Source organism: Tauraco erythrolophus, chromosome 11, assembly GCF_009769465.1.
Source record: "Tauraco erythrolophus isolate bTauEry1 chromosome 11, bTauEry1.pri, whole genome shotgun sequence".
Classification (NCBI taxonomy): domain Eukaryota; kingdom Metazoa; phylum Chordata; class Aves; order Musophagiformes; family Musophagidae; genus Tauraco; species Tauraco erythrolophus.
Window position 1 is genome coordinate 2,825,317 of NC_141475.1, and position 72,089 is coordinate 2,897,405.

General features: G+C 44.9%; 1 protein-coding gene across 1 annotated transcript; it reads right to left on the bottom strand.

Moving 5' to 3' along the window:
* Positions 1-698: 698 nt before the first annotated feature.
* Positions 699-25,476, bottom strand: MAP3K13 (mitogen-activated protein kinase kinase kinase 13). The gene is made up of 14 exons (XM_086618348.1): positions 24,975-25,476; positions 17,500-17,683; positions 17,144-17,335; positions 16,156-16,314; positions 13,064-13,222; positions 11,548-11,656; positions 10,479-10,588; positions 9,203-9,319; positions 8,030-8,167; positions 6,276-7,020; positions 4,349-4,419; positions 1,585-1,882; positions 824-921; positions 699-735 (listed from the first exon to the last, which is right to left on the bottom strand). The coding sequence occupies exons 1-14, from the start codon at positions 25,474-25,476 to the stop codon at positions 699-701; spliced, it is 2,919 nt and encodes a 972-aa protein (XP_086474474.1).
* Positions 25,477-72,089: the final 46,613 nt, after the last annotated feature.

Sequence of the window (72,089 nt, forward strand, 5' to 3'; positions counted from 1 at the left end):
AGCAAGGACGATGTTAAGAAGTGCTCTTATACCAATTCTCGAGAGGACGAGGTTAGAATACATTTGCAGGATCTCACAACGAAACGCTGATTAAAAAAAAAAAAAGAAACTAAAAATCCTTAAAATAAAACCCGCTATTACATTCCTGGGGATGTATCGACTCAGAAGACCCTGGATGTTAGCACCTCGGTACCAATTTTCTCCAGGAACACGTCCACCTTCTGATTAAAAATGACCCAGCTGGTTATACTGAAGACGCTTTGTTCACAGGTTACCCTATAGTAAGGTCTCTTTATGCTTCCTCATTTGATAAGACTGAGTGGTTTAGTTTTCTTGATCCGTTCTCCAATCTTCAGGGCCACGAGGCCTGGTCCCCTGTGAAAGCAGCAAGAGAATCCCCCCGCGTTTGTACGCAAAGCTGTCCAGGCAGGACTCCCAGGATGTTTCTCTGTAATGTGCTTGCTTTCTGAACTTTGTTTTTTTTTGTTTTGTTTTGTTTTTTTTTTTGCAACAAGTCTGTGTGTCTATAAATACAATCCACTCTTTACAGTAAAAAGTGTTAAAATGTCAAAAAAATAAATATCCATGTTACAGTAACTAGATTATTCAATAAAATACATCCCTGCCATTCTTGATTGAAATGCTCAAAGAGAATTAATTTCATTTGGACATTTTCCAGAGATTCGGGTTATTGCAAATCACTCCTGGGGTGGGAAGGAGAAGCATCTTCTCTTCCTGTAAAGTGTGATGAAGGGGAATGAAGTGGAATCTCAGGGAAATCAAAATGCCAGTATCAGGAAGCTTTGGGAGAGATCTGTATTACCAAGTAGCAGAGCTGCAGGGCTTATTGGTCCTGACCGTGGCATCAGAACACTCCCCTTCAGAAGAGTCACACTCCGATTCTCCAAACTGCGCTGGGTTCTGCAAAGCAAAAGGAAAAGGGAAGACTTGAGCAACGTTCCTGTCCTGCAGATCAAGCACACCATCCCGATCTGTAACAGCAGACAGGCAAAGGTCAGGCAAAGGAGGGCTTGGCAGAAGACAGGAGATAGCAGCAGCACACAATCACCCTACCAAAGGTCACTTCTTTACCCTCAGCGAGGGGACAGCAGAAGAACACCTGGTCAGAGCACTACCAAACGCAGCCGGAGTTATGAGCAGATGGTGAGGCAGGCTCTGCTCCCAAACACTCGAAAGACAGCGAAAGGAAGAAAATCATTCTCACTTTGTCAGCAAGGCAAGCTTGAGGCAGGCACTTTATAGCCATTCCGTTGCACCATCTACTTCACAAGCTATTTTTTATCCTACTTAATGCAACTGCAAATCTGAAACCTCCCTCTAACACACTCATCTTGACCAGCAAATTACGTCTGGCTTTGTTTCTGCTACTTTCCCCCGTCTACTCATCTGGCCAGGCATGAGAAAGACCAGGTACTTAAGCAGTTGCTTTGCTGTAGTACATCTACCACAGCATTTTCTAGGCAGTCACCCAAATTTCTGGCCTTTGGATTCCTTTCCATAAGACTTTTTTTTTTTTTTTTGACTCAATAGAAGGCAGAGGGGATAACCAAACTAATGACTCACCTCACAGCTGTGTTCATCTGCACAAAGTTTGCCCAGAGACATCTGAGTCTTGACTCTCCGCACAGCACACTCTTTGTCTGAAAGCCCATCAGACTGGGTGGAGATTTCAATGGGGATCTCTGGAGTTTGGGACAACATGTCCTCCAGCTTCTCAGCCAGCTCATCCTCCAGCTTGGTGGCCAGCTCATCAGGGCTGTTCGAATGATCGCTTGTGTTCCCCTCCTCTCCATCTGACACTGAGAAGTTCTCCGAGCTGAAGGTCGAGTAGGACTGGCAGCTACTAATGCAGCGGTGAGGTCTGCAAACCAGGAGAGCAGTTCAGCTTGTATCACCGTGCCAATGATTGCAGAGGAAAAGCAATTCCCTGGGTGCTGTGTTCAGCTACTTTGCTACAACTGGCCTCCACAGACCCCACCCCTGGTGCCCACCCAGCCCTGGGCAAGCCTGTCCTCAGGAGCCCACCGCCAGCTAGAAAAGCTACACCTTCTCAGCGGCCAGGTTTCTGCGCGCGCTCTCGCCGCACAGAGGAAGAACGAGCCGGCGAGCCAGCGCGGCGGTATGGTGTGAACATTAGGAACTGCTGCTGACAGGTGGCAAGGGCACCAGAAGAAGAGGAGGCCTTCTTGCACACGTATCACAATCGAAACCCTCCCAACACCAGTGCCGCAGGGCACGCAGAGTGGCTGCTCCAGCCTTACACAGGCGCTCCCGGCAAACCTCTCATCTTCCTTTCTGAAGCAATGCCCAGCAGAGTTTTGCACCTGGACTTTTAACCAGTGCCTTCAGCACAAGAAGAACGGGGCTCGCTGGCTGTAAGGGGCAGCCCAGGTCCTGCTCTCCTGAGCAGACACTGCCCAGGCACAGCGCACGCCATGCTGCCTGGCTGCTTCCCCACACCGGGCTGAGGGCTTGATCCTTCTAAAAACATCTTTGAGCAAAAACAGGTCCTGTCCCTAGAAAAGGCTTTACATCAAGCCTCCGAGAGCCTCTTCCCACCCCGAGAACACATCTCCAGCTGAGTCATAGCTGATGTGCAAGGCTGGCAGCAAGAGCTCTGCAAAGTGCTGGGCTGCTTTTCACAACCTGGAGCTACGGAAATCCACCATCTTTTGAACGATTTCGCTCAAGATCTGCATCTTTCAATCCATCTGTTCTGATTTGGTCTCGTCTGCTACACGTTCGTATTAGCTGATCTGCCCTGGAGCATCTTTTTCTTTAACAGTCCTTTTTTCTAAGAAAGGCTGTACCGTAGGGTTCAAGCTAATCCGACTGGGAATATCTGCATCACCTGGCAGTGATCCCAACAGCCAGGCTAGAATTTAGGTATGTGCACTCAAAAACTAAGCTCACAGTCACTTGAATGTGGAAATCACCTCATGCCAGGATTCAACAGCAACGGTACGAAGTATCGGTCGATGGAACGTGCCAGGAGACCCATACCAGGTCATGACACTGAATTCAGGAAAGAAGATCTGCCTTCCAAGCGAGTAAATCGCGGAAGCAGCAACAATCACACAAGAGCTGTATGACTCAGAAAACTCATCGAGCCCAGCGCTCTGTCTCCAACCCCAGGCAGGAAGAAATCATCTGGGAAAAGCATGAGAACAGGGAATGCAGACAGAGCCTGCTTTCTCCTGGCAGACCTTCCTAGTTTGTACCGTTGAGCAGATCAGACTTCTGAGCTGAAGATCAAACCTGGATAACAGTGCTTAACAGCCTCTGATGGATCTACACTCCATAAATTTAACACTTATGACTTGTTTATGTTTCAATTTCCACAGCATACACCTTGACAATGAGCTCCACACCCAAAAATGTTCTGGATGGAAAAAGCACTTCCTTTTGTTCATTCTAAAACCCGTTTGCTGCACCAGATGTCCCTAACATGAATGTGAGGAACCATTCCTTCTCTATTTTCTCCACATAAATCACAATTTCATGCACCTCCAGTATCACCTCTCCTCCTGCTCGACAAACAATTCTCACGGATTTAATCTCTTCTTCTACAGAAACCATCTCTAGCCATTCTTGTCACACTTCTCAGTACCTTTTCAGATTTTACCATGGTCTTTGAGCTGGGGCAACGAAGGTGGCATTTAAGATTCAAGCTACAGGCGTGCCGTGGATGTACACAACAGCAGACAAGCTTTTTGTTTTCTTCTCTGCTCCTTTCCCAATGTGCCCACTGGATCACTTCTGCACTTCAAGCAGCTCCTTTCATAAAGCTACGGCACCAATTCCACGATCTCTTTCCTGAGCACAGGACTGTAAAGCTCACTATTACATAGGCTCAAGTCTTATTTTACAGGTGACACCCTCGAATTTGATCTGCTGCGCTGTCCCTTGGCTCTCCAATCCTATCTGAAGTCAACTACGAAGATGCTGGAGTCAGCCCCACTGCAGCAACAGTTAATAATGAATATTGGAAAGAGTCCACAAAGGGTCCCAACACCCAGTAAGTCTTATTCTGGTGAAACAGATGCAGTAGATTATTTTTACAGGCTGAACAATGGTACCAAGCGTGATCAAGTTGAGCTACAAACAGCCTGCAGCAGGAAAACTGTGCTGGAGAGAACATCTCAGAACAGGCTGGAAACTGAGTGAACACAAAGGATCAAGTGAGGGTGGATGGGATGCTCTGAATGTGATTCTGTTCTTTTGCCAGGACCTTCCACAGTTCCAAGGCTGGTGTGCAGCTGCTACGACACTTCTCCTCCTGAGTTTTGTCCCACCAAAGAGAGATTAGAGTGAATTCACCTTTTACCTTTGTCTACGAGGAAACTCCACTTCGCTGTCTACTTCGCCCTCTTCCTCCTCTGAAGAGTCGTCACCGCTCTGGCAGAACACAAGGATGAGAACGGTATCACATTTGTGAAAGAACAAACATGCAACTTGCCCCTTGGTCCTCTGGGACAAAGTCACCGTGTCAAGGGGCTGCAACAATCCAGACAAGAAAACAACCCGCGGATCAGTGAAAACTGACTCAGACATCTTCTCACCAGGAGATGGTTTCAGACAGTCTTAACGCTGCCATTTCTGAATTTGGAGTGATTGACTTTGAAACACTCTGGAGTACTTCAGCAGGCTCCGAGTACATAGCGTTCCGGATTTTTACAGAGGCAAATCAAGTCATTAGCATCACGCTGAAATCCACATAAATTATTGAGCTGATCTGGCACTCCTGGCTTTGCGTATTCGACCCTCTTCTACACGAGCCCATCGCAGAGCAGGATGGGGGATGACACAGCCTTTGCTGGCACGTTTCACTAACTTAAAAACTAGAGTTTTGCTCCATTATCTACTTCAGTGAGCACAGAACCTTTTATTCTCCTTTTCCCATCCAAATCTACCCCCTACACTCTTGTTCTTTTTACAGCCTCCTCCTGTCCGACCTAAACTGACAACCCCTGGTTCAGACTCTGCCTCTATCTCATCCCATCCCCTCGTAACACGAGGTGCTCCTCATCCCTTCATTCTGGGCCCGAACCACACTCTTGGTATGGTACGTATCCTCTTTTCCTTCACTTTTCCACTCAGTCCCAATTTTCCTGCTCTTTGAACTCCACTCAGACTGGTTCCTACTTCTCTCAGCACCTGGAGGGAAGGAGGAGGAATAAAGAACAACTTCGTTTCTGTAAAACTGTGCTGTAACATCTTTTTGACTCTTGCAAAATCCTCACAAAATACATCAGAACTACAACTTTTGGTCAAGGGGTACAGCTTTGGGCAGGTACAGCAAAAGACCATGGCAAACGTTGAATCATAGAATCATGGAATGGTTTGGGTGGGAAGGGACCTCAAAGATCATCCAGTTCCAACGCCCCTGCCATGGGCAGGGACACCTTCCACTACACCAGGTTGCCCAAAGCCTCATCCAACCTGACCATGAACACTTCTCCAGGGATGGGGCAGCCACAGCTTCTCTGGGCAACCTGTTCCAGTGCCTCACCACCCTCAGAGGGAAGAATTTCTTCCTTAGATCTAATGGAAATCTCTCCTCTTTCAGTTTAAAGCCATTGACCCTTGTCCTGTCACTACACACCCTTGTCCAAAGCCCCTCTCCAGCTTTCTTGTAGCCCCTTTAGGTACTGGAAGGCTGCAATAAGATCACCCCGGAGCCTTCTCTTCTCCAGGCTGAACAGCCCCAACTCTCTCAGCCTGTCTTCACAGGAGAGGTGCTCCAGCCCTCGGAATTTCTGTTCCAAGGCACAGAAGTGCTACAGATGGTCAGTGAAACCTATTTAACATCACCAAAAGAATGCATTTACCCCCTCCTTTGGTCTGAGAAGGCTTGTAAACAGTATGACTGTTTCAAGAACAAAAATTCAGCAGACGGAGTTTCGGTTCCCACAAAAACCGGTGAAATTCCAAGTGTCGGAGAACTAGTCCCTATCAAACCCACGTTTGACACCCCTCATTATTAGCAATACACTCTGATACACCTACAGCGCTTCTCGATGAAATTGACTTTAAAAGTCAAAAAAAAAACCCACAAAGCAAAGTTCAGACAGGCACGATTTCTTCAAGACAAAGTTGCACACCTAAGTCCGACGCTCTGCGCGTGGGAAATGTGGCTTTGCCACTATCCTATACCCAGACGTTCGCCGACGCTACACGCCTTCTTTCGGTGGAGAGGGGAAAGAGGAGCAAGCTTTGGCATTTTTTCCCAAACCACTCCGCTTTGTCCTTACCTTCTGAAGGGGCCTTGCTTTGCAAGGCAGCACTGAGGAAGCCATGTGCTGGGGGGTGCCCAGGGCGGACGCCGACGGACAGCTGCTGAAGCCCTCTTCCTCCATCTTCTCAACGAACTGCGCGTTTTCGTATCGGGAGACAGATGTCGGCGATTGAGAACGGCTCATCCCTGTTTCAACGGACGACATCCGTGCCTGACCGCTGTCCTCATCCCTGCACTGAAGGCAGGAGTTATACGGATCCGTTTTGCAGCACTCCCAACGATCGGCTTTGCTTTCTTCGCTCTCCAGATTCCGTCGGCAATCCGCTTCCACGGCAGCGGAGATGAGGTCGGGGCTGGAACCAGACATGCGCCGCTGCGCGTGGTTACTGAGGGGGCTCCGCAGCGCTGCCGCGGGGCCAAAGTACCTTAAGTTGTTGGCGCAGTTTGCGATGTCTTGTCCGTGGGCGTGAAGCCGTGAGTGATGGCCATGGGGATGGCTGTGGCCAGGCTGCTGCGGCAGGCCGGGATGGTGAGGATGACTAGGAGGGGGAGGTGGGGGTGCATCGTCTTGCACCGGCTGGTTTTTCAAGATCCCTGCAAACTCATTGTAGCTGCCTTTGCTGTTCCCTCGGCGGTGACGCGGCTTACTGCGGTAGCGGCTTTTGCCACTCAGTGTTGACATTTTGGGACTTCCTGAGACTGGTGAGCCATTGGATGCTGCTTCTGTGCTGGGTATGCCCTCTGACTTCAGTAGATCTGGCCTGAGAGACAGTCAGAAGTTACACATTAAACCACAAACTAAGAAACGACCTTGGCTCGGAGCCAGGATGAAGAGGCAGCTGTAGCCATGAGCACATCTGGCTTTCTAAAATCTACAGGCTTCCCTCCCCTTCAGCTGTTTGACTCCTGCATTTCGTTTCCTTTGATCCTCTCCACTCAATGTCCTTCCTGTTCAGCCCATCACGCTCTACGCCCCTTCCTTGCTGCTTTTTCCAGTGTCTGCCACATACTCTCCTTTTTCCGCTCTTATTTTGATGTTCTGCTCCCAAAATAGCTCCCTCCTAAGACCTTGGTGTAGGGCATGTCTCTTACTATTTGCACATACAACGTTCAGCACAATGGGGTCCCAATCTGCTGATGGTTATCAATCTGCTCATTTCAGAAGCACATGTGGATATTAACTCAGAAGTGATTATTCACTGTTAATCAGGACTCTAACTCCTTGAAATCCCAGAAAAGGGAAGAATAAAATACAAAGCTCCTCTGGAAAAAAAAAACCAAACAATCTCACTTTCTGAAAGTCATGCAGAAGAGAAATAGTTGAAAGAACAGCATGAATTCCCAAATCTGAAATCTCAATTTAATTCAATTCCTCAACAACTAATCCATCCTCCCTGAGGACTGGCTGATTTCCACAATCCTGCACCCTGCTTAGTACCATTCAAGTCAAGGATGATCTAACTGCTCTTTGCTTGGACAGTTAGGAATTCGAGACACACATTAGCTATCTCCTGTCAAAGCACCATCACCTGTGAAAAAAAAAAATCATATAGACCAAACGGTTCCGGAGCGCTGTTCAAGTAGAAGGGATGGCAGGATTCATCTCCTTTATGTTAAGATAATCAAACAGTTGTGGTTCTGAGGATCAAACTAGGCCCAAGCATGGACACCCCTTTGGCTCGTGCTGTGTTGCCATGAGACTCCCTCCCTGCTCATCTCAACGGGGATCTACCACTGGTTCCTGGCACAGAACTAGTTGTTCCTTCTTACCGTTTAGTCTGGCTGCCTGGTTTATGAGAAACCCCTTTCCTCTTCATCAGCTTCTCCACTGTATTGGGGTGGATTATTGGTCTGACTGGGTGGCGTTTGTAAGTCCCGGGGTACTTCTTCTCTACTGCTTGTTCCCTCCTGAAATATTGGGGAAGAAAAAAAACCCAAAACAAACCAGATCAGTTTTCTCTTTATCCAACTGTGGCTTCTGCTGGACAGAAACAGAGCTCCACCCTGAGCACTCCATGTGCCCGTTCCTCAGCTGAGGGCAACACAACATGCTGTTCTGGGAAAGGACACGGGCATTTTCTGAATTCCCTCTGCAGAGATCAGGCAGTTGGAACAGGGCCCTGGTGCACAGTCCAGAAAGAGCACTGCTTTTCTCTTCACAAAGGGGCCAAAGGATGCCAACCCCAAACGGGAAAGGTGCTTTTCTCTCAGTCAGTAAACACGGGGCAAAGATACGTGCACTATGTGCTCTGCAGTAACCTACTCTTCAGAGCCCTCTCTCTGCTCACCAGCTCTTTCCTTACCCTACAAGTTTGATAGGGAACACTAAATCATAGAATCATAGAATGGTTAGGGCTGGAAGGGACCTTCAAAGGTCATCTAGTCCAACCCCCCTGCAAGGAACAGGGATATCTCCAACCAGATCAGGTTGCTCAGGGCCTCGTCCAACCTGGCCTTGAACGTCTCCAGGGATGGAGCATCCACCACCTCTCTGGGCAACCTGTTCCAGTGTTCTACAACTCTCATGGTAAAAAATGTTTTCCTAATATCCAACCTGAATCTACCTCCCTCTATTTTAAAACCATTACCCCTTGTCCTATCACAACAGGCCCTCCTGAACAGCCTCTCCCCATCTTTCTTGTAGGCCCCTTGAGGTACTGGAAGACCGCTATAAGGTCACCCCGGAGCCTCCTCTTCTCCAGGCTGAACAGCCCCAACTCTTTCAAGCCTGTCCTCATAGGAAAGGTGCTCCAGCCCTCTTATCATCTTCGTGGCCCTCCTCTGGACCCTCTCCAACTGGTCCATGTCCTTCTTATGTTGGGGGCTCCAGAACTGGACTCAATCTACTACGTAGTTTAGAAATGAAGCACTGTTGGGTTTTTTCCCCCTCCTGCATGGGTACTGCCGGGTGCGTGGCATGCCGTTATGCCCAGAGGTACATACTTTATGAGCTCCTTCTCACGGACCTCCAGCTGCAGCATAATAGCGCTGAGCTCCATGTACAAGTTATTGGCTCGCTCCAGCTTCCTCTCGTAGTGTTCGCGGATATCCAGGGCATGCCTGCAAAACACAACAGTCCTTATTCCACAACCTGATGTCCACGGACCAAGAGAGGAGAATACGGGCGCTTTGGGAAAAGGCTTTCTGAAAGTCAGATTTGCCAGCTGTATTGCACTGAACCCCAGACAGAGCTCACAGTGAGCGACAGTGAAGAGCTCGATACAGCACTGAATCATGGCATGATTTAGAAAGTGTTTCACAGTCTTAGAGAAGCTGCCAATGCTTCACACGCATCCACAAGCCCTTCGGCCACGTCCTGGTCGTCCTGTTTGCACAGAGAAGGGGCTAAGTCAGCTTCTAAAGAAACAGGGGAAGAAGCCATCTGTTTGTATTTCATAAAAAAGCAACGTGCCCCTACAGCTGCTGTAGAGTTGCAGAAGACATCTTGAACCGCAGCTGAAAGATGTGCCCATCAAAAGCTCCCTAGGGCGAGGGAACACCGATCAACAACCACACTAAACTGGCTGAACAAGGTCTCCTCTGGTTTCTGTGGTTTGACACAGAACTGCTACTTGCTCCTTTATGTTTCTCTATCACATTTGCAAATTTCTATCACAGAGGATAACATTTTCCTTTCTTAAATAAACATTCTACTTTCATTTTGAAGTTGATCTAATGTTCATGAATTTCAGCGCGTTCACTCCCAGGGAGCTGGGAGCGTGCTTGCTTCTCTGGAAATAACTAATCCCAAGAAAGTATCAGGGCAGAGAAAGCTCACAGCAAACTGCAAGATGCATTTTCCACTAAGATGGATGTACCTGCTTCAGTGCTGCGATCACAAACACCAAAACTCAGGTGGAAATATTCCCTGGTAAACATGCCAGCCTTTGCCCCTCTTGCCTGTTCAGACTGACCAAGAGCAGGGGCAGCTGCCACTGTTTCTGTAGCTTTCCCTCAGCCAAGCAGTGTTCAAGGCTTAGAGCATGCCTGTAGGAACTTCAGTTTCTGAACTCACAGGGAATTTAGGCTGCCCAAATTTACGCCACCAGGAATACTGAGTCCTGTTTTGGGGTCCCCGGTACAAGAGAAGCACGAAAACAGCCAGGGGCTGGAGCACATGCCCTGTGGAGAGAAGCTGAGGGAGCCAGGCTCATTTAGCTGGAGAACAGAAGGCTGGATAGGAAAAGCGAGCCGTGAACATAAAAGACTGTCAACAGACCTCAGCTCTTCTCTTCGACGACGAATCAATTCTTCATCTAGCCGGTGGATACAAGTTCCTTCACTTTTAATTTTCTCAAAATGTTTCTTCACTTCTTCTCTCCATTCAGCCTAGGGAAGCAATTTACTTTCAGGTATTTACAAAGGATTGGGATCCCTGGTTGCACCAAAAAAACCCTCTTGGGCAACACCCTTTGTGTCCACAGAAACTACAGGTTTGGGTTGAAAATGCGCTTCTGTTAGCTGAATTATTTTGAGTAACAACACCGCAGCACACTTAGTTTCAGCATTTTTCAAATGGTATTTCCAATTTTGTGCTCCAATTAGACCATTTAAAACATATCTGCATGTTCTAAAAAATATTTAAAAAAAAAATCCTACAGCCCTTTTTGTCCTGAGACAACATTTTCTTCCCTTTTGCCACTTAAAGTAAACAGAAAGGCTTATGATTTGGAAAGCTATATTCATGACAATGACTCTCACTAGGGTGATACTAACTCTGTTTACCCCTTGAAGCCCTGGTTCCTGCAGATTTAATAAACACACCCACCTCCTCGCATACACCTCAACACACAGATCCCCTAGACTGGGGGCAAGGTTTCATTCTCATTCCCTTCTCGGGAGCAGACACCAGCTCGCTGAGTAGGACTCAGAGGAATCTCTGAGAAGAGACTTTTAGATCTTCCCTGAAAGTCCCAGAGTGCCTTCACTGCCCTGTAATAGCTCTTTGTCCCACTGGCTGCCCTGCTCATGTTCACTGTCAATGCAGTGGTTCCCCTCTCAGCAGTCTCATGCTCTCCTGTACAACAGTACTGGGAGAACAGCTGGGAGAAGAACATCTAAAGTCAGCAGTTCGAGGGAGACAATGTTGAGTTTCTGACTGAAGTCACCAGATGTCTCAGTTTGTGAAAGTTTGGGTAAAAGATGCTCAAACACCCATCAGTTTGCTTCTCTCCAGGAATCAAACTGAAATCATGGATCCAGACTTTTGTAGTACTTCATGCGGCCTCCAAGCTCAGATCCTTGGAGCTAACTCTAGGACTCGTGGGCTACGGCCATTCTCCAGTTACCTGTGATTTGAAGTAGGTTTCCTGAGGAGTGGCCAGCACGTCAGCGGATGCGATATCCAGGTGCATCAGCGTCTGCCGAAAGGAGGGACGATTCCGGGGCTTGCTCTGCCTGAAGCAAAACAGACAAACACCCAAGCCTGAGATGAGGTTAACATTGCTACCTCCTCCTACCCTTCTGAAGGAGTTTCTCACTGGAACACATTCTCTGATCGTGTAGCTGACACATTAGAGCAAAGGAGCTTTTCTGGTTTTCCCTTTTGCTAAATACGACTTCATTGTGCTAGAGTTGGTTTGTATTCAGTTTTCGGTTTGTGATGACCTGTTCTGAAGAAATAAAAGAGACTAAAACACTGAACATCTCTGTAAGATCACATTCAAGTACAAAATTTGCATCTTTGAGAAAAGAGACCGGCGCTTGAGCTTCAGGACTGAACCCACCAGATTCGCTGCACGGATGCAGTGTGCAGGACAAGAAACAGCTTCTTCAGCCACCTCTCCTCTACAAACTGTCTGCTTCCACTAGGTGGGGATACAAGTGTGTGTACTGGGTGTCCAGAGCTGCACAAACTGCTTCCTGCCCTCCCCAGCCATATGCAGGAGCACAGCCGAGCACCTCTCAGCACAGGTACTGCAACAGCACGACCTGCTGCAGCTCAGGGTCAGGGGGGTAAAGAGCTGCTTGGAAAGATCCATAGATGCTCTGGCTTGTTTTTCCTTTTGTGCCACCAGGAGGATGGCTGGCAGAGCTCCTGGAGTGGGAAAACGCTGGAAGACCACTTACACTCTGTGTCAAGACGCGATTACAAAGACAAAGTGTTAATGCATAACCTGAGACAAAGAATTCCAACTCTAATCTGGCAGGTGGGCATTTTCCATACCTACACCTGTAAAATCCTGGTTTCATACAGAAAGTTCAAATTTCTCTTTGCCCAGGTCAAAAGCCAGTCACTTACAAGGGAGTTTCAGAGTGAAAAATCATTTCCTTTCACTCCAGAGCCAGCCTCAAGAAATTTGACCCCTACTTTCCCTTCCAGCTCCCTTTCTCTTCCCACAGAGCTACCTTTTATCACCTATTTTGCTACAACAAAGCAACCACCTCTGTGAAGGCTACTGGTGATGACCTTCCTGCTGCCTGTTCCTGATTGACCCGGGACAGGTGACTGTCACCCTGCTGGGGCTCCCATCAAACTCTACTCCCCCACTTCTCTCCTGTTCAAGTCCTTCCCCCTCACTAGCCTTTCTCAACAGTCTGCCCATCCCCTGCCCCATCCACCCAGCAAGCCAGACAGGTCTCTTCCTACTTCCTCTAATCTCCAAACGTTCTTCTGGAGCCCAGGCCTTCTGTCACAAGGAAGGAGAATCCAAAATGTTAAAACTTATTGGTCTTGTAACAAGCGTGAAAGTATTTAAGAGCCCTCTGCTCTGGGCTCAACACTCCCACCTTCACTGGTTTTACTGGGAGTCTGGCAAGAGCTGGGAAACCAGCCCCAGGTCTGTGCAGGGTTCAGGCTCTTACCAGGTCTGCTTCATGAGGATTTTGAAGCCATCTGGGCAGGTGGAAGGGACAGGAAGGTGCAGGCTGTTACTGCCCACTCCCCAAATGATGGCCGAAGAGTCCACGTCCTTGTAGGGAATCTCTCCTGTAAGCAGCTCCCACAAAACTACCCCAAACGACCTGATGAAAAAATAAACCAGGAGAGAAACTTCTGTGTGAATTCAATTTAACAGAAACATCTGGAGCTCAGAAAAATCATATTTGTTCGGCGAAACAGGGAACTGGGTATGTCTGATCTAAAATTGCAAGTAGGTGCAACGGCGTTTACGCACTAGTTTTTTTTAACCAAGAGTAGCTATTTCACACAGCTCGTTTTCCTCCTCTGCCCCAGCACTGGACTGAACAACAAACCACACTGGTTTTCACCCTTTCCTATTTCTTTTTGAGATTTTAAAAATCCTGAAAGTGCATTTTTTGTATAGATGGCATATTACTCCTGTCAAATGAAAAGTTAGCTTTTCTGAGACAGACTTTTGACTGTTCTCATTGGTAGGAACAGATCTTCTACTACAGGACAGATGGCACTGGTGAGTGTCTCGCAGAGATAACAGAACAAAGGTTGTGTTTCGTGGGCTTTTGTTTTACAAAAGTCAGTCGAAAGCTCCCTCTGCTGTTAGTGTGCTCCTAGGTGGGAGTTTCACAGGTTTGAGACTCATCGCTACCACTACCGCGACACGGAAATGAAGAAAAGAATGCAACGTTCTTAAGTGACAGTATCAAAAGCACATGCAGCCTCATCTGATATTTCCCTTGTGCTGAAGAAAGGAAGGCTAATGAAAAGAAAGAAAAAACTAATTAAGAGAACTCTGCCTGGAAAAGAACCTCCTATTACAAGAGCCAAAAGATACAGGTAAGAAAACTCACTTTGCTTCTCTTCCTTAGATCAGTGCGGATTAAAACCTCGTTTTGTAAGAGCAAACAGCTATTTGTTTTATTTACATCTTCACCCAATAAAACATCAAAGAAACATCAAACCAGTCAATCCAGAGGCAAAGAAAACGCTGCTGAGAACCAACACCGCTCTTACTGCACATGAACAACCAGGCTGCAGCAGGAGGTGAGGTACAACCGTCTCGATTACAAACCCAGACGTATCACCTTACTGGCACACCCCATCCACCCGTGGGACATCAACCCTGCCAAGCTGCCTGGCAAGTCAACCCAGGGGAAAAGCGAGAAGTGTGTTTCTGGCTTTGACTAATATCAAGTTGCTTTTAAGTACAGCAGAACAGCTAAGGGACAAACTGCTTGGGTCTGAATAACCATCAGTCCAGAAAGAGAACTTCATGTGAAAAGCACTGCACTCTAAAAGCCCGTTGGCTTCAAATCATGTAGGGGAGAAAAAAAAAAAAAAAGAGTAGAATTTGAATGTTTTTCCCCTCGATTTTTTTTTTTTTCTGTGGGCTGCAGGGAAGCAGGGATCCGAGTGGTTGGCCAAACTACCAGGAAAGCCCACCTGGTTTCAGCTTTGTTGTGATTAAGAACTGACAAAGGATTTTCAAGACTCCTGATAAGATTATAGATTTATTTTTCTTAGCAGGCTGCTAAAGATGAGAGAGAGCAGACACATAAGCAGCTTAGGAACTGTTCTCATTTGTTGTCGGCATTCACGAACATCGCTTTCACTCATCTTGGGGTAGGAATGGATGTCAAGGAGGAGTCTGAGCAATCACTGCAGCAGACTCATGAGGGACTCGCAGCAAAGGCACCTCTAGGTTTGCACCAAAGAGCAACATCTCTGTCACTGAGGAAAGGAGTAAAGGAGTGCCCACAGTCCTCAGCAGAACTAGCAGCTGGTTTTTATTGGGCATGATGCTCCACACGACATTCCTGAACCTAAGCCAAGCCAAAGGACAGAAAGCTGAGGGTGGAAATCCAGCATCATTCCTCCTCATGAACCTGTGATTCAAAGGGAGGAGCTCAGGAGACAAATGGTGAGCGTATTTTCTTTCCAAAACAACGCAAGAGTTCCTCCTAGGAGAGCTGGCTATGCCATGACGTGCTACATCCACACAAAATGAACACGCAGAACACTGTGGGCACAAGAGCTGTCACACTACTCGTTACAAGACGGTCCCTTTCCCTACAGGAAATCTTGGCTTAAAGTCATGACCCTGCTCCAGGCTAGAACAGTGGCAGCAGGCTGCTGTCTGGCTCCACTCGCACTCTGAACCACACGTGGCTTCACAAGGGGACAGCATTTGAAGCTGAAAAAAAAAAATGCATGAAGGAAAAGTCATCCTGGCTGTGAGCCAGGGAGAAGGGCATTTGTCCTGGCTACTGGCATTTAATATGCAGAGATAACAAGGCAGAAACAGAGATGCGATTCCCTCGAGGACCCCGAAACCTGTGGAGAGACATCCCAAAGGAGCTCCGAGGCTGAGTCCTCTCTCAAGCATTTTTAATAGCACAGAGATCTGAACTTTTCCTTGTGTTCCTTTGGACACAGAGTACATTTCACACGGGATGGAAGCAGGTGTTCAAAACTCTTAAAAGGTATCCTGGTTTCCTCCCTCTTGGATCTAGGGTTCACTGGACTATGATCTTGTGGCTGTGCAAATAACAGCCAAGCGCAGCATGCAGAAAGAAAAAGGTGGGCAGATCCTTCAAGCTAGCAGAGTAGAGGCCTCCCTCCAGCTCAAGCACGGCCCTGACCAGGACAGAAATCAAGTGAAAAATATCCTGGCTGCAGAAGTCACCGAGGAGGCCCTGTGCTCCAGCAGTGGAAGAAAGCCTTGGCCTGAGTAATGACACAGAGAAGAACTGTTGCATTTGCTTAAGATTCTGCACAACACAGAGTCTGCATGGAGTCTTACCAGGTACCTTCAGATCTCAACACACAGCTTTTACACACGCATGTCATTTCTCTTTGCATTAAAGCCCATGGTTCAGTGACAAAGTTCAGGGCACTAGGCAGGAGGAGAAAGGAATAGTCCACCACCGAGCAAACCATCCCCATGCCTAGGATGAGAAGAGAGTGCTGAATATCTAAGTTCTGGGAAACCAAGTGGCTAAACAGAAGGTGAAGATACTTAAACATCAATACTACTCACCAGATATCCACCTTTTCAGAGACAGGCTCATTGCGTATCACCTCCGGGGCCATCCAAGCCACAGTTCCCGCAAAAGACATTTTGGTACTTTTATCACTGAGCTCTTTAGACGTACCAAAATCTGAAATTTTTACTGCATCTGTGTGTGTAACTAAAACGCTGGAGAGAGAAGAGGAAAAAAAAAAAAAAAAAGAAAATCAGCATTTTGCAATTTTTCTTGTACCACAACAGCCACTGGGAGTAAATCCCTTCTTAATCAACACGAGCAGTTGATGAGGCCATGTTGTTTGCAATTGCAATAGGAGAAAAAAGATTATGCATTTTCACCAATGAAAGCACTCACTTTCTTTGGGGTGGTTGTGTTGTGTGCCTCAAATGCATTTCTAAATGCTACAAGTCAAAAAAAACAATCTTGATAAAATGGCAAATTAACAAGTCACTGAAGATTCACTACATATCTGGGGAGGTTTCAAAATTTTAGTAAAGCTGTACATTTAACTGTGCTGTAAACCATGTCAAAGTATTATCTTAACGCAGTCATAGTCAGGTCACAGGCTAAAGAAGTGATAAAACATCCAGGGAATAAGGATATAAGCAGTCACACAGCTTCAGTCAGAAAGCAAGAGAGAAATGAGAAAGATACACTCCTGAAAACCAGGGAAATAACAAATAAGAAGGAAAAATAAAAAAGTAGAAGGCAACAGAATATCCCACTTTCGAAAAGGACCGGACACCATCACATCATTAGGAATATTTCCTGGATGCTGTTTATCACGTAAGATACTGGTAACATTTCCAGTCTCGTTAAATTGCAGCACAGGAGGGGAGTGCCAATAAGTTTCAGTAGTTTCATTCCCATTACTTTTGAGTCAACATGGGAAAAAAAAAACAAAACCAGAGCTTTTAACCTAACTTTGAACTATTTCTCAAGGAAAAAAAAAAAAAAGACAACCACAACTGAGGGATGTTTAAGTAGCCAGAGACTCACTTGGGTGACTTGAGGTCTCGGTGGATGATTTTGTGAAGGTGCAGATAATTCATCCCACTTGCAATCCCCGTGGACCAATCCACCAGCAGCCGGGGGGTGACCTTCCGCCCCGCTCGCAGGACTTCGTAGAGCTGCCCGTGCGCACAGTACTCCATGATAATACAGTAGCACGGGGCTTGAGTGCAAACTCCCCTGTCAAAGAAAGCACACACAACAACGTGCAACAATCTGAGAAGCAGTGTAGCTGCCTGTTTCGTCCAACAGACAACTTAGTCCCTGGATTTTAAAAACTTGGCCAGGGTACATAAGCAATACCCTTGGATAAAGCTGTGTTTCTAACGAATTCCACAACCTACTTGAACGCAATGATGTTAGGATGTTTGAGTTTCCGCAAGTGCTTGATATCCGTTTCGTTCTGATCTCTCACTTTCTTGATGGCCACCTCCTCCGCCCGGAATTTGCCCAGGAAGACGGCTCCCTGGGCGCCGCTGCCCAGCCACTGCAGCTCCGAGATCTCCTCGAACGGGACCTCCCAGGTATCTAGGCACAGGAGAACAAAGGAAACAACATCACAGATTAATATCACAAAAATGTTCTGCTGTAACAATCACACTGGGACAGCACTTGCCATCTCCTTTGCTAAATCTCAAGGTGGACTTTTCTGGGGGTGGTAGATGGCATCTCCTCCCAGCATAAGTGCAGCTGAGGCATACGCAGGACATGCTCAGCCCCAGCCTCCCCTTCATCCAGCTCCTCTTCCCTATCCCAGTCACCTCCAGCCTGTTCCTTCCCATTCTCCCTCCTGCTTTTTCAGCAGAGCTCACCACCACTGCCAACCACTCGGGTGAGCCACTTCGACTTGGCAGGTGACAGTTTAACACACCAAGGACACTGGATTGGCAATTTAGGGAGCAGATTGAATGATGATGGTATCTCTTATAAAGTACATGGCTCCATTGAAAATCATAGATGAGAAAAAGCACTTAATATGCACAACTGATCAAAAAAAAAAATATTGAGGGTTTTCCCTACCCCAAAACAAGGCAAAAATAGGAAATACAAAGGAAAGCCAGAGGTGGCAGGTGGTAAAACACAGACCAGCAACCACTAAGTCACCCAACACAAAGTAAGTACATTAATCACCACCACCAGTCACAGAAACAGGTCTTTCCCACACCCACACTGTGTGTATCAGTGTCCAACAGGAAAAAAAAATCTTAAGGGATTCCTCCTCCCAGGTACCCACGTGCATCTGGTTGGGATACTGCCAGAGTGGCCCAGTAGCACTGCAGAAACTGTTCCAAGGCAGCTGTACCCCCCAGAAGAGAAAGCCCTCTTGTCTGTGAGTCACCTTGAAATTACCTCAACATCCCACAAAGAGCAAGACAAAAGGCAGGCAATAATTTATTTACTGTAGCTAAATCAATGTGTAAGTTTGGAGAATAAATTATTTAGCAGCAAAACCAACACGTAACCCACTGATTTCTGAAACAAAAGAAAGTCACACCCGTACAGATCCCTACTTTGGATCCCGACAAAGATTTGTCTTCTTGTGCCATCCGGTCTCCGAGCCACTGGGGTGTTCCCAGTGGGATTACGCAAAAGTGTTCATTTTAGATACTGGAACCACCGACATCAGTCTCTGGACCGATCCTGATTCCAGCCTTTCCCCCAAAGCATTCCTGCAAGAGTCAGGCACGAGCTGGATGTCTCCTTCCGAATGACTACTCTCCAGGCACGGCCAAGGAAAGCCAACTCCTACCCCGAGCCAGACCCCAGCGCTTGTTCTGCTCACTGAATTAGGAAAAAAAACCCACAAAAACACCATTGTTAATCTACAGCAAAAATTTCCTTTGGCTTGGCAGGGCGAAGTTCAACCTTCAGCACATGTTTCTTCACAGGCACGAGTCTATTTTTCATCCCAACATATCCACTCGCAACCTTACGCTGTACAAAAATGTTGAGCCAGCACAAGTGGGTCCCAACTGAAACACATCAGAAATAAGCAACTCCAGTAACGGTGGATTTGCAGGGAACGGTCCCTACGCTCAATCGTCAAGGATGCCACGACCCTGTGAAGGTGGTATCACCCACCAGCAGACATGTCCTTGGGTAGTGGTGCAAGAAATGCCTGTCCGTGTAAGAACCTAACAGAAAAGGATGCATGAAACACGCTGTGACCGCTATCTTAATCACAGGACATTCAAGTAAAATAATAAAATAATAAGCATTTTTCACCAAACAACTTCAGCAATTCTTTGTCTTAATTCTCGTAATTGGTATTTAATTCTTTAGACATTTGGACATTTTTAAAGACAGTTCTTTAAACAAGGAAAAGAAAAGAAAATAAGGAAATTCATAACTGCATTAAGATCTTTATTTCTACTTAATTCACAAATGCATTGCTTCTGAAAGAAGGTGGCAAATACAGTTGATTTTTGAGGTTGTTGGTGAACAGTATTTTCACATGGGTGACACTGAAACTATTCCGTTGTACCAAAATAGCTCTTTCTTTACATTTGAGAAGACCGTCTCTCCTCTACAAGGCAAGGAACGTTGCCATTTATTTCCCTGAAGCTCCCAAAGTTCGTGAGCAGTAATGGGTAACTATATTGCTACCAACCAGGAGCCCAAATTTGCTCTAAACATGACCTATTAACCTCCACGATGGCAAAGGCAGAGCGAGGCTGTAAACAAAGTAGGCAAAGTTTGCTGCGCTGCCTCCTGCAACGGCATTTTGCGTTTCTTTGGCAAGATAAATCCTTTCCCATATCCCACTTGCACCCTGATCATCAAGGGTACGATTCAGGGAAGAGGTTTCAGTGCAGCAACAATCAGTGAAACATCCTACCCTCCTTAAGAAGAACAAAGAGTCAAACTGTATGTAACATATAACGCAACAGTAAGACAAAAATCCAAAAAAAACCTCTTGTCACTGTACAGGAGCATGTCGCTCCGTTTGAGGACAGCCAGCATCAGCGTTTCGTATGGATCCCATAACATATCAAGCACTGAGAAGCTTCCCAAAGAAAGTGATGCTGGTGAAGAAAAGCACCGGACCACATGCAATGGAGAACCAGGGTTTGTCAGCATTAGTGGTGCTACAACCCAAACTCACCGATGAAAAAATATATCAGAATTACCCTATGTACGTGTCCCCTACGGCTCCCTGGGACCACCCTCAAGGACAACAGCCTGACAAGGGTCAGCATGACAAAGTTAGTCATACCAGTTCTGCAGAGGGGCAATAATGGGCAAGGCTGGAGAAGAGAGGACTCCACACACTGACAGCTGAAAGTTGAGGACCACGCACATCACCCGGAGAGCTGGTTACAAAGCCTTCCTCCCCACTGCCTCTAGAGACCCATCCTCCACAGCCCACAATACCTCGGAGCAAAGAACGGTGAATTACGGCTGTCCCAGTTACGGCACGTCTACGCAGTGGGTCCAGTGAGAAACAAAACATGTGAGCGGTGACGCCAAGGTCTCTGTTGTCTCAACCAACAGCTTGAAACAGAAAAGGACTTGAATAAACCAGCTGCAAGAACTTGGGTGCATGGATATGATGACTAACCCTAGTTAAGTCAAAGTGCCTCTCCAGAAGAGAGTAACACCTCAGAGGATCAGAAGGGTGGCACGGAGAGACATCTGAACACTCTAATAAAGACTCGACTCTACCGCCAGCCTTGTTCAAGAAGTCTGTTAAACGTTGCTCAGCTAAACATCCCTTGAGATTGCCCAGACCTCACGGCTTGCTACAGCTCTCCTAACAGCCTTCCTCCTCCAGCAGAACAGAGGCGAGGACACCTCCTACCAGGATGGAGCAGCTCTTATTCCAGACTCTTCTGGGCCTACAAAACCTGTGGGATACTTCCCCTAAGTAAATTAAAGTGTAACAGGAGCAGGAATTACGCAAGAGCTTGCGTTTCTAAGGTGATTAAGAACCATTTGAGTAGAATGATGGGAATCTGTTTCCCATGGGGAAGAAACGCAGGAGCAGCCTGGACCATTGAGTCAATCTATTGGAAGGAAATTTTTGCCGGTTGCCAGCGGTGGCTGCTCGCCAGCATTGGCATTATGACAAGAAGCATCTCTGCTTTACAAAAAACCCGCAAACACATGCACACCTCGTGAAGCACCTTGCACTCCAGCCTTACGCGAAAACGCACACGATGACAGCAAACACACAACTTGTGAAAGTGACAGCGACTCCTGAAGACAGAGTCTTAATCCAAAGGAAATGGCTCGGAAGGCTAATGAGTCCATAGAAAACACAAACAAGTCTTACTCTACAGCGCTGGAGTCCCAGTGATCCAATGAAATGACTGGTAGATGCAAATTAAGGAACTAAGTACACCTCCCTGAAAGTGCTCACCAACAGCCTTCAGGAATCAACGCAAAAAACCGGAAAAACAGAGTCAGGAGTGATTTTATGGGTCAAACCCAAAATACTTAAACTCAGGTAATCAACTGGCAGCCACTGAGCAATATAAAAGCACACACTCCCTGCAGGAATGATTACTCACCAAAAGCAGGTGGAGCATTTAATAACGGCAGTTGGCACTGCTTGGTCAACCAGCAGATCACACTGCAGCAACTTGCGGGCCCACCAAAGCTCTGCCCAGCGTGGGCCCTCAAGGGAAGGCCAGAAACACGCTCCTCTTGATGTCCATCTCTGATGCTGAGAAGGACACTCCAGAAGTGAATTCAAAATCAAGAAGATAATGTGGAATCATGTAAAAGTTCTTATCTTCTCCCCCATTCCCCAAGTCAAGAGCCAAGCCGTCGCAGGCAATACGGACTCAAGTATCAGACATTTGCAAAGGGCAGGAAACCTCTGTATATTTTACCCCTTGCAACCACATCACCACCACCACCGCCTTCTAGTGTTTGGGCAACTTCTGTTCATAGGAGAGGAGCAGTTGTCTGAAGAAGACCCAAAGGAGGCAAGAAGGGATGACAGTGAGTGGCAAAAAGTACTAGGCAGCATCTGGAGGTGACACGGAGTCCCCCAGGGGTGCAGGTCCAAACCAGACCCCTACCCCTGTTGTTGATTCAGCCCAACACACAGGATTGCTCCTGGACTAGCAAGTGAACTCTGGTTTAAAGCACTTATGTCGTGAAGAGGGGAAAGATCATCTGCACAGATCTGTGGCACCAGGCCAAAGCCATAAATAAGCTCCCAGGGGAACGAAAGGCCACCGCAAGCCCCTCTCTACTGCTGGAAGGGCCAGAGACATTTCCTTCTCCAAAAGCATAACGCTCGCACCAACACAAACCTCGCCTCCTCTGTGCTCTTGCTACAAAAGACAGCAAAATAAAAGCAATCACATACATGAGTTACGACACTGCTGGTCTGTATGTAGCTGATGAAACGCACACAAAGAAGATTTTCTGGTGGCAAGAAGCAAGAATGAGATCATCTGGAAAACAGAACATGAATATTCTGACAAAAATCCTCGAGCTTTTTCACAGCAGCAGTTTAAAAAGGTTTATCCTTGGATAATAGGAAGCTTACTCCTACCACCAGAGATCTGTCCAACTGATCAGCTCCAGAGGAAAAAAAAAATAAAATAACTTTTCACTCTCATTTATGACAGTGAAGACATTGAAGATGCAACTAAACCACAGAGGCCACACTCAGCATATCCCAATTAATCTTCAGTCTTAACACACCTGTCGCCATTTCAAAACTGCCCTTTTAGGAAGGGCCCGATGCCAACGGCAAACTGCAACACGTCCATGAATCGACGGCTCCGAACGTGCTCAGGACACAGAGAACTGCTCATTTTCACTAGTGAGCACTTCAATCTTTTTTATTAGCAACTTTCATGCAAAAGAAGGTGTCCCCCGTGGGCCACCAAGCCCATGTTAGACCACGTTGGTGGTCTCCAACGCATCTGCTGCCCCAATTATACACGAAATAGGGTCTCTTTGCACACAGGTAGCTCTCCTGAAGCGACCCACCTGAGCTTGCAGGCACACGCCAGCACGTGATGGCTCAGCAGCTCTCGGCGATGAGAAGCCTGACCTGGTGAGACAGCACCTGCGTGGGATATCCACAGAACTGGTGGAAGCAGCCTGTGTAACTCTGCATCTGAGGCACTGGGACAGGTTGTCCAGAGAAGCTGTAGATGCCCCATCCCTGGCAGTGTTCAAGGCCAGGTTGGATGAGGCTTTGAGCAACCTGGTGTAGTGGAAGGTGTCCCTGCCCATGGCAGGGGGGTTGGAACTAGATGATCTTGAAGGTCTCTTCCAACCCAAACCCTTCTATGATTCTATCATCTGCGTCCTTTCCTTGGAAAGTTTCAGCTTCACTTAAAACCACTGAGCATCTGAACTAAAGGAGCATTAACACGGCCATACTGACACCAGGCCTCCTTTGAAAGACATCCAACTGCTTGGAAGTGCGTTTTCCCTGGCAAAGGAGGCTCCCCGGCTCTTCCAAAACTCACCACATCCACCTCCACATACTGAGCAATCACCCCAACGGCGTTAATTCCCCAAGGAATTTTCAGTCACCTTTTTTATTTACAGACTCAACCACGTGTGACACACCGAGTTTACAACATGCAGACAAAACTTAGAACCAACTTTGCCCAAGGATTTCAAAAACCAAGGAACTCTTGCTGAGCACGCAGGTCTGCTAGGCAAGAGGCTGCTGCTCAGGAAGGCGCCTGCCGTTCTGCAGCGCAGAGGTGCACCACCCTGCTCAGAGCAACAAACTGGAAACGATTAACCCCAGAAAGAAGTTGGGAAGTTTATTTCAAGGCAGACTCACTCAACGCGTTATTGAACAGCTCTGTTCCTCATATTAGGAACTGTTCCCCCTTCCAGCTCTGGGGTTTAGATATGAATCACTCAGATGGGTTTTCTGACCATGTATCTTGTAGTTTGTCTATGCCAGAAAACCATTTGATTAATACTGAGTCACCATCACAGCAATACATGAGACTTCTACCCCACGGTATGGCATGATGGCCAGGCTGTTCCCGTTTTCCATAAGCCTCAACCATTTCAGCTCCTTAATTCTAATGACAGCTTGTTCTTTTCCCATCTGCTGCTTCCCTCCCCCTGTGCTAGGGGAGAAATCAGACACCAAAGGCAGAGCAGACTCTGCTCTTTAGCTTCCAGTAACCCCTAAAGATACATGCATGTGACTGACTGGGACATTATTTATTCCCAAGCTATATATTTTTTTTTTATATATATATATATTTATACTCACACACACTCAACACACTTAAACATTTATACATTTGCACTTACACATCTAAATGAAAAAGGTATAAACAATAAAGGACATATTTCTGACAAGGTAAGTACTGAATGATATTCTAAAGAGTAAAGTTACTCCTGAACAAAAAGATACAAAAGTTCAAGTAATATGCCCATGAGAAGCAATACTTCTGCTATTTAGTGGTCAACTGGAGACAGCCTTCACACACACATGCAGGAGCAGAAATGCCTATGTCAATGTTTTTCACCTGGCATGAAAAAACTGCAGAAATTAAGTAGTTGGTACAATCCCTGTGTTCAACACAATTCCTTCTGATCCTTCCTTACACAAATACTTGGTTCAGATTCCAACCTTGTCCCGACAGCCCAAGGCACGTGTCAGAACAGGCAATTGTTTTGGACTCCATCACGAGCTGCCTTTGCTAAAAACGATAGCTGTTGGCTGTACAGTGCAGGACTTCTCTTTGCAAACCCATAACGGGGCTGCACGAGACAAAACTGGTCAGATGGAAAGCTGGGAAAAAGCTCTGGCTTGCTTTCCTCATCTTCTCACACTCCCCCAGGAGCAACAGAGGTTTGCTTCCCTACTTACCTTGCTGTTGCAGTTTGTAGTCTGTGGAGTACGCCTTGCCTATGATGTTCCACACGGGCCTCAGGCAACCGAAAAGTCCCTCAAGAAACCCACCGCTCCCGCTGCCCGATCTGTTGAACTGGACTTTAACGTCATCCGCCCCACTGTTGCTCTCTCCGTCCACAGTGCTCCTGTTGCCCTGAGGAATGGCTGTCTCAGACTCATCCTGCTCTCGCAGCTGCAGCACGCTGTTCTCAAACTGGTCCCTAGAGTCCTCGCTGATGCTGGTCAGCACTGCTGCAGTGACCGGGCTGCTCATGTTGTCAACGAGGTCTGCCTGCAGCAAGCCCTTCTCACGCACATCCTCTATGAGCTCGGGGGACGGCTGGTTTCCAGCAGGTGCATGTTCATCGTGTAACCTACTAAAGTCTTTGTCTTCACCGAAAGCTTTGCCGATCGAGTTTGGAGAGGAAGACAAGCTCAGGCGCTCCTGAGTACTGGCCATGATGCCGTGAGTGTGCATCAAGGAGATGGTCTGAGTTGGTACTTAGAGAACTAGGACAACGCGATTCAGACGTGACACATGGACCCAGGACCTGAAACGAGAGCAAAAAGAACCACTTTCAAATTTTTATTTAACTATTTTCACTACGTGCACTTTCACAGAGGCGAGCTGATAATTAACCAGACATTCCAGACAACTGCTGATACTTAGTAAATAATTACTGCCCTCCAAGCAGCAAATAAATTATTCCAACAGAAACTCCACTCAGACAGTACTCTCGGTAACCTACTGCAGGAATCGCCGGGTAAACAAACACCACAAGTTTTAAACAAAAGCCTAAAGGTCAAAACCATGAAAGACTCTCTGCACCACTGAGCTGTTTCTTCATGGTTACTGTAGCATTTATCAGACTGAAGCTGGTCCCCAGGTGTTTCCCAGCTCAGGTAAGGTTTGAGTCCAGTTTCTGGGTCTGGCACAGCCCACAAACTCAGGATTCCTCTGCAAAATCTTGAGACAAGGTGTTAGAGAAACGAAGGACAGTGACACAGGTACCCTGAGTCCACCAAGAGATGGTTCGTAGCTGCTTAATCAGACCCCCACGTAGTTATGACCATCCTGGTCCTTTAGTTTAATCCTTTCAAGTTCAACATAGCAAGACATATCACATTCTCTTACCACGCACATGTCACTAATAAATAACTAAGACTTAGAGAGCTTCACAGGAACAGTGACCTCTCTCCTTCCACAAGCCTGAGGAGCATCTCACCCCATTGCTCTGCCTTCCCCTTGCATGAAATTCCTGGTAGGCTGCGTATAAATTCAGAGCTGGTGTTCCCTTTAAAAAGTCCCCCCATTTCTTGCTCCACTGAAAGACTGGAAAAACACAAGCCAACTTAGTACTACCCTTAGAGTGAAATTCTTCCCTCTGAGAGTGGTGAGGCACTGGAACAGGTTGCCCAAGAAGTTGTGGCTGCCCCATCCCTGGAAGTGTTCAAGGCCAGGTTGGATGGGGCTTTGAGCAACCTGGTGTAGTGGAAGGTGTCCCTGTCCATGGCAGGGGGTTGGAACTAGATGATCTTGAAGGTCCCTTCCAACCCAAACCATTCTGTGATTCTATGATTCTACCATCTTTCTACAGAGCCAGGCCAACAGCACCAGCTGCTCACTGCCAAAGCACTTGTCTGGGGTAGAGCCACTTTTGAAACATGAGTCTCCAACTTCACATCAGAAGTAATTAAACTCATTCAGGCCGTAACATGGAACAAAGTCCGATTTTAAATTCCATGTGAAGTTGAGAGGGGTAAAAAAATAAAAACAAATGGCATTAACACAAACTATTTTGTTAAAAAGTAAGATCAGTTACACCGGGTGCAAAGTCCCGTGCTCTGCAAACAGCCACTGAAAGGAAGAAAGAGGTGGCCAGGTAGCACCCAGCCAATGGAAAGGGAACAGCTCAGTCCCATAACTTCTCAAGATGAGGTCACGAGAGAGAGGAGAGATAAGACCTACAGCCTGGTGGAGGAAAAGCTCAGGCCCTGGGCGTCAGTCCCTCTCCAAGAGCAGAAGCAGCAAACGGGAACAGCCTGGAGCTGGTTTACCATTCCCATATCTCTGCCTGACCACATCCAGTATGCAGAAAAGCTTTATTAGAAGAACGTCACTTAGGTTGCAAACTTCATCCTTTAAAAGAAAGCAAAACAGCAAGAGGGGCAACAATTGCAGCACACTCCGTACTAGTAAAGGAGCTGAACCAAATGTTCAGGAAGCTCGGAGTGGGTTATTCCTGACCCACCCGTGACCAGCGTTACACCGGCTGATTCCCCAGCGTGGGAAGCCGTAGGGTGACTGCAGTAGTCTGGTTACTACCAGTAGTCGTTGTTATACGATCATAGATATCGTTGTTAACATAAAGAAGAAAAGGGGAAAGTTTCAGACCTGACCAGAACTTCAGAAAAACACCAAAACAACTCCAATCAGGGTTCCTGGGCGCTGCTCCTGCTCGTGTCCAAAAGCCTGAGAGAGACGAGTGAATCTTGAGGCAAAAGCAAACTGTGACCAGTGTTCCTGCAGAGGAGTCTGCTCTTCATAACACAGCATATTAAGCAACGTAAATAAAACAGCAGTTTCCCCTGCAAGAAACCCTACAGTAAGAGCCAAAACAAGAACTGCGGTAAGAGCATCCCCAAAGCATGTCAAATGTAAACAATGGGAAGTGCATTAAGGATTAAATCAGATTTGGAGGATAAGATTGATTTGCTGGTACCCAGCTCTCAAAATACACTATCTACCAAGGGCTCAGATTTTGCTTTTACCTTTCTACGTAGTTTTCTGACTTCATAACGCATGATTGTGTCAGATTTCATAGAGAAAGAACCGTTTTTCCTGTACATATCCCACATTTTCCAGATTTCTAAATGGATTATCAGCATCGTATGAGACTCCTCCTCCTCACAGGTATTTCTCAGCATTGTTAAGCCTCTCTCTTCCATCCTGCTGCTGAAGCACCACAATACATGTACATTATGCTGCTAAAAACTACTAGACCACCCTGCCCCTCGGTTCACTTCCACTCTGATCCTATTTGCCCTACAGACACCCGCAGCCTCCCCCGAGGTCAGCGCTCCATCCAGCAGACAGCGCAAGCGAACACAGGGAATCCCTTTTTCTGATCACAATAAAAAGTCAAGGATTAGGCAAGTGCTGTGTATTTTCCGTGCTGTACAGCAGGCTGATCGCAGCATCACAGGCTGGAAAGGACCTCTGGAAGTTCTCAGGTTGAACCTCTGTCCTACCTGCAGCAGGGCTACCACAACACAGCTCAGCCGTGGCGATGGTACCCCCAGCCAAGCACAAACCTCCGGATTCGGGGATGTCAGGTCTGTCTTGGTGGATCGAATCGCCCTCTCCAAGACTCAGCTGCTTCAAATTAAACAAAGCCTTTAAGCACAGTGCCCTGCCATCTCACATGCCACTGTATCTGCTTCATGGGGAGAGGAGGCATGCAGAAGTTACAGAATTATTTTCAAACTGGCATGATACAGCCTTATTTAGGTCCTTACATAAGCAGCCTGATTTTTTTTTCAGAGGTGTAGTGAACTCATTGTTCTGAGAGCATGAGACGGCAGCATTTATTTTAAAACAACTCCATATCAAGCCAACTTGAAGTGAAGTGGTCCAGATAGACTGGCGGGGGGCAGAAGGCAGTTTCTGCCACAACGCATCGATGCTGACTTGCTGGGGAAACTAATTTTTTTCAATTATCTTATATTACAGTAAATTCTCCAATGTGCAACCTCTTCCCTTAGCAAAATCTGATTTAACACAGACAAATTAGGTTGTCTTCGACCTTGCCATCTCTTCGAACAAGTGATGAAGAGCGTTTTTCAAGCTTTATCGTCATGCCTCCCCATTGCTTTTGGTCAGAGTACCAAAGACATAGCTGAGATGGTTCCTGTTGAACTCTTCCTAGTAAAAAAAAAAATTTAGTTTCATTCAATGCAAAGAAAAACATTTTCTTGAAAAAGTTTCATTGCACATAGACTGTTTGCCATTTGGGGTGTTTATGATCTGTATGTGCCTCCTCAACTTTGACAGCGAAGAGCAGCGTTCTGTTTCTCTCTTAGCGATGCTTCTGCTGTAGCAGTCACGTCGAAAGCTGCAAGCTCCATGTGTGGAGGAGGACTGTGTGCATGTTTAAGATACCCAGATTTCACAAAGTGCTTCTGCAAAAGCAGACTTCAAGGCAGACCCTCTGATTTGAACTCTTTTGATGAGTTCACGCGCTCTGCAGCTAACAAATTTGTTTTACGTCTGTAAGGAAATCCGAGGCTCAAGGTAATTTTGCACGATCACAACTGCTTGGAAACGATTCCATTTCCAGGCAAAGCATTTTTCCAGGAAAAATCCCTCCATATCCAGAAAAAAGGAGCACGAAGCGCACCTCTTCCAGGAAGAGTCAATCAGCCTGCACCTCAACACGTCAGAGAGCCTGAACTGCAATTTAAAACTACTTGAAAAGTGACTGTTTACCTGAAGCAGCATCAGAGCAGGTAAATCAGTTATCACCAGGCATGTTCTCACTCATACTGTGTCTACTCCTGGAAATATCCATATAGTAAGTGTTCACACACATACACAGAGCAACCAAAGCAGGCAGCTGCCTATACAAGCCCAATTTTTATGAGAGTGTCAAAGCAATGGCCAGGTTTGAAGACATGGCAGAGTTAAACAAACACTTGCATGGACTATAAAAAAGTTCCTCCTTTAAAGAGCTGGGCTAAAAATAGAGCAGCAAATCAAAATTCCAGATACAGCCCATAAACAAAATGTTAGCGTACTGGAAAGGCTGCGTAAGTACAAAGTGGTCACTGCTCAGTTCCCCAACAGCACAAATGTCCAGTAACAATAAATTAGTTTCCTTGAAGCACTATTTCCTATATTACCCAGTCAAGCGTATTCTATGCTTGCACTGCCAATATATGAAGGAAAAAAGCAACTGTCTGATCCACGTTTAAGGGCCGAAGAAGAGCAGCTGGCAGAAACTAGTTGGCTGATATATGGCAAATATCAAGGACAGAGAAGATTCTTGCCCATATCACTACTTACATTCAAGTCCTGGAGTCCCCTTGTGTTTTCCTGGTACTCGGTGTGATTTCATAGAATCACAGAATGGTTTGGGTTGGAAGGGGCGTTCAAGACCATCTAGTTCCTTCTGGCTACATGAGGCACATCAAGGCAACTACACCTTTCCGCACTGACAACACGACTGCAATTGTACCATCTCAAAACTAGTGCAATACTCCTGGCTTGGGACAACATTTAAAACATTCTAGAATCTAACAAAAACACAAAAAGCATGCTTATAAAGCATAGTTGTCTTGCTCCACATATCCTGCAGCTGAGTCCTCCTGCCCCTTGTGATCATCTCGCAATTTCTACGTGGAATTTTAAAAACAGGCTGGTACCCAGTCCTCTCCCATCTCCTGACCTTCCCCACTGTACAACTTCAGCACGGGAAAGCACTGAGAGTTGCTGAGTTGGCAAGTACCAGAGCTTTGGCTATCACTTCTGACCTTTGGGGTTAGAAATCACATGATTTTATTTCACAGGGTTCCAACAAACTTTTTCTTCTCCTGGTCTTTTGGTGAGGAAAGCGCTATATGAGCGGATCAGATACTCCCCATGGTTTTACACTACTTGGAATACCTGCTTGTGCCTTGCATGGTTTCTTTGCACACAAACTGTAATAGCAGACTTATTAATAGAGATTGAGTCACACATCATCAAAACGCAACCTACTTGTTTGCAGGGGTTTTGTTTTGGGTTTTTTTGAAGTCACATTATTCAGAGGAAGGAATTACAAACAAACGTATCCTGAAGCTTCACCTAGAATTGCTCTGCCTCCCCTTCCCTTCTCCTGGTAAAAAAAAACCAACAAAAACAAACCAACAAAACCTATTTTGTTAGGTTTTCAAAAAAAAAAGCTACACTATTAAGCTAGCCCATATTAACTCGGTGCACTCTAGACCACATTCCGAGCAAATTTTTAAGCTAACTATGGAGAAGCCCAAGGCAAAAGCTTGGGGTTTTTTAGGCAATCAATCTCTTCCCCAAGACACACTGCTCCTTCAAGGACACCACGGCATATGTCCTATCTCACATCTGCACGAATGCTCGGCCACAATCCAGCCTTACTTTCAAATATTACGCTTATGACATTGCCAAAACAGAACTCATTTCTGATAAAACACTTGAAAATTCTTCGTCTGACCCACTCGAGATTTTCTGACTGTCACTGTGACAGCTCTGAACACATTTATGCCTGTACCCTAATTTACTCCACTAAAAAACAGCAGATTTATCTGGGAAAAACGGAGGCTTTTCACAGTATCTTTTTTTGTGCTGTACCCTGTTCTCTCCGGGTGTCAGATCCACATTACAGTACTTCTGTGCCTACTGCAGAATACTGACTGGAATATATATTTTTAATTCTTTTCTCCAGTAAACACTTGGATGTCACTTCAACATAAGACAACTACCTTTTGCAGGCACCATAATCACTTCCTGAGCTGTGCAGCAGCAATTGCTCCGAGTTTACAACTACTGTGATCATTCTAAAACGTTAACAAAATATTTTAGCACAGCCACAGGCATTGAGCACGTGAGACCACAGACATGTAACTATGCTGTATGTCGTATGTCCATATTATCGCAACAGAAGCTTGAATTCATGTATCTCCTGACTTAAGCTAGACTGAATATGTTGAACAAAGGCTACCTTAAAACAAGGATGCATCATTTTTGGCAAAAGTGATTTTACAATTGTAAAATACACCTTTGTCTGTCGCTGTATCAGTGAGGGGGAGAACTGTGTCTAGCTCTTTGGTCTGAACTCTGACAATGACAAAAATAGTGCGGAATACGAGCCAAGAAATATTCATAATGGCTGAATTCAGGCTCTGTGCACAGAGCCAGCTGGAGGTTTGCTATGCACCTTATACATTCCAACTAAGCCTGTCAGAGCAGAAATAAGTGGCACCTAGACTACGGCGTAAGAAGAAACCGTACCACACCACAATGACAGGTTCATCCATCCCCATCTCCTGCCTCCAAAACCCCAGAAAAGCATCTGCAGACACAGTGAAGCCTCAGCAGTGCGGTGCCACCCCGTTCCCCGTGATCTGCAGCTCGCTGACTTTCTCCATCAGCAGCTCACGGTGGTATTTTTCTATTCTACAGCCCACAACTGTATTTTTCAAATGTGTCAAAGAATTTTTTGAACCAGAATGCTCTGGCAACCACTACGCTGTGGCAGAGTTTTAGAGCTTAACTGTACGCTGCAGAAGATAACACCATTCTTCCCTTTGCATCTCTCATCTAATTCCATTCTTCCAACAACCAGTTGTTCACTGTTTCAGTGACACCTGAACCCTATTTGGGCAACCTGGTGTAGTGGAAGGTTTCCCTGCCCATGGCAGGGGGTTGGAACTAGATGATCTTTGAGGTCCCTTCCAACCCAAATCATTCTGTGATTCTATGATTTATCTTCTTAATGCCAGCTGTGATTTTAGGAACTGTCTCATCCTCCCCTCAGACACCTTTTCTCAAGCCTAAAAATCCCCACGCTACCTATTCATCACCCCATGAAAGCTGCTCTGTATCTTTGACCACCTCTCTACATCTTTCCCACTTCTCCTGTATCATCTTAGAAATGGGGGAGTAAGGCCACAGACAGTCTCCCCAATGTCGGCACACCACAGAAATGTCCAAAGGCATAATGATCATTTTTATTCTTCATTTTTTCCCTAACTGTTCCTCTAATGCTACCTGATGTCTAAGTGCGCTTCAGGATGCTGAACTAACTTCCACAGGCTTCTTACAACCTTAAGATCTCAATCTTGAGCAGTAAAAGCTAATTCAGAGCCTAATTCCGATACACAGGATGTTAAGACCAAGTTGTACTTAATCAATACTAATTTGACTGACATTTTATCATCCAAGTTCACGAGAGCCTTCTAGTACGCTGCAATTTGCTTATGATTATCCTGAACTCCTTACTTCCATGGTCTCACAGACTAAACACTTTTGCTTCAGTATATGCCTAAATGATCTGGATAAGGGAAGAAAAGGTGGAAAGAGTACAAGTAGTGCAATCCCCAAAGCAGAGAGATGTGTGACGACAACTTTTACAGAAAAATGTTTCAACATTACTCTCCATTTACCCCTACCCTTATTTTCACACCATTTAACCCGTTTGTCTGCGAGAGGGGTGTCCTTGTTATTTTACAGCTGTTTATTTTCTTTCAGAGTCTCTGGTAAGTATTCTTGCCAAAATCCCAACAGATTGTAATCACCCAGGTCCCCTTTTCTCACGTGCTCTTGAGTCCTCTAAAGAAATTTAATAGATTCCCAAGACGTTATTTCACCTTAAAAGAACTGTGTTGACTCTTGAAATTTGTGCATCTGCACTGGCTCTCAGCACAGGAATGAATTTCGACCTCCACAAACACTAGACAAATATTTAACTAGGAACTTCTTCAGTATAAAATCACAAATTTGTGGGGGTGGAGAAGAAGTGCTTGATTCGGAAAAAGAAATCAAGCATCCACTTCTTTTTTGGCAGGAAAAAAAAAAAAAAAAAGATCACCTTTGCAAACAAGGCAGACAAAGAGCCAACCCACCCTCCCTTGTTCTGGGGAGACCTCTTCAGCTGGTTTCCATGCAAGCCAGGTTGATTCCCGTTTCACCTGCCCGCCAGCTTCGCACAGCGCAGTGTGTGCAATAAGCAGCTTACATAACTGTGTATTTTCAGTGCTACATACATAAACGCTTCCTCTATCCTGTAGAAGGTATTTTTGGATCTGCTAAAACGCTGCTGTGTTCTTCCAGGGCTTTGCATTCTTCTGCTCAGAAATTGCATAATCTGATGCCGTAGGAAATCAGGGATGTTGCATAATGATTCTCATGTTCGCTGCAGGATTTTGGTACTACACATTTCTGTGGGAAGCAGCCCTTCCCCGTGTTTCTCAGTCGAGCTCCTTGATTTTTGAAGAACGGACAATCAGCCACCTGCCTTTGGGGGGTAGGGGTAACACGCCAAGGACCATCTCGTACCACACTGTTACAAGAACTTCACAAAAATCAGTTTAACTTTCTAAGTCCATTTGCTACTTCTGTTCTCCCTCACTCTGGCTGGTTGCATGTCTTGAGCTATGTGTATATATTAAACACCAGAAGTTTCATACACAACATTCTGACATCTCATTGACCATCGATACCCTCCATCACAGGCTCATCAATACTATTGTAAAATGTTTGGCTGGTATAAAAGACAGACTAGAAGCTGATTAGCCTTTTATACTACTGAATTACTATTGGAACCTGTCTTAGATCAAAATTTTGATATGATCTTCAGTTACACTCTTCTCTTCTATCTTTCCAGCTGTCTTGGGTATGAAACAACTTTTAAAACCAAGTCACAGGCTCCTGGCTCTTCTCCTTTTCTCTCCTGATCCTTCAGAATTCTGCAATCCTCTCTTACCTCATTAAAGATCTGTATTATCTTACTAAAGAACAGTAACAGATTAAAGGATTTAAATTCAAATATTTTACAAGTACGAAACCCAGGAAAAAGTCAAAGTTAAGTTCAGAGACGCCTTACAGCTTCTCTGACACTGCCACGTAAAGCCAGTGAAATGTTCCAGTTTTACCAACAAACAGTATCGTGTAATTTCCCTCACTCTCAGAACTGAAACATCATATTTTCCTCCAAGGTGTAGTGTTAAGATTAATTAATGTCTGAAAGATCTTTGAGAATGAGGATCGACATCAAAGTGCTATTTTCAGGAATCCAGTGAATGAATCAAACTCTCACTTTAATTCATGTGAGGCATCAGACTGGTCTCAGGTAAATTCGCTCGCACGCTCGTTCTTATTTTTGTAGTAGGTTTGAATAATTCAGTATTTGCGAAGCACATTTGACGTGCAAAAGCTACACAGGCAAACTTCTCAGCACTAACAGCTTACGTGCTTCATACCCAGTATTAAAGCAACTAAACAACCATCCAGGAAGGTACAAAAATTACTGGGGTACACGCAATGCTCTGGCCTCTACCAACCTTCCACTAGGTACCAGCATGTGTGCACCTGATGGGAGGGGAAGGGGACACTCGGAATCCAGCTGGGGAATGTCTCAGGTGAGAAGTGACCGTAGTACTAAGTTGTATTTAGTAAGCACCATAACACTTCTACGAGCAAAGAGGATTACTCCTCGGCAGAGAAGCAAGCACAATGGCTTGCTCAGGAGCCTCTCTTAAGCCTGTATTACCCACGCAGCGTAGGGGTTAGAGCAGCATCCGAGAGGTGTGAGCCTATTCTTAGGCCACCGGAGCTTTATGGGATGGTAACGCGATCAAGACAGCACAGACAACAAGCAGTCACGGACTGAAGAACCGTGGAGGACCCTCCGGAGGCCCGACACGACACGTGTCATCTAACACCCTGCAGAGATCTTCCAAAGCAGCGCTCAGCCCCTTGGTTCATCTCTACTAGGTCACTTTTTGGCTACAGTTGATAAACTAATGTTTATCAGGCACAAAAGGATGGTGAGGTTAGATTTTTCTGTGTTTCAGCAGAAAAGCCACAGCTGTACAGCTGCGTTACTGATTTTGGTGCCCTCCAGAAGACCTGAAGGTAACAGAGGAACGGGCTAGGGCCAGGAAAGGACAAACATCCTAGGAACGAAGAAAATGTCCACACTGAGAGACCTCCATTCCTCAAGCCCACTGTGCTGGAAGAAGTCCAGCGTCCCACCCACACCCCGCCAGGACTCTCTCCTTCCTTTCCTGACACCACCTCTCACGCTGAGCTAGCGACTGCTCCAGAAGAAACAGCACAAACAATTACAGGCTCACCGGAGGATTATAAAGCCCACGTCCTTTACACAGAAAAAAAAAAAAACAACAAACTATTCTTCACCCTGGCCTACACCCAACTGCTGCTAATGCCTTTGACCCCACTCCAACGGCCGACTTTTCCGTTGAAGTTGTACACAGGGAAAGCGGGCAGAGGTCAAGATACACGCTGGGTATTTATGGGGGTGGGAGTAAGTACAGACAGCGTTTCTGCTCCCAGCCCACCCCCGTGTTTCTGCCACAGCTGCCAGCTTGCTATTCAATCCCAAGTAGTATGTGTTTTAGGTGAGATATTCACTCCCTCTTCCCCAAGAAGCAAGAGGGATTTGCTGTAACGTCACTAAACCAGCAGCCTACGAAAGACTAAAGCCCATGCACGGGACCTATCTGCCAAGGAGAGATGAAAAAAAAAAACCAAAACAAATCCAAATCCAAAAAGTCCCATAAGCTGGCCAGGGCTTGCTGAAGTGCCAAACCCCTGAGAGCTTCGGCCTCTTCCTGCAGATGCAGAGGTGACATTTGCCTCAGTTGATTCATTTTGATCCAGTTTTGGCTGAGAAACTCACTGAAGTCATAAAAGCTGGATGTCTGCTGCCATCCTCCTCTGCACACAGGACCTCAGGTGAGATCAGGGACCGGAGCTGAAGAGGAACCTGCACTGATTTTAAATCTTTTCATACAACCAATGTCAGGCTTCTTTTATTTTTATGTATGAAAGCTTATTTAAAGACTCTGCCATTTTGAGGAGTCCTACTATTTGAAACCCACCCCACGCATCTCAACTGCAGAAAGCCTGAACAGGTACCAGATACAAACAACTCCAGACTAATCAGTCACCATCTCAGATTTGCTGTAAAAAAGTCTCAAGAAAACAGGAAATACTGTAAAACTTTTCTTATCCTGCCTCTGCTTAGAGCAGAACCACATTTTAATAACTACTAATTGTGAAACTGCTTACCTAGGAAGAGATTTTCAAATAAATCATTACTCAATTTTCTGATCCACTGGAGATAAGCCACTTAACAACTCTTTACAACAGGGGACAAAAGAGGAAGGTTAGTAATGCAACCATAAAAAAAAAAACAAAACCAAAAAACAAACAAAACCAAACAAACCAACCACTCACCCACACATTTTTAAACACAAATTCAGAATAGCTGAGAAGCAGTAAGAGTCCCTACCATATATTCTGTGCGAGAAGTTATTTGCTAATTCCAGGCACAGGAGTCAAAATGAATGCCAAGCTATAAATTTAACTATCAGGCAGCAGGGGACAAAGACAAATCTGAATGACAGGACCATTCCAGATCAAAGCAGCAGACTGGAGGCCCGAAATACAGGAAACAAAACCGGTCTTAAAGCAAAACAAACAAAGAAAAAACCCCACTACATCAAAATCACGATTTATTTGTTTTTCGCAGCCAAAGTCTGTTACAGAAGCAGAGGTTCAAAGGGTTGTCTCTCTCTAGAAACAAAAACCCACATGCGTTTGAGGACACAACAAAAAAGGATAGTAACAAAAACTTTTAAACCAATGACAACTTTAATCTCCGCGTTCTAGGATGTCCCGGGACACCTACGGCGACACGCACAGCTGCGAAAAGTGCCCACGTTTGCGGGTCACACCGGCTGAATCTCTCTCTCGTTTCACTCATCCCTTTGGTTTTCATTTCAAATATTTTCATACTATCGATCAAAACACGTTCCTTCAGTTTCTTCTTCTGAACAGACTGCCTCTTGCTAAAATCGGTGTACCCAAACACATGGGCCTGATGTCATCTTCTCCAGATCGACTTAAAACACCTAATTTTTCATTTACTGAAGAGAGACACGTGGCTCGATGCGATTAACCTATTGCAGTACCTAAACCACCCCCCCAAACCAAAAATACAGAGCAGCTCCACTCATTTCATTGGGAGAAAACATGACATCACACCCCATCCAGGAAAGCAAGAATATGACAAATCTTGCCCCAGTGAACAGTATCGTTAACTGCGATGGTACTCCCAGCTGCCCCATCTATTAGGAAAATGAGGGGTAAAAATCATGTGTGAAGCACAACAGAGACAGCTCAAACTGCTATTTTCAATAATAAAGGAACAAATTCCTACCCAGCAGATAGAAAGAAAAACACACCTCCCTCTTTATCTCAGAAATAAAATTAAATTATTTATTACTGTAACACAACAGAAGAATTGTTTGATTAGCCCACAAGGAAAAAAAAAATACAATTGCCTAGGAGGCAAAAAATACAATTCTGCTTCTTTACACTATCCCTAGTAATTCTTATGTCATTCCCTGGTTACTCCCTATATATCCATTCTCCATCACCATTCCCTTCCCCTTTAAAAGGGGGGCACAAGAAGATAACGTGCAAAATTGCAACTGAAAAATGTCTAGCACACCGACAAGCAAAAGCACAGGCCAGCTATCAGATTTATATGCAGCCGTGGATAAATTAAGGGTTCACGTTTCCTCTTCCCTCCTCTCAGCATCATTTTTTCAGCCCTTTCACATCACAAATGCAACATCCATCTGTCCTTCTGAAATAAATGGCGAGAGGGTAACACTGACCATTAAACACACACACACACGCTTCGAAAAAAAAAAAAACCAGACATTTACATCTAAATACTTACAAGGCTTAAGATTTCCTATGTGATGCTCCATTTTCTTGTTTTAAAAAGATGGAAGGCAAAAAAAAAAAAAAAAAAAAAAAAAAAGGAAGTGTTGCAAAATAAAAGGAAATTCCACCCACACAATCCTGCAGCCTGCTGCAAAGAAGCAGAGAAGCGTGCTGACGTCACGGATTCATGAATGGATGTAAATCGGGCTGTTTCGAGATTCGGCGGCGCCGGCTGGGGCTGCGCACGGCGCGAGGGGAGCAGGGGGGCAGCCAATCCGCGCGGGCACCGCCGCCTGCCTCCTGCCAGCAAGAATCTGGGCACCCACCAGCCCGAGCCCACCGGCCAGCCGCCCCGAAATCCCCGGCTCCCCCGCCAGCCGGGAGGGCTGCGCGCCCCCGGACTGCATCCGCGAGGAGGGGGAGAGGACACGGAAAACAATTTGTTCCTAATTGATGCGAAGCTGTTGGGTAAAATGGCATCACTGCTGCCATTCCGTGGAGAGGACCGGGCGAGGACATCCTCTAATGCCTTCGAGTCATCGCTCCGGCGAGCTTCTGCCCCTCCGTACAGCCCGGATAACAGCAGCGTATCAAATAACAGCCATCTGTTATACAAATCAAATGTATTTAGTAATCAGAAAAGGAGTTTATCATCTCTCTGGCTTCTTTCAGGATTACAAACCCTGGGTATTATTATTAAAATAACTAAATATAAGCATGTGCTGGAAGGAAGCTGCAGGGAGAACAATAGGAGGCTTGTGTTTGATTAGTGATGCAAAAGCGCCAACAAAATAAAAATAGGAGCCCGAACAAAATCCCGCATTCAGCTCCCATCGAACATTCCCAACAGCGGGCACGCAGGCTCACGACGTCAGAAACATGAAGAAACGAAAATCGGAGCACGCAGAGCTCCCCGCTTGCGGCTACGTAACAAACGGTGGGCACGACATGCCGCAGCCTACCAGCCACTGCCATTCCAGTTTCAATTCCATGCCAACGGATGCTCTTAGTTCTGCACACCAGATGCAAGGATGCAGGGCGCCATTTCGGATGCCCAACTAGATGGCGACGTCCCGGTGAACGCACACGAGAGCAGCTATGATTGACTTGGATCCGGACGGGGGAAGAGCACACGTTTTGCCTTATTTTCCTATCCTTGAAATACAAGGGAAGGAGTGGAGGGATGAGTATAACCAGAAATGAAGGTTTGAAGGAAAACCTAGGCTGTAAGCTATGCAATTACACCATCTCAGGGTTTACCAGAATTCATCAATCTGGTCTCTCAAACTCCTTCTAAACAATTTGTAGCCTCCAAAGTATTAAGAGCCAGAATTTCCATATTTTCACCACCCCTTTTCCTAGCAAATCATTGCAGCCCAAAAAGCCAACCATGTCCTGGGCTGCATCCAAAGCAGCGTGGGCACCAGGTCGAGGGAGGGGATTCTGCCCCTCTGCTCTGCTCTCCTGAGACCCCCCCTGCAGTGCTGTGTTCAGCTCTGGGGTCCCCAACACCAGAAGGACATGGAGCTGTTGGAGCGGGTCCAGAGAAGGCCACGGAGATGATCCGAGGGCTGGAGCACCTCTGCTATGGAGACAGGCTGGGAGAGTTGGGGCTGTTCAGCCTGGAGAAGAGAAGGCTCCGGGGAGACCTTCCAGCAGCCTTCCAGTGCCTAAAGGGGCTACAGGAAAGCTGGAGAGGGGCTTTGGACAAGGGTGTGTAGTGACAGGACAAGGGGCAATGGCTTTGAACTGAAAGAGGGGAGATTTCCATTAGATCTAAGGAAGAAACATTTTCCAATGAGGGTGATGAAACACTGGCACAGGTTGCCCAGAGAAGCTGTGGCTGCCCCATTCCTGGAGGTGTTCAAGGCCAGATTGGATGGGGCTTTGGGCAACCTGGTGTAGTGGAAAGATCCCATGGCAGGGGCATTGGAACTGGATGATCTTTGAGATCCCTTCCAATCCAAACCATTCTATGATTCTATGATCTCTTCTTCAAAGGGATCACTTCACGTCACAATTTCAAACCCCGGTTGCATAAAGTTACTTGTGCAGAGGACGTAGTTTGACTCCCTGCCTTCCCTTCCCCTTTGGAGCCCAACACTCAGCCTTACAGCTGACCTCACCACCATGACACAAAAGCAACAGCTTCCTGATTTCCCTGGCATTTTCAAAATAGAAACACAAATGCTAATTTACTCTCTTACCCTAAAGCAAAAAAGGATAAATTCAGGAACTAGAAAGAAGAGCACAGTGCTGTATGCAAGAAGTGGAAGAAAAGAAGAAATATTGCTATAGAATAAGAAAAGTCAGAATAAAAATAGAAAAGGAAAATACTTTTCAGAGGTTTTCGAGGGTTAATTGCAGTGACATTCAAAATAAACATGCAGCAGGGAAAATAAGTGGGAATGAAACCTCAGGAAGACTCCAGTAGAAGACAGTGCACATACAACTTCAGATTTTCTCCACGGTGACTTGGTTTGGCATATCAACGCTCAACTCCATCTATGTCTCAACAGCTCAGATTAAAATTTTCAAACACAAAGGTCCTGAATTTAATGCAAGATAACTACCTTCACTCATTACAAAAAAGAAAAAAACAGTCAATGGCCTAAAATTGATGGCTGTTACAAGATTATGTAGGTAGCCAAATAACGGCATTAGAAAACAAGATGGGTGCAACCACTTACATATTTTAACAGTACACATTACACAGCTCTTTTGATGCATCCGTGGTAATAAAGCTGATCAATATTAGAAAGAGAAATTATTTTCCTTCTTCAGCCAAAAACATTGGTAAAAGCAGGGAACTCTGTGAAGTATCAGATGCTCAAACACGATTTTACGGATAACTTTCGTTCAGTATTAATGTGAAAATAGGAGAAAAAAATGTGCAAAGTTCAGAAAGGGTGTAAGATATTTAAAAAAAAAAACAAATCAAACCAAAAAAACCCAGAGTTCACAAGGGACCATACAAGTACTAGTGAAAAGTTCACAGGTAGCAGGATTTCTGAAAGGATAACTAACTAACTAACTAGATCATTAGGGGATATAGTAGGCAAAATTGGTGGTAATGGGTGCAAAAAGGAAAGCTAGAAGTATTTTAAAAGTATCTGTTCGACATATTTGAAAAAGACAAGATAACTAAGTACTTTCAAGCCAATTAGTAGCTAATAGGAATGTTATACAGCATCTGCTAGGCATAACGTTTCAAGCTGGCACATCATACTAATTTCAGCCCAGTCCTAAAATAATCATTTAACAAGTTCTCCAATCCTGTGACCTTCGATTTTAATAAACTGGAAAACTACTAAAACGGCAGAAGACTGAGAATTACAATATTATGCCAATATTCAAAAATAGCATACGTTTGCTATTTATAGGCCTTGGTGACTCGACGCTGATTTGGGGCTAAAATCCTGATACGATCTTCGATCGGAAAGGATGGTTCTGCTGCACCATCCATCCCAGTGTCCTGTTACAGACACAGGGAAGCAGAAAACCCACGCAAACGCCCAACACTTCTTGCAGCATAGTACACTAAGAAAAGCAGAAAATTAGAAAAGAGATGGAAGTGACTCAGAGGCTAATTTCATAGTTGTACATCAATAAGGCTGTTCATAAATCTACTCGGCACACACTCGAAGGTACAAGAGGGACTCCACTGTGAAAACTTTCTACCTGGATGAACGAATAGGTGAAGTGAAGGAGCAAATGATTCTCTAACAGGAGAAAGCCTAAGTAAATATTTGCATAGATAAGATGACTAGAGGGAGATTTGATTGTCAAGTTCTAAAATCCACGAAATCTTTCATCCACTCTCCCAACCCTGTAGGCATACATTCCTCTTCTGAATGTCCCAATCTTCAGCAGTGGGGTGGGTGACAGGAAGGAAGGGAAAAAAAAAAAAAAAAAATCATATATAAACCATCAGATCGTCAGGCTTTAACCAGAATCTCCCCAAATCCGAGGCTTTGAGAAGCCCTCCCTGCCAAGGTGGGTGAACGGGACTGCAATTTGACAGGACCAGCGCCAAGAGCTAGGAGCTGAGAAGCACGACTAAAGGACAAGAAGTCCTCAAGCAGCCCAGAAGTGGGACATGTGCAGTGCCATGAGAAGAGGGGAGCTGCAATTCGAGTCAGGGGCCCTAATTACAAGCCCTGTTTTGAAAGGGGGGCTGTTTTTTGAAAGGGAAACAGGACAGCCCCGGGGATTTCAGACCCCGCTCCTGCCTCGCTGCGCTTGCAGCAGCCTCTGAGCCAGCCCGGCGCAGAGCCTGCCGCTGGAAGATGAGCCCTGCACGGATTGAGGGGTTGCCTTTGGGGCAGGAGAACACTAGGGTGCACGTTTTGGGGACCAAGTTGCTGCTACGCAGGCGATAGAGCTGTCTCTGCCACACGGCTCGGACCCTCTCAGATCAGAAAGGGCAGAGCTGTGTCTGCTCACAGAACAGCATCACTGGTGAGCCACGGAGAGATGCTCGGGTCTGCTTAAAAAGGAAAGCAGAGAGCTGGAGATGCCTACAAACCCATACATACGCAATACTCTGAGAGAAAGCTGTCCACGTCTTCAAGAGTCTACCCAAAATCTGTCCAAACTCAACAGACACTTGTATCACCACTGCACGATCTTCAAACAAAAGTGCTACCAACTGCTGTGACCAAGGTGAAGCTTCTTCCAGCAAAACCATCTTCCATGCAGCTGCCAGTTGGTTTTTTGACTGAATGTGGTCCGCGAGGTACGACAGGTAGGAGTGCCCAAGACTGTATGATGGCTTCCTTCTTTTAGTGCCTAGACAATAACAAGACAAAACGCGTTATGTTTTCCCTTGCTTAAGCCTGAGGCTGGTACGGATTCTTTTTTAAGGAGTTTCGGGGTGGTTTTCCCAGCAAGCCTGCTCTTTCCAGACGAGCCCTACCTTTCATGCTCCTCACCGGGATAAAAGCCTGTGTAGTTTCAGGAGAAGGCATGCCACCACAACGTTAAGAACACGCACTGATGAGGCTGGGGAAGTTAAAAGACTACCCTTGCAGATTTTATCTTCCTGAAGGAAGACCGCCCAGTTCCTCAGACATAAGGAGAAGCTCTGGAACCCCATCAGGAAAGAAAACATTGCTACATAGGAGACATTGGAGCCCATTTCCTTGCTGCTGAAAAGGCAGTTAATGCAGCAAGTGAACAACAGTCTTCCCAGATTTACGTCGTCGTGGCCAGCTGGCAGGGAGCACGGAGGAGACACGTGAAGCAGAATGTGCACGTAGACACCACGCTTGCTGCTGGGGAAGCTGCTAACTAAGGTCTTCCTCCTTGAGGGAACTCTGTCACCTGAAACTACATGGACTCAGGTCACGTCCTTTCCCTCAGCCAGAGGTACATGAGGGCACAGGCGTTTCTCTCTTTCCAAGCTGCCCATCTGTTGCACAAAACCTGCAGGAATTTCGTTACCTTAAAACCTCCATCTCTAACAGGTGGCTGAAATCAGACAACGGGTTGTAAAATCGTCAAGGGGAGGATGAACGAACAGGAAGTCAGCCTAAATACAGATAGTCAGGAGTAGGATAACACAACTAAAGAGATGAAAATCTGTTTATTTGTTGTTTTTTTCCTCTAGAAATCGTTTGCAGAAACCCTCAGCAGAGGCCCTGTGAGACAAGCAGATCTATTTGTCCAGGGAAACAGTCACAAAATAATGTTCCTCCCAGAGAACATGCCAAAATGAAGCCTTCCGTAACAATAATTAACAGAATTGCCAGCAGTGAGAAATACTGCAAAAGAAGTAAAAATAAATACGTGTAATTAGCAGTTATAAGGGACACTTTCAAAGCCAACTGAGCTACAGTCACCTTTCCTCTCCCAGGTTAGGAGCCTGCAAAAGAAACGGGAGACCTGACAATGAAGCCTCCGTACGAGTGCCATGTGGAAAGAAAAGCCCTATAATTTATGTTATTCCCACAAAAAGGCATGCATAAATGGGAAGCTATTGGGGCGAGGAATTAATGAAACTGAAGAAGTGATTAAAACACGCTGTACAATTCCCCAAGGTCAAGTTTTGTTCCAAGGGGGGGGGAAATCACCTGCACAAATATAGAAACAACTGCTGCGCAGCTGTTCTGTAGATAAGGATTTGGGATAAAGAGAAGCACAGACCGAGCACAAATTATAAATACCACGTTGTCACAAACAGGGCAATTTCTGTGCATTGACAGGAGCACAAATTCCCAATCTAGTCAGTTTTGATAAAGCCTTTCAGAAAGTGCATTTTTGGGTCAGGCTTGCCAAGAAAGAGAGAAAGCACGACAGAACTACAAGAAAGAAAGACAGTGAATAAGCCAAGCTACGAGGGATGAGCTAAATGGATGATGTTGCTCGATGCGAACAGAGTAAAAAGAGAAGGTAAGATGAAAATATAGAAAGAGTTTCTGCAAAGAGAGAGGAAACTCGTCCTCCACATCTGTGGTGAGTCAAAAAAAGGAATGGACTCAAACAGCAACAAGACAAATGTACTGAGGTCACGAGAAGAACTTTTCTAAATGGTAAATCGAGTGAAGCACCAGCCTAAGGAAGTCTTCCTGCCTCCTACATTGGGAAGCAAAGGAAATAAATATTCATCTTACAAGAATTGTCCAGCAACAGCAATGATGCATTGACGCAAAAGGTCAAGACGATCTTTTGGAGCCTTTCAGGCCTCTTCTCTTACGAAGATATCGCCGTACTGAAAGCTTTGCAGCAAGATCAGAAGCTAAAAAATGATCTGATCTTTTGCAGTAGGAGGTCTTGCTGAATTAAATCTTTCCATCCTTGCCACTGTTATACAACCTCTCTGAGGAATATTATTCTGATTTCTACAAAAAAAAAAACCCTACCAAAACTGCTGAAAGCCCATTAAGACAGCAGAATTCAAGCATTTATAAGTTAGAGACTGCCAGAATAAGGTACTATATTTAGGACTAACAATTTTCTCTGTAGTATTGTGCTAAACTCCCTTCAAGAGCAGTGGATCAGCTCTATGTAAATATTCCCAAGACAAATAAAACTTGCTGAGCATCTTCCTCTCAGTCTATCAGTCGTGAAGCTATCAGTAGCTTTTGCTTCAGCGCCTACTGCTTTTGTTTCCTCTCTCCCAAGTGACTTCTTCTGCTCCCCTGCTGTCAAATGCAGACCCTAGGAGAGTCCTCTTGATCTGCCTGAGGTATCACGACACAGAATTACTCACTTCATGAAGAGTTACAACACCACTTTACATAGTTACAATCAAGACTAACAGATTTTTGGTCCACGATATTCGGATTGAGAACATTAAACTTGTCAGCAGTGGTGATTTTCATCCTTGATTTCAAGCACAATGTTGGACCACGCGGTATGATGTAGAAGGCACCCTAAAGCAGGACACTCGCAGGAGATGCTGTATGGCGTACCAAATACTTGCCTTCTGAAGTAAGTCACAGAGCTGACCTTAGGGGACAGCCAAAAATTAAACAGCCTTCACCAAAAGGGCACAGAAAAGTTAGCCAGTGTCCTAACGCTCCAACTCAATCAAACCACCAGCTTTGTATCGCACAGGATTTGCCCATCCAGGGAAAATAAGCACCATGTTAGTAAATCCAAGTCATGGCTATGAGAGAAAGAATGAGAGCCACGTTCAGAAACATCTCAGCTGAAGCATTAACCCGGGGACCTTCCAGGACAACTCTTGCACAAGAGTGTTTTATAACCTACAGTCCTCCATAAGCAGAGTGAAAACGGTAACTGCGCTTCCCTCCAGAGAGATGTGAGCCTGCCCAAAATTCCAATTTCCCCATTATTAGTACGGAAAGGTTTACAGAAAGTGCTTCCATACTCTTCATAAAAGACATAATATACTGGAGGAAAAAAACATGACAGACTACGTGATTAGAAGCTTGCCTGGTTCACTTGCTCTGCCATCACATGCCATCTACTAAATGTCGTAGTCCCCCTTACGAGCCATACTTTCTATCCTTAAGCCACTACTAAGCGTGTAGCACTCCTATACAGAGTGCTTAGTCTATTAACTGGAAAAAAAAAAAAACACAAGATAAGAAGCTGCAATGTTGATGAAGCAACTGATGAATTGTCATTGATGAAGCAAGGACAGGGTAGTTGGTGCAACTAATTGCTTTCATTAAGATGAAACCAGGTTCAAATCAAGGGAGAATTTAATTCTTCAGTAAAATACTTCACCTTAATTATAACTCATAACGAGAGACAGCTAGAGTCTGAATATATGGATGCTCTGTCTCTACAGCACACACCACTCCTCATGGAATGGGAAAAAATTGACAGCTTTTATATTAAGAAATGAATCCCAAAAATGTAGCTCCATCTCACGTCTTCCTGCAATCCCACTCAGAGGTGGCTCAGGCACCTCCTAAAACTTACGTATCTGTAGCTTTCTCTGCATGAGTATCTCCTTATGACAAAGATCATACAAACGTCGAGAAAATGTATAGAAGAAAATCATTTTTAGTCCCCTTGAGTGAAGCAACTAAATGTGTTCTTGCATTATGCATATATCTGTTCACTAACTGAAGAAAACTTCAGATAATTTTACAGTTAGAGATGAGAGAAAGTGACTTTTCAGTTAGCATCTATAAAGAGAACAAGAAACAATTTAAAAAAAAAAAAGATATTCCTCTAACCTTAATTCCCAAAAGATTACAGCATTTTTATACAATTTGCTCCTTTTCAGTCCTTCACAGGTATATGCACTTCTGGCAACACACAAGTTCTACCATTTAATACATAAAACAGGTATAGTTAAACCAAAAAACTGCATATATGACACAGACTCAACAGATTATCTATTCTTAGGAATAGCAATATCTAAACCACATTAAGTATCATGCTAACGTTGAAGGTGATGCACATTACAAAGCTCACACAGATGCATTACAAGATTAGAGAAAACAAGACAGAAAGAAAGAAACCCCCTGCCACTTACGTCACATTTCAAAAGTGACAGCGGACCGTAAGGATTCACTTTGAGGACAGAGGGGAAGAAAAGCACACTTGAAGACCAAAAGCCATCTTCAGGCTCCTAACCCTGTGTCCCAAGTGGTCTCTCTACCCTGTCCAAAGGCATTCTTACTCAGCTGGCCACTCCTCAGAAATCAAAATTGTCATTAGTCAACAGGACCAACCTGTCTGACACTGGACTCCTGGTCAGCCAAAGCTCTTTGCCAAATACGCAGAAACCTTTGCCTCATGGGGAGCTCCCTGATGAAAAAAAGCCAAGTTTTCTGAAGATATGAACCAGAATGCTTTCAGTAAAGGAACTCACAGAGACCAGGTCAGTCAGCTAGAAATGGGAATGGTTTATGTACAACCCTCCCTGCCTGCTGGGTCTAGTTTCCAGGCTTGGCACAAAACAAATGCTGTCTACTGTGGAAGTGCTGAGCCACTTTTTAATGAATCCCGCTTCGCTATAACGAAACGGGCTGGGAGTTGGCTAAAGCAAGTCCCTGGTCATGGCTGACACTTCCCAATGGGAAGCACTGGAGGCAGGACACCAGAGATGCACAAGCTCTGCCCTACCTATGGAAACAGACATCAGACACAGAATGGAGCAGCTAATCCAAGTAGTTACCTCCAACAGTAAAGTTTGACGCTACTTTAGACATTTGACATTATTTTAGAAATTATGAACGGCTGCTCAAAGACAAACAAACAGCTAAAAACATATAGTTCTTACATTATTGAACCTGTAACATGCCCAGATTTCAAAACGAACCATAACTCTCTGCATTTTCTGGAACTTTGCTGGTGTCTCTACTCCAGCTAGAACAGCCTGGATTCCTGTGAGGACGTCTGCATTCTCCAGCCAATCACCAGAATAAGTCCAGTAAAAAAGTACTTATAACAATAGAAAAATAATATATCAGTTATCTCCTCACCAAATCAATAAACCTGAATTAACAGATTCAAATGCTTTCCGAGTTCAAGTTATATTTGAAAAATCTAAACCTTGTAAGATTAACTTCAACTCAGCCTATGCAAACAGCCCTTTGGCACTTGTCCCTTCGTGTTCACACACATCTGAACTGGATCCCGTTAGGTCTCTGCAACTGGGCGAGTTCGGCAGTGAAATGGCTTCAGGCACAACGAGAAGGTAGACTTACCTCATCCCTACCACTGAAAGGAGAGCATACCTAAAAGGTAAGGACAACTGCAGGAGGGAGTGCTTTACTGGTTCACATCTTCTCAAGTTTCTGACTAGTGACTCCGGTTTGAACATCAATAACTGCTGATACCTGATCATTTTTCCAGATGCACCGAAAGCCCATGTCCTCCTGGCTTACTGCACATGTGCCTCCTCTTCAAGTCAGATAAATCAAGCTGTGCTCTGAAGTTGCACCATGAGCGATGTTCAGGACGGTCCAGCACTGAATTCTTCTCTCTAGAAAGAAGAACAAGAAAGCTCAGAATCCTATTGAAGAAAAACGTATTTAAAATAAACGCTCTTACGATCCATCCAAAACATCCCCTTAGCACATCCTGATGTTACACGGCACATTTAAATGCAGCAGAAAACACCCAAAATTAAGCATGCACTTTCAAAAAGAAGCTAGGAGGAGAAAAAGACCTCAACACATTTAGTACATCCTTTCTTAGCACAGGCATACACTCCATAATCCTTTTACGGTACAATTTTAATCTAAATTAAGCAAGCAGCTCCAGTAAAAGAGCTCACAGCTTTCCACATTACAAAATTGTATCATCCAAGACTGGATTAGATTTTAAAATAATGTACTTGAAGATAATCTATTAACGACTTTTTACACTTAATTTTACATCTAAACTCCACGATATTTGCTTTCCTGACTTTAAGCAAGTTTTAGGAGAATTGTAAGTTACCACAGTCCTCCTACATATACACAACTCCCAATACCATTATTCCTCTTGCTACCAGAAACACGCAAGCGAAGAGACATCACATATGGAGACTTCCAATCCTGAGCCTACTGCATCTTCTTCCCACCCCACAAAAACATAAAAGGCCGCAAGGCTTAACACGCTTCTTCGCAAAATTAAAAATAATCAGCCCCTTGAAACTGCAGAACTGCTTGAGGCTCGTCTTTAATGCAGAGACTAAAGGTCTTTTTAAGATTTTTAAGACTTTTAACTGGCCTTAAAAAGAGACTAGCTCTACCTGCAAACCTCGTTTTCCTTACATCCCTAATCACCACAGACACAACAAGGCCACCACAACACTGAAGAAGGGAGTCAGTAACACCAGCACAACTGTCCTGCCAGAATTAAAGAGACTTTAGACAACAAAAGCTAGCTGACCTTGCAAAAACGTAGGCACCATCTGCCTCATGTTGTGCACCACATACCATTTAGCCGGTCTCCAGACCACTCCCAAAGCTCCGGAAATTCAGTATATTCCTAATTTTTGGCAGAAGTAGGAGTGAGCATCACGTATTTCCCTCCCATGTCAAAACTGCACACTTTGATTTAACCCAAGATTAACTTTCAGGACTAGTTTAAAAATGACGTAGGAAACACAATGAGATCCATAACAGCAATCCTTAGGGAGAAAGAAGGTGCCACCAGCACTCCTGTACAGGAGACAGCGATGACTATCAGCAGGAGCTGTTGGATTTCCAGGGGTCCCTCCCACAGAGCAATTCACCCGACATTCTTCACAACCTTTTCTGCTAGCTGGACATGAATATTCGCACACATTGAGTTACTGGTAGCCACATACTCTGGAACAGTCACTTTCGACGGTACCACCAGAAAAACAATCTCAAAAGGACAGTTGTGAATTGGTCATTACAAATACCACTTCAGAGAATAACAGTTACACTGTGTTACGGGAAACAAACATGAAAATCTCGTATTTGAGAAAAATAGTTCACAATTATCAGAGCTGAATAATTCCTATTGAACATGCCTTCAAAACGGTTGGTCCCGTTTTTTTTTTTTACGGTTGGTCTTTACGGTTGGACTCGATGATCTCTGAGGTCTTTTCCAACCTAGAAATCTATGAAATCTATGAAATCTATGAAAACTACTGACCAAGGAGTAGCAAAAGCAAGCCCTGCAAAACAAATTCCCGGCACTGGGAGCTCAGCTTGGCACACATTTGCTGGTCTTTCACCAACACCGTTGTCGCTGCTGTCATTTCATTTTAGCACTGTATTAGTTCTCTCCTTATCTCCACTAACTTGCCACAAAACCAGGAAAGGTAATTCCACAATCCCAACAAGAGAAAGCTTGTGAAGTCACAGTTAGGCTACGTTCAGAGGCTGTATTTGGTCAGTAGAAAGGAGGATGATGATATAGCAATGTTCTTGCACAAGAAAGTACCAATTTGCAACCACTGTTGCCCTCTACCAGCCCTGTATTAACCATTTATTTACAGAATAATTTCCAGGTCAATCACCTTCCTGGAGGCAACACATCGATATCGGCAACGACAGACACACAACCGCAGTAAATCTGTTCACCCAGTTACAGCTCTCCACCATCAGCAGAAGGTGCTAATTCCACCAGTGCACCAAAGCCTCTGGCTGTGCTTCCACACTGCGTTATTGAAGCAAGTGGCGATGCTCCTCTTGGAGGAATCCTCCCATCTTACTCAACAGTTTGCAAAGTAAAATAAAATTCCCAAGTCAGCGGAGCTCTGGGTACACGACCTCAAGCTGAAACAACTGGTCGTCAACATCTGCATTACTCCAGTAGGTGCTGGTGCACCCAGCAACTCACCGGCATCAGCACAGCGGCCACACGGACACGTCCCAGGAGTAAGATGGGACACAAGCAAAAAGAGTGAGATGTGGCATCCAAATTCCCCAGAAGAGCAGACATTTGACCACCCCAAAGCAGATGAGCATGTGTACACCTCGTCACAGACCATGTCAAGCATCTAGCAAAAAAACCTTCTGGAAACTGGGAACACACCTCATAGGTATATAGTTTAATTCCTTAATTAGCACACTGCTGAGAACAATGTTCATCAGGCAGTTAATAACTCCTTCCAGCAGAGGTAAGGAAGGATACTTTAAGATAAAAACCAGAGTAAACAAACATAAGTACATTCTAAGGGGTTTATTAGGCAAACTTTGGAGTTTATAGTTTTTTATATATTAAAAATGTAAACATTTGCCTTTGTTGACAAGAAAATTACACGGTGGTTCTATTAAACCAATGAAAAAAAAGCCCAAAAAGCTAGTAATTACAATTTTTACCACTGTTTTAAGATAGGAATAGTGCATGTAAACACGCCAAGGTTTATTTTCTTACTTAAAAAAAACCAAACATTGTGAGTGGATACTAAAGATGATACAATAACAGAGACATGAGAGAATCAGAAACACACAAAAATTGAAAGATTGTGTTTGATTACATTATAGTTTTAAACACAATTCACACAGATAGAAAACAGCACATAAAAATTGGGAGAGATGTTCGTAAAAAGCATGAGACGCTAGATGCCCAAAGTTGGCAGAATGCCGCTGGAATAAATTATGGAATTTCACATGAAAAAATACAGCCTTCTAGATTTTAAACATCACGTGGTAACTGCTAGCAAAGGTGGGAATCATCAGTACTCCAGATGAGAAGGGACTTCTGGGGCTGAAGGACTTTCACCACCAGATGAGTTTAGCTCTTCCTGCACTCCCATTCACCGTCGCCTTTTACAGTATTCTACTGGCTTTTAACCCTTGCTTTCCAGGTTCAACCTGAAAGATTTTATGCATCTATAAGCCACGACAGGAGACACTATGGTGTATCACAGATTTAAGCTCTTAGAAATGCATAAATGCACTTACCCACTTAGTGAAAACCATCCGTGTGAATAGAACAAAATACAAAAACTAAACATACATACTACAGAAGTCATACAAACTAGAAACAGGGTTACAAAACATACCTGCTGATGGGATTTATTTTTTCCTCCTTAACATAATCATCACAAACCTAAGGAATTCTTCCAATCCAGTATTTCTCATCCTACACAAAATACCAGCAGATTTCTGAGTATTTGGATTGAAATGCTAAGCCCCTGCAGATGGATTTTGTTTAAAGAACTGAACAAACAAAACATTATTTGCGTCGAAATTCTTCTGCTTGTGGTGAAAGCCGAGCTGTACTGAAATCAATAAGACTGGCAGCATTGTTTTCAACAGAGCTAGAATCCCATTTCCCATGCTCAACTTCGGATCCGTTCGAGATGCTGCTAACCACTGTAACACGGTTTTGCACTCTCAAGATCACATCCAGAGTTCAAAATAAAGTGTTTTGTGCAAAAGAAATACTTACAGGGAAGGCTGCATAAGCTGCACGGAAGTAGCAGCTGTGGCTAATTTCTTCAGAGAGTAAACTTTGTCCCCAGCCTGGCTCCTCTGCCTGGACTGACGCTGGTCCTGCACGACACCCAGCCCTTGAAGCCTTGGGAAGCTCCTGTCCCAACTCACCGCGCTGGGAGGGTTTGTTATTTTAACTGTTGGCTGATAACAGCTTATCAGCAAGTTTGCAAAGGTTAAACTCAACACGTTCATATGGCAAAAGTGCAAAGAAAGCACAAGGAAAAGGTTGAATTAGTGTTCCCTCTCCTGCTGCAGTGGGTCCCTCCAGCAAGGGCCAGAACTCCCTCGGAGCCCAGCAAAGAAAGGTAAATCAAAACTCCTGATCAGAGAAAACATAACTGAAAAAGTCTTTGGAAACCAGAAGAAAGCCACAAAAGTGCTTTCCTTCCAAGGAGGAGCGTGCTTTTCCTGCTGCATTCCCACTGTCTGCCACACAGGACAGAAAAGCTAACCCAAAATCTTTAAGTTTGGTCCTTAAATACAAGGTAATTTTATTACTGTTGCCAAATTTATCACGGACACCACAGCTCCATGACAACTCACTGGAAAACCAAAACAAAGTAGAATCTTCAATTTAAGGCGTGTTGTGACTTTTTTATTTCTATCCCAAGCACGCTACTGAACCGTAAAGGGCTGATGCAACTTTAAACCAGGAAAAAAAAAAAAAAAAAGAGTTACAGACTCATTACTAATTCATCCTGGCTGGAGCTGCGTACCAGCAGCTGCTGCCTCTCTCAATTACCAGCAAATATTGAACAGTATTGCCATTTAACGGTGTTCACTGCCTGCTGCCCTGTCCGCTGCCACATTTCCAAAGCATTCTGGCACAATTTAAAGTATCGTTGTTAATAAAGAGAGCTTAGTTTAACCCCTTATGTATCAGCAGAGGTGCTTCACCCCCTTTGTGCCTTCACTAGGTGCTTGGCGATTGCCAAGGTGCCACCAAAACAGTATTTGTAATCCAGAGGCTCACGGGGTGCTTGGCTGCCACACGGGGCTGAGCAGGACTGCGGAAAACGATGGGAGCATCTCCAGCAGGGCAGCTCTCTTCCGAAACGAGTGCCAAAGAGGTGAAACAAAAGAGGAGAAGCGGGAAGAGACGGCACGTTCTGTCTCTGTTGCTGGAGATTTTACAACAAAACCAAACCAAAACAAAAATCAAGGTACAGTCGTTCCGCAGGGAGATCAGACCGGCGCCGTGATTCCTGATGACCCCAACTCCGCACAGGGAAGTCGAAGGAGCCCACATTTGCACCTTGCCTTCCTACCCTCTCAGTGTGCCCACAGCTGTGCTGCCTTTTGGACAGACTGGTCCTAAAGCAAACAATTATACAAACAATGCCACCAGAACAAGCAACTGGAAACGATGCACTTCTCCCACGATGCCCCTGCAGGTACTTCGGTGGCCTCCTTGCTCCGCGGTGTCGAGTTTGCTGGAAGCCACTTATGCACAAACGACCGCACGTATTCTGTATTTCATTTACACCATGTGCTCCCAGCACATCGGGAGGCAGGAGCAGCTCTCCTATGAGCTTCCTGCCAACTGGGCCAGGGCCAACGTGTAGATACCAGCGACCTGGAGAAGAGAGGGGATGCTGAGCCAGCCCAATTTGGCTGCAAGGTGCACACTGCCGATTTAGATACTATGTGAAACAATCAACCAGCTTCTGTACTGCATTTGTTACAGCAAAAGCTAGAATAACACCATTCAAGCTGATACTGAAATTGGAAGAATTCCGTTATTTCTGAGGTATTGGACATTTTCTGCAGAGGCAACTGCGTTGTGAGTACGGGAGCTCCAAGGAGTGATGCTCTGAGGGACTTGTCTAACATACAAGGATATGGCTTTGCAAACTGGGCATGTAAGAGCAGGCTGAGGATCTGGCCAGGGCTTTCTGAGCCTTTGTGAGTGTACTCTTCTTGGTTTAGCTCATTTGGCTGCAAGTCCCCTCATTTTCTCAGGTCCCCTCTACCTGTATCCTGTGCAACTCTAATATCCAGTTTGGTTTGTTAGGAGGACTTATTCCCTCTAGGTTCCTCCACTACCTGTGTGCTGATAGTGTCTGAGGTCTTCAGATAGATTAGGTGATATGACTAATACCTGCCATCTGTTCATTGTTACCTTCTCTCTCTCCTCTCCTGAAGAGGAGTCATCAGTGAAGTACTTTTTCTACTCCATCTATTTCAGGAGCGTGGGCTCCTAGCATCCATGCAGCACTGTTTTAAGCTAAAAAAGTTAAATTGAAGAAGTAGAACACGCTCTTGCAGGGAAGACTGAGCATTTGTGACATCCTGTAGGTCCTGTAAAAAAATCTCTGACCAGGCTCAGAAACAACTCCCTTTTCTGTAAGAGTTACCTTCACTCCCAGCGTGCCCAAGAAGCAGAACTATTGCCCAGGTTTCACTCCAGGCTCCAGAGGAGCCTGCAGATAAGATCCAGGCCTTTGAAGGTATCTCACCGCTCTATGCAGAAACCAAGCCAGTCAACACAGCTCTACAGCATCAGTAGGTAATATGCTGCAGCACTGTGTCACCTGGTTTGAGGAATAAGAAGCTCCCACCCAATAACACCACCTCCGTATAGACAGCTGAAAACAGAAAAAAAAGGTACAAATAACCGAGGCCACATCTCTGCCCATCAGAGTGGGAAGAAATCTTCCAACTCACAGGGAATATAAAGCATCACTTATACCAACAGCTGCTCCCCATTAGCTACGGTTAAGGAAGAAACAAACTGAACACACAAACAAAAGATGGGCTGGAAGGGAGAGAGGTGGAGGGAGGATAATTTCACTGTATTTCTTGCAGGAGCTGTGTCGAAGTGCAAAGAAAAAAAATCGTCGCACCGTAGGAGGCTGAAAGATGGGGCAGCCAGGAGTCTCTGGCCCCATAAACGTTTAATTTGAGCAAAGCAGCAGATTCACAGTAAGCGTAGTTCTGCTGCCGCCGAACTGCACGCTCCTGCTTGGATTTCTAAACGACACAAAGTGAAAACAAAAGGATAAAAATAAAAAAGGAGAGAAAGAAGAGGGGGATTTTTGTACCTGGCACACCTCAGACAACAGCAAGTGCTGCAAATCTTTGATTAAAGGCAGCAGGACGCCTGCTAAGACGACTGTGAAACTGTAGAACCAGAGGATGAAAATGTACGTGGAAACACTGAAGAAAATCCAGAGCCTCAGGAGCAGAAAAAGGACCCACCTGAAACTGCTCCTCTTGCAACACTTCCCCTAAAAGAAGGGCTGATTTTCTCTGCGCCATTTCCCTTGCAAATAAAATCCATCAGTAAGGATCATCCCTTCCCCATCACCTCCTTGAGTTATTGCCATCCCACTCTAAACTGTAGGCGCAGACTGGTTAAATAAATTTGTGAGGGGAGAAAAGTTGCTAATTAGTGTTTCTTCCTACCTAAAAGGCAAGAAGATCCTAAAAAAGAAATCAATGCATTCCATGACCTCTATGAGATCTCCACCTCCATTTTCCTTCCCTTTCCTACTCTTTACCTACCCCAGACCATTACCTGATCACCATTATCTGCTTCTTTCCCCTCCACCTCCAGAGAGGAGCCTATTTCCTTCCCCTATTTATATCCTACTCATCTTAAACTTAATTCTTTTTCCTGCTTCTATGTCTACTTGCTGACATTCAAAGAACTACCTCTCTCCTCTGCCATCTCCACCAGTGTACCATACCTAGTCCTCCTCCCTGTCTCCAATCCTAAAGGGAAATGTGGCTTCACCAAAATCAAATGCAAAGGTTCAATCAGAACTCAAATTTCACACCAGCAGCATAATCATATTTTATTAGAATTATGTCACTTATCCCAAGCCAGCTATACATCAAGTACTGAATGGACAAGCATCAAGTAAGAGCAGCAAAGCCCTTGGCTTAGCTTTCCTCACCCCCAGTACGAGAATCTCACATGCTGAACACACTGGCAAGATAGGAAATAGCAAATGACAAATGCTACGGAGCCTATCAAAACCTGTCCAGCCTCTGGAAAAGCTCCACACAACAAGTGTAGGCCACCAATGAGTATAGGTTTGCTCTTTTAAAAGCATGGACAGATTTAAAAGCACGGACAGATTTAAAAGCACATACACTAGTATTCTCATATTTTGCACTCTCAAAAAAAAAAAAAAGAGTATATTTTCGAAAGTGACAATGAGTTTCAGAAGCAGTTCCAAAAAGCAGTTTTCTTCTCTCCTGAGGCAGTGAAAAAAAATGAAGAAGAAACAGAAACCCACAGCACAGCCTCAATTAACCTACAAGGGCACAATTAAACGTTGCAAGTACCCCCACATCAGAAGCCTCTTTTTCACTGCAATTATCTGCTGGCAACAAACTTGCAAAGCCAAGACAGCATCTTGGGCTCTTCCACGTTCACCTGACGTAGGAAGGTATCACCACCAGTAAGGCAGGACCTCAATTTCCACTGCTGGCTGCTCTGAATTTCCAGCTTCCCGAAAGCTGATGTCACACGGCATTTCTCCTTGCAGAACAGTGACCTTTGCAGGGCTCTGGAGAAAGAAGCCAAATCCGATACTAAAAAGATGCAGATGACAACCAAAATGCTGGTGTGCCGTGCTACTCAAATGACAGAAACCATTAAATATTTACATTGACACATTATGATATGATTCTACTCTAATTGCAATCTCCTGCGACACGACCATGCTATTTTTTCCTAAAAGAAACTCTCTTAATCTGAGCATGAGAGATGGCACTGAGTAAGCGAAACACTGTACAGTTGTCCTGTATCTTATCAAACACTGGTTGATGACCTCACCTTCATATAAAGTCTACAAGAAGGGAGAACAAACACTCCAAAGAAGCAGTTCATGAACAGACTCACAAAGCACCGCCAGGACACTCAGCCTTAGTCATACTTGGTGACATTCGACTCCAGGGAGGATCCCTCCTCACTAGGATGGAGATGACCATGGTTACTTCCCAGATCAGGACCCTCTGTCTTGGAAGGAAGCACAGATACATGAAGCAGTTTGAGTCGTAGCTATACAAAACCTTCTGCAGCGTTTCGTGGGCAACCAGTCAAGCTAACGGCCATCACCAGAGCTGGTTTTTACATCTTATTTCTCACTGAAGAGCCAAAAGGAAGCCTCTCTACATCTCCAGCTGACAGTAGCAGCAGTAGCTCCATTCTTCCAGGACAGAACTGGCTGTAAATATTGACTGGAAACATTTATTCCTGCTGGGGACTGGTAACTGTCTTTAATTGTTGGCAGCAGTTGGGGGCCAGAGGAGTCCCTCTTGTGCCAAACAGCAGAAAAACCAGAACAAACCAAACAAAAAAAAATGACTGCACCTACACAGCCTTGAAGGGGCCACAGCGTTTGTGTTTAGGTTGAAAATGAAAAAATATTTTAGAACAGCTATACTCAAGTACTTAAAAGGCAAATAACTGAGGTGGTCTTCTGTCCTTTCTGTCACAGGCTCATGGGTGAGGAAATACCACGGCAGGGTACGTGACCACAACATCAGGGGTGAATCGCAGGCCTGCAGACCCTCACATGGACAGGGATCCTAGTCAAGACTTTTCCACCAGTTTTACAACACTGATAAAGTTCACTCCACCACTACAATCCCAGCTTGCTAGAAATGTGTTTCTGGCTGAGCACAGTTAATAGAACACACACCGTGAACTGAAAATTAAGGTTAAACAGTTCTCTGCGCGTGTGTCAAGTTCAGCCACATCAATACAGATTAACAAACATTTCCCCCCGTTTTCTTCAACCTGAGAGCGTTCAAAAGTTCGTTTAAGTTTTTCATAAGAAGTTCTTCATGCAAGCTGATTGATATAAACCAACTTTTTTTTAAAAAAAAAAACACTATTCAAGTTGTATTGTGGGACAATTTTTTCTACTCCTACCAGGTATCTGTGTAAGCTGGGTCAGAAACCTGAAGGTCAAAGCTACATGCTGACATGGGTTTGTCGACTGTCCCCAGGAAGACCAAGAAAACAGTACATGGAGCATCCAGAAAGAGGGCCAAAAGACACCTTGTGAAGACTACTCCGAGGTTTCTGCAGGAGGAGATTTCTGGCTGGGATATAAATACGAAATAATCCTTGAGAAACTGTCCTGTTCATCTGCTGAAGAACTGCTAGCCATGATATAAGGAAGACGACAAGCTGAATTTGTAACGGAGTAAACTTTAAGGCTGAAGAGATGGAGAGCAATAGCAGGTGGCCTTTGATACCAAGGTCTTTGCTATTGCAATTTCAGTACATATTCTCTTGCTCCAGGCAATCACTTGATCTCACATGATTCCCAGAAAGACCAAATTCTACTTCAGAGGTTGAACAAAGTTCAGGAAACATTTTCTCTCAAAAAACATCTTGGAGACATGAAGCAATCAGAATGATGTGGCTTTTTTCTCCTGCCAAGTGCCCAAAGTAACAAAGGCAGTCAAGATAAAGGCATAAAACGAGACTTTGATTGTAGACAGTTAGTGCCTAATACAGGTATGATTCTTCTAGGTTGGATTTTGTGAATATAATCACCTGAGACAACAAGAAGGACAGTTTTCTTTAGCACATTAGAAAAGCTTGCTGAGAAGAAAAGAACACTTAATGCTCACTTCTGCTTCCCCTTTGGGTTTGCCTTGTATCTGCCTCTGCGTAAGAGAAAGGTTGGTCAGACTTCTTCCTTCCCACCTGCTTCTCTGGGAGGCATTATGGATACAGCCTCACTGCTCTGAGTGGTTCAAAAGCAAACGTGTTGTAGGATAATGAATCTCAACGACACGGGAGCATACGTATTTTGATCTGAGAACCATGGAAATCAACCCTGATGTTGAAAATTGTAGAGCAGGGAGAGCTAGAGAGGGGACTGTATCTTTACTCAAGTGTGAGAACAGTTTCTCATGCTCCAGAGACAGATCATCAGCTCAGAACGAGGAAACACAGGCAGTGGAAGTCTGTTCCCTAGGCCCTGTAACACCTCCTGCAAGCCTAAACACACTGGTGTATCTTCTTGCTCTTAGCCCAAAGATGGGCTAAGGGTAGGACAGCACAAGCAAATGAGTTGCTCAGGACTATTACATTCAAAACTCACTTGTCAAAGCGGATCACTAAATAGGAGAAGGTTTCTGAAGATGGCACCTGGGTTCCTCGACCCTTTTTGTGTGGGTCCTGACACACCAACAGTCTGCACGGGTGAGAGACAAGAGAGCCATGAAAGTATGGCTACTCATTACTCATGATTATCCTTTTTTTTTTTAAATTCATAGCTTCAAGTATCAGCCAGACTGCTGATAGGAGAATAAAGATACAGCACTATCAGAAATTGTTCCTGAAGACCAAGCCTCAAGCACAATGCTGAGTTCCTTGCGAAGAAGAGTAGAGCAGAATATCTTTTCCCTTAGCAAAGAGCCCCGTTTCTTCTAACAGGGTTAACATTGTCAACTTGGACGAGAAGGCTAATGGTCAAGAGACACAATGGTTACTGGTTGTGGCCACTGAGCCACAGCCTTCACATATGCAGCCACATATGGGACTGCTGTCTAACACCTGGCCTTCTACACTACACCCTTTCATTCCTTCCAGTTGCCTTGTTACACTTGCACGTCAAAAAGACTAGAAATTCTGCTTACTGAGTAATTTCCAATATATCACCACCGGCTATTGCAATGGGAAGGTTAAAGCTACCTTTCTCACAAGACCACCTTTCAAGCTCCTGTTCTTACTGTAAACTCTCATACGGTTTGCCTTTTTATTTTGTTAAAGAGTGAAAAATCATTCCTGATCCATTTATGCACTTTGGCAACGTTAGACTATTTTCACTGGTAACTGCTACTCACCCTTCTTCCATTCTAACTTCTGGTACATTTGTGTACTCTCCCCTCTCACTAGCAAGAGTGAGCGCTGACACTTCCCTCACCCTTTTTTCCCCCCTCTTGTTGAAACCTTATTTCCACTGCTCTAATAGTTCTTGACTTAACTGGGACAAGGAAAATTATTCTGGGCTTCCCTGTCCTAGCAGTTAGGCTATTCTGTATTAACCATCCAGAATACTGAAAAATCGTACTGAAGCCCCAGGCAAGCATTCTAACACTCCCTTAAATTCATGGTTTAATAAAATTGCCCATTTTTACTGGACATGTCTATAGCCATATATACATACTTTTTGCAGAAAAATCCTTCAGCGCTAATAAAATTCAGAAAACCCTCTTCACTGGTCCCAACAAGCTAAATTTCTATTCAACCTTAAAACACAGCTATTTCTTAGGAAAGATGGTTTTTTCCCATCCTTTTAAGCAACATGTAGAAGCCTTTATAACACTTAAGAACAGAAGTCTTAGTAAATATTACACACTAATAAAACCCAGAATTGTAGCCACTAGTTTAGGCATGCAGCTGAAAGGCTTGACAAGCAAAAGGTGGCTCCACTGCCGCTCCCTCGGCCTCTTTTAAGCCAGGCTAGCACCTCCAGCCACCCAAAAACACAGGGGAGGAATTTTTAAGTCAGCAGGGCATCCTCTTCTCAAACTCTGACCTTAACTTTGTATCCTCCAATGTCTGATCTCAATACCATGGCACCAACATTAATTTAAGGGATGCGAAGTGTTTCTGCACGACCCCATTTTTCACAGCAATGTAATTAAAAATTTGATTTGATTCAGTAGCCGTTTTCAAATCACAACATGTGTACCTCTGACGATGACAGCTTTTTCCAGAGTAAATGATAATGCAAATCTGCAGTGGCATTCATCCTAACTCCGTTGCAGAGCCTTGCCATCTCTGGGGCAGAAACAACAAAGCGAAGCTTTCTCTTGTACACTGGGAGAAAGCAAAACCCTTGCATTTTTCGGATGGCACTTCCCATAAACTGCTGATCATTTTAACTGCAAGAGACAGTACGCTAGGTAAATCTATTATTACTTTCCAGAAGAAAAGTGCATCCAGAAAAGCCTTTCCTTTGAGTCACGTTACCCAAGTTCTGAACCTCTTCTCTCGGGCAAAATCAGGGCTGGTTTCAGTTTCCTGGAGTCTCCGCCTGAAACAACGAACCATGATTCAAGCTCACCCCTAAGTTACGCTGTTCAGGTTCTCAGTGTACAATACTCCCGAATCCACAAGTAAGGAATTAAGCACCAGCTCAGTTTGCTCTCTCCACTTTGGCCATAGAATCATAGAATCACAGAATGGTTTGGGTTGGAAGGGACCTCAAAGATCATCTAGTTCCAACCCCCCTGCCATGGGCAGGGACACCTTCCACTACACCAGGTTGCCCAAAGCCTCATCCAACCTGGCCTTGAACACTGCCAGGGATGGGGCATAGCATCCTGATGCTGGGAACAGAGAGCGCTGGCTGAAGGCTGGTATCAGCACAGGGCAGAGAAAATAAAAATACCAGTATAATCACTTCTTAGATAAGTCAGCCAGTGCAAGCACAGCTGTCTAGAAAACACACAGCAGAGAAGCAGGAATGTGCCAAAGCCTAAGCAGGAGTTCTGTTAGACCTGAAATTACACCGACTGACAATTCAGTATCTTTTGCTACCGCTGCAACATTTTGTCAAGCAAACATTAAGCTTTCCCCTTCTCAACTGCCACCTCAAGAGAAAACACAACCCATTTAAAAAGCACACAGCTCAGTTCTTCAAATACAACAGAAAAATACAAAGTAGCAGCACACACACTATCCGTTTTTGGGGAGTAAACTACACACACTCGGTTTTTACTTCTGAAGTTACAGCTACAACGGACAATGAAACGCACCATCTACTTCATAGAATCATAGAATGGTTTGGGTTGGAAGGGACCTCAAAGATCATCCAGTTCCAACGTCCCTGCCATGGGCAGGGACACCCTCCACTACACCAGGTCGCCCAAAGCCTCATCCAACCTGGCCTTGAACACTTCCAGGGATGGGGCAGCCACAACTTCTCTGGACAATCCTGTTCCAGTGCCTCACCACCCTCACAGTGAAAAATTTCTTCCTTAGATCTAATCTAAATCTGCCCTCTTTCAGTTTAAATCCATTGCCCCTTGTCCTATCACTACACACTCTTGTAAAAAGTCACTCTCCAGCTTTCCTGTAGGCCCCCTTTGGTACTGGAAGGCTGCTATAAGATCACCCCGGAGTCTTCTCTTCTCCAGGCTGAACAGCCCCAATTCTCTCAGCCTGTCTCCAGAGCAGAGGTGCTCCAGCCCTCGGATCAGCTTCGTGGCCTCCTCTGGACCCGGTCCAGCAGCTCCATGTCCTTCTTGTGTTGGGGACAGCCAACACAAGATTTGAAAGCCAACACAACGTTTGAAGCCATCTGCGTGTTTCCCGACTCCCCCCCATCAGCACAGAACAGAACAACACTTCTAGGCACCCGCCAGCACAGCAGGCTTCAGCCTGCGTGCAGACCCCCGCCATGGACTAACGAAATAGCCCCCAGCACCGTGAGCTGTCATACTCACCATCTCCTCTACAAATCCCTTCAAGAGGACAAATTTGCAGTCCTTGCCGTGATAAAGACCAGGTCAGCACAACTTAGATGGGAGAAGGACCAGCAACTGAAGCTCTCCCCAGCCTCCCTTGCCATTAGCAAATACACACTAAAACACACCAGTACATCCACTGGAACAGCAAGTAGGTTTGGGTGGGGTTTTCTTGCCTTATTCTATTTTTTGGTTTTGGTCTTTGTTTTAATCTCAGCAGTATTGTGTCTAGTAGGGTTTACAGGACACATCAATTCTCTCCATGTTCACAAAGCATTATGATCCTCTCACAAGAAGGTACTCAACTATATTTGCAAAGGTACATACACGGCGTTGAAGTTTGAAACCTCAGAGCCACGACCTCAAAACCTCCGTGACAGAGCACTTCAAAGACAGGAACAAAAACCTGAAACCAAGTGATGTGTTGGTAGATGAAGTAGCAGCTGAGATTGCCCGCACTCGCCTTCACAGGCTGCGACTTTAATTGATGTGCACTGGAGTGCATTAATAACAATTTTGGAAAGACCAATATCGACTTCATTTATTTTTGCAAAGCCTTTCTCTGCCCTCATCTTCACTGACTGCACATGTCAGAGAAAGGTCAAAACAGCTTAATTTTCTTCTGCGCTGGACAAAAAGGCATGAAGAACAGCCAGTAAATTTAGCTGCTTTCATTTTCACTGTGGTTTAAGGGAGAACAGAAGGAATTTATTATCATCGAATTGACTCCGGCATAACCTGGCTGCTTTTATCAAGGTTGCCTAAATTAAAAAGATAAAACCAGACCTCCACTTTGCTTGAGATTAAAACGATGCATCGACGCAAAGACAGGGTTTAGATTTCAAGGAAAAAGAAATTGTGGTACCAGGCAGCTGAACGCAAGAGTTGAGCACCTTTCCAAACACGGCTGTTTCACAGCAACACATAATGCAACGGAGACCAAGTGCTAAATGAGCTAAGTAAGAGTTTACCATCGACCTTATCAGTAATAATAAATTTCTCCTTTACTTGGGAGAGCTGGGCAAATGTTATTTTAATAGGAATGTAATTGCATAACATGCTTGAGAAACATTCCCTGCTTATTTGACAAGGCAACATGCAGACAAATAACGCTACCTGGCAAACTGAAAATGAACTGAATGCTGCACCTCTCTCATACTAATCAGTACCTAATCATTACACACCTAAGGTAATCAAATAGTTTTTTTTTAAATACAGCCACGTAATATTTAAATATACCATAAAAATAGAACTGTCTTACTCAGGAAGCTGGAAAAAACACCACAGGAATCTGAAGCGAAACCTCCTTTTCCCCTCCAACATGACAAAAGGTTTTTACAGTTTATTCCCTTAACACAACTTGACATGCTCTGCTTACCAAAACTGATTTTTCTTAACAGCAGATCTTCATAAAAGAAAAGCATGCAGTGGCTTTCAGTCTCACTCTAACTAAACCGGGCTGCAGACTTCTGCTGGCACGGCGAGGTCCCAGATCAGGAATTCCTGAAGTTTCCTTGATGGACAGTTAATTGCAGCGCAGTGGCTGTGTAAAACCAGCTCTAAGAACAGCAAGCCTCAGGCTGATGCTGATAATCCAGCCTCCTTTGCCATTAAGTGAGTCCTATCAGTCCCCAGTGGTAATATTTCATGTCCAGTTGAAGCAATACAAATGGTTCCCAACACAGCAAATGAAACATCCAAAAAAGCCTGTGCACACCCAGCAACCGAGCCGTGACAACAGCGATAAAGTCAACGTGGGGATGAGTTTGATGGATTTTCCTCTAGGAAACCTGGTGGTGTGTCTCACGCTGCTTGCGCTACTCGTGTAACAACTGAATTGCAGCTACAGTCCTTTCAGTTTATAACATGAAACCCTCAAGATCCCCAGAAAGAGAGAGAAGCCCAGGATTAGCCGGACTTCTTCAAGCACCTCTAGAGACGGCTGGAAGAGGTCCCCTTGGCAGAAGGGGATAAGCAATGCCCTGAAGACAGTATGAGTGAAAGCAGAAGAACATCTCGAAGTTTATGCAGTTCTCCACAGCTCTTGTCTCTACTGACCTGGACAGATCCCCCAAAACGGTCTCAGCCATCCAGCACTGGAAACATTCCCTCTCCCAGGGAAAGTAAGGATGGCAACTGATTCTGGCTGGGCAGCGCCATCCAGTTTGTGAGCCTTTGCCCAGGGTTCAAACTGTCCATATTTAGTCAAGATTCAGGTTAAACTGGTGGCAAATTTTTCTCCCAATGAGTTGAGAATTTAATCCAGTAACACCGAGGCATTTTCAAATTCCATAAGGCCACACAAGTGATGACATACCCAGGACAGAGAAGGAAGAGAGAAAAGCCAGTGAGGACTCCTAAGCCTATCCAAGGTCTTACACTTAGGATAAAAGTCTCCTACGGTCTAATCCACATGAAAACCAGACACAAATCCAGAGTCTCAGCAAAACCCAGTGGTTCTCCAATATCCGAGCACATGCAAACTGGAAGCCAGACTTACGGTATCTGGGTGGGCCAGCAGATAACACGCCCCATTCCCCCCCAGTAGAGCTTCCCAGTGAGCACAAACACTTGAAGTGCCCTGTCCCCCCACGTAAGCTGCAAATCTCCTCTTGAAGGAGACCTCAACATATCGTCATAACTCAGGCACCCTTTGGCGGCAGCAGCTGCGGGAGAAGCACCGACCTCCCATCCCAAAGCCATATCTGCAGCCAGCTGTCCTCAGAGGCGGTCAGGCGGGAACCAACTGCTGACACCTCCTGCCCCAGCAGCGGCTCTGAACGCGGCACGGTCCGGTGATCCCTCGGGAGGCCAGTGATGCACCTTCTCCGGTGCCTGGTCCTGCAGGAGGGATGCAATCAAGAGCAGGCACCAGACCCAGCTTGCAGGCCATCTGGCAAACCACGATGCTGCCTCTGATCAAGAGCAGGCTTTGAGCCAAGAATCAGTACCAACTGTTTTACTGGAAACATCTCCAAATATTTGCCAGCTACCATTGAAAATCCATCCTCCAACAAGGCTGGAACAGCAACCAGCTTCAACGGAGGTCTCTCTCTACAACTGTACACCATGAAAAGACCCTCTGGTGACAAACTCTGCTGGGGCTGTGATAGCAGCTAAGAAATTAGCAAGTCAACAGTAAGCAAGAAATAGGGCAAGTACTCAGAGCAGACAGTATCAGGAATACCAGCACTGCCAGGTATTTACTTAGTGACTCATATAGAGGAGGACACATCCAGTTAGGTTTACTGACCAGTATGTGACCAGGTAACAGAAGAGCTTATGGAATCACTGTGAGCTCAGCTCTTCCTGACCTCGGAGAACAAAGAAGCCTTATAGCAGCAAAATATCCTCTTTTCACTCTCCCTTTCTCTACCCTGTTGCACAATCTTTCTCCCCAGATTAAAGCAGCACTTTTCACAAGATGGCAAAGCAGAAGAAAGAGGAGAGAGCAAAAGGAAGAAGAGGTATTTTTGTTCATCCACATCAACAGAAAAGTACAGACTAAGCCAGAATAAATATTTCCAAGTGAGAGTCTCTAGTTCTCAAGATTTTTTTGGCAAAGGGTTCAGAGATAACATCTTTACCTTTGAAACATCCTTCATCCACACATGAACAGCATGTGGTAGAACTGGGGACTTCTGCAATCACTCAAACATCGCAGGAACTTTTTAATATCGGAGGTTAATATACAGAGAGATATTTGTGCAGAATTCATAGACTGCATTTAAATATCCCTCCCTTAAAAAATGTCTGAAGATCATTATACAAATACTTAACTATTCACAGCCTCTTTAATATAAGGAACGCATAATATAGAAGAAACTATGGCACTCCAAGATCTACGAGCGTGTTTTGAATGTTTAGACTGCAAACACAGCACAGCTAAAAATTGTTATTTTTTCCATATATATGGGAAACGCTCGACTTATGTATGGATCTTGGAACATATCCCACTATTCCATAGCATTAGACTAGATTCCACATTATTAGGTCAAAAGTGTGAAACATCAGTAGCAAGTTCCTATTTAAAGTCTTCCAGGAGCTCTCAGCATCTAGCTACATATAACAAAAGAAACTCAAAATCCAGTTGTCCCAGCTAACAAAAAGGGGTATTCAGTTGACCTCAGTTTATACTTTTGAGCACTTCAATATTCCTCTTCCCCCACACACAGCTATAAGGAACATCCAGGGCAAGACCCTCAAAATTAATGAAAAATTACTGGGAAACAAAGCTGCTGATTCAGGAACACAGACCCAGTACTGCAAATTACCTTCATCCTGGATTAATTTTCCATACTAAAGTCCCATGGCTCTAATGTATATAAATTAAGTTACTCATACATGATCCCAAAACATTCCACAGCTCATCCCATTGAATCTGAAGAGAACGCTTGCAAAACACAAGTCAACACAAGAGAACCTTTTAGAACTTGGTAACACCTTCTGATTTGGGGGTTTCAGGTTTCCATCCTTTCAAGCAGATCTGTGCGGATTACACCAGAGATCAAATGGCACAAAGGAACAGTATTTCTCTCCAGCTACAGGTCTGTTCTTCCTCCAGCAGTAAGGCCCCCGACACTGCACCCCCTGCTCCAATGCTGGCCATTTTAGAACGATTTCTGTGCAGATAGAATGACAACTGAAACCACCTGGACCTACTTTTCACCATTTACACTCCACTCTTAGCTTTGAGTTCACAGGCACTAGGTTGTTCATATCAAAAACCAGAAAAATTAATTATCAATAAAGTAACCAACAGAAAATCAAATTTATTAGCCTAATTAAAAATAAGAATTAATGCTGCTAAGCAGGCAAACTTAGGCTTACATAGGCTCATCACTTGCTTTCATATATAGTTTATTAAAGTGATAGCAAAGTCTACACCAAGATATTTTAAATCTTAACTGTTTGTCTCAGAAATCCTGGTTTTATTTCAATGTTGAGTGCAAGGCTTCGGTGACATTTCTCATTTTGATTTCTGTTATTAAAGCATTTTAAAACAATACTGTACGGTCACTGACTACAGCCCTAAGGGGCCGAGTACAAAAATAACATGAAAGATATCACAAACTCTACAAAACATAATTTTGTTTCAATTTCATTCAAGCATTATGTTTTTCACTTTGAGGAAATTAATTTACCATCTTTGACAGCAAGCACTCTTCTTCAGCTACTCTGAACGCTGATAATATCATTTGAGGTACGACTGGAACAGAATTTGAAAACGCCTTTACCTAATTTAATATATTCACCAAACGAAGCAAAAGTTTGTCTTACAAACTCAACTTTCTCATCCTGCAAACAACACACCTGCGTTTCCTCCACTCACCAAAAAAATATCCATGTTGAAAAAAATATCCAAGCTGAAATGAGGACAGATCTATCTTTGGGAAGACTGATGGTCAACGCCCAAGACCATCAGTCTTGGGGATGCTCATCTGTCACACACAAAACCTACTCACCTTCAAGACATGTTAATTTCCAGTAGAAAAGGGTGAATAGGCTCATTTTGGAAGATGTAATGGTCCATCAGTTTTTGTCGTTAACTCTCTTTGCTCTTCCTCTCAGAAACTGGAATTCTGAAGACATAAAAAGAACTTCAACTCAAAATACAGCGCTTTCAGATAAAAATATTATGTTACATAAATATTACATTTTCCCTGCTTTTTACCAGGCACACTGAAAGGTCACCTGAAACCAATCTGATGGGTCCAGTCACTGAATTACCACATTGACTTATCTCAAAGAAGGCAGCAAGGGATTCTTTCTTTACCCCTGCGACTCTCAGAGCTTACACATTTATTGTCTACGTTACAGTGGCATATTGAGAATTTATCCTGGAGACTGGGAATGGGGAAGCGACTTATTTGAAGTCACACTGATGCCAGAACTGAGAATTGCACTGTGTTGTCCAAAGTCCCTTTTCACCTTGTCTGCTACATTTTACATAGTGACACATATTTACTACACTTAGGTTTACCTCAAAAGCACAAACACTGACATTTTCCGCTGAATTTTGCCAAGGTTCCCTCTATAATAGATTAGCTTCCTCAAGCTCATTAGAGACACTTGGTTCCAACTGTGCAGCACAATAAGGGCACTTCTCAGACTGCTTGGGATTCTGAGGAGTTTGATTTATGTTTGGAAAATAAGGCTGAAAAGGCAAAGCAAAAGCACTGAGATTGTAAATGAGCAAATGCCACATTAGAAATAAATTCTCTACGAGGCCCATTTTGCAGCCGAAATAATTAGATCACTAGCAAGAATCATCCCAAGTAGATCAATGGTGTGTTACAAGATTAACCAAGGTCATATTCTCTTATATCCAGCTTTTTTAAAAGATCCATGCCCTGAAAACTTGACCCCAGGGCTCCAACCAAATTAAGAATTCACTGTTGATGTACATCGGCACAAAGCGAATCGAAGCGCGCTATAGCCTGTCGAGTGCTGACTGCCCCGGGAAAGGCCACGTGCCTTCTAAGGGAGAGAAATCCACATCTGAGAGCCACCTAGACTCTGCGACTGCTGGATGTTCAGAGATAACTGCCAACTCATTAAAATTCAACATTAAAAGTCCATTAAATATGCAAACATTAATGGAATTGGACTAGCGGCTACTTAGGCAGATAAAATTTCAACGCAGCACGTCCTGCAGTTCTTGCTACCAACATTCTGTCCTTTTGGAAGTGTCCATGAAAGAGTCACAACGTTACTCAAGTCAGTAGCTCCATCTCTTTTAGACTATGCAGGTCACGCTCTCCAAAGTTCACACTATCCTCAGAAAACACAGCTACTTCCCAATAATTCCAGCTCAGTACACATTATCCATTTTCACACTCGACTGCTTGAGACGCACATTCTCCCCAACACTTTTTGCCCCCCCTTTGGCCATATCTGGAGGGCAAGTCCCAGACCTCTCTGCAGGCTCACAGGCATAGAGGTTTTGCATATATCCCAAACCCACAGATCTTGTCCACTCGCTGCTGGAGTTCGAAAGAACTACAAATACAGAAGGAGTAGAGTGCCATACAAGAAAACCAGTCACTTGAAACCAACTCTCAGGCAACTTCAGGTAACTTCACACACATCCAACACGTGCGTAGAGCTCTGCTTAGAGCCACTCTTCTGCAGCAAGCTAAAACCAAGCGTCAGAGTCCTCCATGCAAACATCTTGCTCCACAAAATGCAGTTTCATTCCTGGATGACTCTGCAAAGTCCCAGACTTGGTAAGTATCTCAACAAACCTCCAGGTTTTTGCTGTAGAGTGACATCAGACTTGGAAGTGTTCTTCACTAATACTATCAGCATAATCTGAGCTAGCCCGGGGGGGAAAGGAGGACAAGGAATCTCTCTCATCACACAAAGCATAAACAAGCTCCTAAGAGTCTCTAATGCGTCTCCAAGTGACTCTGGCAATAGCCTTACTCTCTTGGTAGTAGCTTCAAAGAACGTCTGGAAGATTTAATCCTCTAATTATGCCAAAAAAAACCCTCTTGTCTCAACATACAAGTGTGGTATTGCAGCTCTGTCCTGGAGGTCATGAGGTTTCAGAGAAAAGATCGAAATGAAATCTTTGGGAGCAACCTGGAAAAAGCATGACTTACTAGGAAAGAAGTAAAACTAAGGAGACGCAGTACTGCGACCTCCAAAGAAAACACTGAACTCACTGCTCAACAAAACCAGTCATTTGGCTGAGCCAGTTCTTTACTACCATCTTTCCCAGTACTGATGATAGCCTCGTACTGGAGAAGAGATGGCTGAAAAGTGCCATGAACTACCCAGCACCCAGCCCACGTGATGCCACACACATCTGAAGTTCAGGTTTTCTTTCAGTCCTGCAACCATACGGGCCTCCCACAAAACAGGCAGAAAGCTGAAGAATGCCTTGGCCAGGAGCGAATCTGCAAAGCCACCCATCCATCATCTGGCACTAGACAAGGCATCACGTGTTGTAGAACCTTGAGCAGCAGCCAACTTGAGGCCAGACATACAATAGCCTCCCACTCCAGCAATCAGGAAGCTTGGTCTTGGATTTAGATTTTTCAAAACAGAACAGACAATTCCTGCTGGAAATGAAGGCGAAGAGATTGCCCTCAAGGAAATCCAGTTTCTGAAGAGGACACAGACCAAGCCTCACACTCAGAATCTGGGGAATGATCTTTGCTGCTTCAGTGTGTTCAGAACCACAGGAAAGCAACCAGCTTGCCAGCAAGCTGGAGCCGCTGGTCCCAAGGCCAACTGTTCCCTGACAAAGCAAAAGAAAACTCATACGAATTCTTTCATCTCTCAGGGACATCATGATGACTCTTTCTGTAGCAACTGGTACATTCTGGCCCTAGATACAGCAGAAAACACGACTCTGCAAACATTCCCTATGGCTCCAAGAGGGTTCCATATAGATATCTCCTCCTCCTAGGTCGACTGCCCACCTGGTCAGCTTACTGAGCTCCTGAACTCGACCGCACTAATCATGAGAACACATCAAACCAGTTAACCAGTACCCGTATTTCCTCCCATTACAGGCAGGCAGGTACACCGAAACTCCGGGACATTGTACCTTGAGGAATGTAAATAACCCATTAAAAGAGCGCTCTGTTTATAAGTGAACCAGGAAGGGCAAAGTACTCTGTCAGCTGTATGACACACTAACCTTCACTTAGAAGATAAGAAGAGAGAAGATCTCCCAGCAATCCTATGACTAAAGCAACTTCTAAAAAATCTTGTTCCCGAAGGGGTTTCCCAACGCCACCGAGCAACACCGTCAAACTGTAGCGTTCGGGTTGTTCGAAGGAAAACAGGTAG

Coding starts and splice junctions, on each gene's coding strand:
- MAP3K13 (XM_086618348.1), bottom strand. CDS start 25,476: ATGCACACTCACGGCATCATGGCCAGTACTCAGGAGCGCCTGAGCTTG. Junction 7,021..8,029: donor CCAGGCAGCCAGACTAAACG/GTAAGAAGGAAC, acceptor ACTGTCTCTCAG/GCCAGATCTACTGAAGTCAG. Junction 922..1,584: donor CAGATGAACACAGCTGTGAG/GTGAGTCATTAG, acceptor TTTGCTTTGCAG/AACCCAGCGCAGTTTGGAGA.